Source organism: Centropristis striata, chromosome 21 (genome assembly GCF_030273125.1).
Source record: "Centropristis striata isolate RG_2023a ecotype Rhode Island chromosome 21, C.striata_1.0, whole genome shotgun sequence".
Taxonomy (NCBI): Eukaryota; Metazoa; Chordata; class Actinopteri; order Perciformes; family Serranidae; genus Centropristis; species Centropristis striata.
The window spans coordinates 477245-549333 of NC_081537.1; the positions used below are offsets into that span (position 1 = coordinate 477245).

General features: G+C 35.9%; 1 protein-coding gene and 1 non-coding gene across 2 annotated transcripts; one reads left to right on the forward strand and one right to left on the reverse strand.

Annotated features, from left to right (window-relative positions):
- The first annotated feature begins 1049 nt into the window (after window positions 1-1049).
- On the forward strand, window positions 1050-39120 carry frmpd2 (FERM and PDZ domain containing 2). Its single transcript, XM_059325031.1, has 28 exons — window positions 1050-1232; window positions 1381-1544; window positions 2243-2308; window positions 2403-2582; window positions 3843-3918; window positions 5144-5231; window positions 5493-5649; window positions 8682-8753; window positions 10006-10180; window positions 10984-11119; window positions 11863-12001; window positions 12980-13132; window positions 14046-14231; window positions 15043-15202; window positions 17527-17719; window positions 20351-20451; window positions 21235-21315; window positions 22442-22549; window positions 23623-23739; window positions 25168-25355; window positions 26943-27041; window positions 29170-29263; window positions 30324-30409; window positions 31642-31837; window positions 36831-37045; window positions 37365-37431; window positions 38056-38216; window positions 39048-39120. The coding sequence occupies exons 1-27, from the start codon at window positions 1097-1099 to the stop codon at window positions 38091-38093; spliced, it is 3471 nt and encodes a 1156-aa protein (XP_059181014.1). The 5' UTR covers window positions 1050-1096; the 3' UTR covers window positions 38094-38216; window positions 39048-39120.
- A 26340-nt stretch (window positions 39121-65460) lies between these two features.
- On the reverse strand, window positions 65461-65532 carry trnal-cag (transfer RNA leucine (anticodon CAG)). Its single transcript has one exon. It is a non-coding gene; the product is annotated as a tRNA-Leu (tRNA).
- Window positions 65533-72089: the final 6557 nt, after the last annotated feature.

Here is a 72089-nt window from a genome sequence, read left to right on the forward strand (position 1 = left end):
AGGCACTATAGCGACCAGGATCAATGTTTTTGTGAGAGGTCCCTGTAAGGAGAAAACATGCAAACTCCACACAGAAAGGCCCTTTTGCCGACCCCAACCAGACATGGAGGTGGTGAACACAATCAGTGATTAGGGGGGACACGCCTCCAACACCCACTGCGTCCCTGGTGGGAATCGAACCCAGGACCTTAGCTGTGAGGCGACATCGTGCCCCCTGTTAAAAGGATTTTTTGAGGAGTTTTCCCTGGCCGCTGTGAGGGTCTAACGACAGGTCGTACCATGTAGTCTGTGAAGAACTTTGAGGCAAATCTGTGATTTTGGGCTATATAAATAAAATTGATTTGACTTGACTTGGTAAACAACAGTGCTATTCCCATCCATCCATCCATTCTCGTCTGCTTATCCGGGGCCGGGTCGCGGGGGCAGCAGGCTAAGCAGGGCATTCCAGATGTCCCTCTCCCAGCCACAACGTCCAGCTCCTCCTGGGGGACCGCCTGGAATTTAAATCCTGTACATTAAATGTTGTACCTAAGTGAATGATAACAACCTCTTCTATGATGGAAACTCCACATTTCTTCAACCTTTACTAAATATTAATATGGTAATTTGGTTATAATGAATAAGGTAATTATCAATCAGTCTTCCACATTGATAGTTTAGTAACTTTATGGGACTCCATCCATTGTCCTCCGCTTATCCGGGGCCGAGTCGCGGGGGCAGCAGGCTAAGCAGGACATTCCAGACGTCCCTCTCCCCAGCCACAACGTCCAGCTCCTCCTGGACCCCGAGGCGTTCCCAGGCCAGGAGAGAGATATAATCCCTCCCCCGTGTTCTGGGTCTTCCCCGGGGCCTCCTACCAGTTGGACCTGGAACTCCTCTAACAGGAGGCGCCCGGGAGGATCCTTACTAGATGCCCAAACCTCCTCAGCTGACTCCTTTAGAGGAGAAGGAGCAGCAGCTCTACTCCGAGCTCCCTCCGGATGTCTGAGCTCCTCCCCCTATCTCTAAGGCTGAGCCCAGCCCCCCTACGGAGGAAGCTCATTTCAGCCGCTTAAAAGTAATTATAAATTTAAAAAAACATTAAATGTGTTGATGTATGTTTCCCAGCAGGATGGGGACATTCGTGACCCTGGCAGAAGTGTTGGAGGCCCGGGGTTCACCGCTGGACGAGGACGAGGTCTGGTGTCTGCTGCTCGCCACCACCGACGCCTTAATGGACATCTCCAAAAAAGGTAACAACCAGGTCCCAGTTCCTCCCAGTCCCACCTGTTCACCTGGTGCTCCCTTCCCTCCAACCTGCTCACTCAACCAGTGCAAGAGAACAAAGAAGACCGCTCTCAGTTGGTAGATGTTACCAGTTTCTGTTATGTTTGTGTCCAGGTTCAGGTAACATGTGCAGTATGCTGAGCCCGGGCTCGGTGCTGCTGTCAGCCAATGGGAGTCTGGCCTTCAAGAGCTGTGCCCGATATGAAGATCTGGCCTCGTTCACAGCTCCAGAGGCCCAGCAGGGTCATTCTGCCTCCACCAGGACGGGAGCCGAAAAGGTTGGAAACCTCTGATAGCTCCTCTGCTAATATAGAAGTAGACGGTGCCATGGATACATCTTTATCCTCACACATGCTTTATCGCCTGTTTGGTTCTAAATGGGACCCTCATTTACTAAATGAACATCATGCTGTATTAAAGAAGAGTAGAAACTAGTGATTTAGACCAGGGATGGGCAACTGGAGGCCCGGGGGCCACATAAGGCCCGCACCCTCACTTGAAGTGGCCCTCAGTACAACTACATGCATTTGAGCATGAAATCTTAAAAGTGCAGTGTAAAAATGCACAAAATTACTTCTTTTAATTAATGTTGGTCTGCTGTTCTTGCACTGATAAAAAAAGGAAATCACAGTAAGTGGTTATTTTTTATTTGCTTCAAAGTTTTTGTATTCCTATATATACTGTTAAACATGCATTAGAGCATGAAATATGTGAAGTTACTGCACTGTAAACATATTTAAAATTGCAGTTTCATCATACCTAGTTAAATGCATGCTCCTATATGTGGCCCTGTGGTAGTGTTGATAAAAAAAAACTGTGGCCCCCTGCAGCATTTAACTTGCCCATCCCTGATTTAGACCATAGTCATGATTAGGAAAAACGTTCCCGAGGTAATAAATCCTTGTAGTTTACTGTCCATATTCAGAATTCAGAATTGAATGTTTAAATGTCTCCTTGTCCTGCTGTCTGTCCTCAGATGGTGGTGTACTCACTGGGAATGACTCTTTATTGGTGCGTTGATTATCATCTACCTCAAAACCAGGTACTGTCCTCCTGTTTATCTCTTGCTCAGACTAATTATTGTGTATTCTTGGTACTTGTGCACCATCCATATTGCTGTTATTATTCCCCCCCAGCCGGTCCAGCTGAGTGCAGAGCTGGAGGGTCTTCTGCTCAGCATGTGTGAGGACGTAGTAATCAGGAGGACAGACCTGCTGACGGTGCTAGAGACCTGTGAGCTTCACCACAGAGCCGCCATGCTGCCTCCGGCCGAACGCCTCATCAGGCAGCTGGTAGAAGACGTCTACCAGAACTCAGTGAGTCAATGGATGAGGGGATATAGTTATTGTTGTTATTTGTTGTTGCTTTCTCTCATTGTTGTTGTTGATTTACTTTAGAATTTTTGTATATTTCTTGGGGAGGTGCTGCCATCAACATATGGCTGCCAACATCATATGGCTGCCATCTCCGGAGCCATATAAAGTCTATGAGAAACGCTATATCTTCCAAGCCACTTAGAAGGTCAATCTTGTTGTCAAAATCTACATTTTCTGGGTCAAAGAATCATTTAAAGAAAAAAAAATTAAATTACGTAAAAACATGGCGAAAATCAATATATCTATTTTTTACCAAAAAAAGAAAAAAAATATTTTAAAAAGAAACAAAACTACCAAAAAAGACAGAAAATTACTAAAAAAAAGGAATTAAAGGGGCCTTCCACACACAACACGGCCAACATCATATGGCTGCCATCTCCGGAGCCATATAAAGTCTATGAGAAACGCTATATCTTCCAAGCCACTTAGAAGGTCAATCTTGTTGTCAAAATCTACATTTTCTGGGTCAAAGAATCATTTAAAGAAAAAAAAATTAAATTACGTAAAAACATGGCGAAAATGAACATATCTATTTTTACCAAAAAAAGAAAAAAAATATTTTAAAAAGAAACAAAATTACCAAAAAAGACAGAAAATTACTTAAAAAAAAGGAATTAAAGGGGCCTTCCACACACAACACGGCCAACATCATATGGCTGCCATCTCCGGAGCCATATAAAGTCTATGAGAAACGCTATATCTTCCAAGCCACTTAGAAGGTCAATGTTGTTGTCAAAATCTACATTTTCTGTGCCAAAGAATCATTTAAAGAAAAAAAAAAAATTACGTAAAAACATGGCGAAAATGAACATATCTATTTGATCAAATAATCATCTAGTCATATTCTCAATAACTTTAAATGATTCTTTGACCCAGAAAATGTAGATTTTGACACCAAGATTGACCTTCTAAGTGACTTGGAAGATATATTGGTTCTCATAGACTTTATATGGGTGGCATCTCTGATCCACAATCTTGATGAAGTGGCTCCTACCAAAAATTGAAACCTATGGTGATAGAGAGCATGTGAGGAAAAAATGTGGTGCTTTTATCCGGTGTGTCCCCTTTCTTCTCAAATCTGGTCCTAAGCCGCCTGACTAATAGTGATGATTTGGGTTCAGCTTTTTAGGTGAAGTCCTGTTTGGTTTTGAGTGGAACTTTTGTCTTGTTTCCTTTAACTGGACTGTGATGTCTCTGCAGGTTGATCATGTTTCCATGGCTGATAACGGATCCCGGCTGACAGACCGCAGTCAAATGATCCGGGACAGATTACACAGTGAGAAGCTCATCCCTTCTGTCTCACTTTCATTACAAGTTCATTTTTTTTCTGTCTGCTACAGCAAAAAACAGCAAAAGAAGTCAAAAGCATGAGAAAAAAGATGAAGTCAAGTTTGCTAACATAAACATTAATTAGCTAGCCTAGCTTTCGTCAGAGCCATGCTAGCCATTTTCTCCTTCTTCCAGCCATTAGTCCATGCTAAGCTAACCACATGCTGGTTGAAGCTTATTTAGCGTACAGACATGAGGGACATATTCATTTAATCTTACTTTAACCCTTTGATGCCCAACATGGTCTAAAATGACCCTCATTCATTCCCTTCATGTTATTTAATGCTGCTGTGTGTTTCTGTGCTCTATCTTTTGATATCAACTTATTTTATGATTGAATATTCCAAGTATTCTTTAAATATCTTGTTTTTGATAACAACAGATCATCATTTCCATTTTGCCTCTTATACTTTATGAAGAAAACAAGTTTTTGTATTATCACATAGCTAACTACTTGGCTAAGTAGCTTGCTAAGCTAAATACTTAGCCAAGAAGTTAGCTTAGCAAGCTACTTAGCAAAATACTTATCCAAGAAGTTAGTTAAGTAGTTAGCATAGCAAGCTTCTTAGCCAAGAAGTTAGCTAAGTAGTTAGCTTAGCAAGCTTCTTAGCCAAGAAGTTAGCTAAGTAGTTAGCTTAGCAATCTTCTTAGCCAAGAAGTTAGCTAAGTAGTTAGCTTAGAAAGCTACTTAGCTAAATACTTAGCCAATAAGTTAGCTAAGTAGTTAGCGTAGCAAGCTTCTTAGCCAAGAAGTTAGCTAAGTAGTTAGCATAGCAAGCTTCTTAGCCAAGAAGTTAGCTAAGTAGTTAGCATAGCAAGCTTCCTAGCCAAGAAGTTAGCTAAGTAGTTAGCTTAGCAAGCTACTTAGCTGAAGAATGGATATGGGTAATTTTTGACCCATGTTGTGCATTAGAAGAGTAGTGACACAAAAAGGGATTTTATTAAAAAAATGAATAAAGGAAAACATAAAATAAGAATGTATGATGATCAAAAACAAACTAATTGAGGAAAATCTGGAATACTGAATGATTAAAATGATTTATTGCAAAGATATAGAATATAAAAACTCACTTTAGACCATGTTGTGCATCAAAGGGTTGAGCAAGTTATAGACTGTTAGCATGGCATGTTGTGAAGCTATAATGCTGCTATGTGGCTTTTGTTTTTTTCAGGAGGCTCTTTTAGTAACTCAACATGGGCGCTAAAGAAGAAGATTTCTAGAACTTTCTCTGGAGCGTCTTATCCATGCGAGCCCACTCGGTATGAAGCATTACCTTCTAACAGAATAAGCAAATAATACTTTTTAATATACCCATTTACAGAATTGTAGCACAGTAAAAAGACAGTATAAAATCAACCAAATTCAAGTTATCTTGCTGAAATATAAAAACAATGGGAGGGAAGTGAAAAGATACTGCTGGGAAGAGAAAAACCCCAGAGGAGAACGAGATGAAATCTGTGATGTTTGAGTGACGGATCCTATTTTCTATCAGAGTGAAAATGATGAAGTGATTGTTGCAGGATTGCCTCTGGAGGCCGACACCGGGAGAGTTTCTGCAGCTGGCAGCAGCTGAGCAGAAACCCCTGCAGTCCCTTCATGGACGCAAACCGCAACGCCAACTCAAGATCCCTCGCACAGTTTGACTCCTCCATGAGTCTGAGTGACAAGAAATTAAAGGTAGGCCAGATTTAATATGTTATACAATATATTAACCCTTTGATGCACAACATGGGTCTAAAGCAGGGGTCTCAAACTCAAATTACCTGGGGTATCAAAATGACCAAAAAAACACACTAAATTACTAAAAAAGGACACAAAACGACGGAAAAAACACTAAATTGCTTAAAAAAGACACAAAATGACTGAAAAAAACACTTAATTACTTAAAAAAAAGACACAAAATGACCAAAAAAACACTAAATTACTTTTAAAAAAAGACACAAAATGACCAAAAAATACACAGAATAACTGAAAAAGACAAAATGACAGAAAAAAACTAAATTACTTAAAGAAGAAACAAAATGACTGAAAAAAACACTAAATTACTTAAAAAAAGACCGAAATGACCAAAAAACCACTAAATTACTTTAAAAAAAGACACAAAGTGACCAAAAAATACACAGAATTACCGAAAAAGACACAAAATGACAGAAAAAAACTAAATTACTGAAAGAAGAAACAAAATGACCAAAAGAAGACACAGAATTACCAAAAAAAGAAAAAAAAAATGTTTTTAAAAGAAACAAAATTACCAAAAAAGACAGAAAATTACTAAAAAAAGACAGAAAATTACCCAAAAAAAAGTAATTAAAGGGACCTTCCACACAAACTCACATTAAACTTTCATATCAAGGTGGGGGCCACAAAATATCGTCACGAGGGCCGCAATTGGCCCGCGGGCCGCGGGTTTGAGACCCCTGGTCTAAAGTGACCCGACTAAGTTTTTATATTCTATATCTTTGCAATAAAATAATTTCATACTTCAGTGTTCCAGGTTTTTCTCAAATAACTTGTTTTTGATCATCAAACATCCTAATTTTTTCTTTTCATTTCTTACTTTTTGAATGAAACCCCTTTTTTTATCACTACGCTTCTAATGCACAAGGTCATTTTTGACCCATGTTGTGCATCAGTCCAGTGGTTCCCAACCTTTTTCTTGAGGGACCCACATTTTTACCATTGTAAACCTGGGCGACCCCCCATTGTCCATTGCTTCTATGAAGCCGAACTGAATGTGACTTTCATGGTAGCCTCTCTTTTTCTTTTTGAGATATTCAGCATTCTCGTCTCCCTGACGCTTCGCCATTTTCCCATTAGCTCGGTGTTTCTGTTGCTAGGTGAGGTTACCACTAGGTGAGGTTACCGCTAGGTGAGGTTACCTCTAGGTGAGGTTACTGCTAGGTGAGGTTACCCCTAGGTGAGGTTACCGCTAGGTGAGGTTACCACTAGGTGAGGTTACCGCTAGGTGAGGTTACCTCTAGGTGAGGTTACCGTTAGGTGAGGTTACCGCTGGGTGAGGTTACCCCTAGGTGAGGTTACCGCTAGGTGAGGTTACCGCTAGGTGAGGTTATTGCTGGGTGAGGTTACCGCTAGGTGAGGTTACCTCTAGGTGAGGTTACCGCTAGGTGGGGTTACCCCTAGGTGAGGTTACCGCTAGGTGAGGTTACCGCTAGGTGAGGTTATTGCTAGGTGAGGTTACCGCTAGGTGAGGTTACCGCTAGGTGAGGTTACCCCTTGGTGAGGTTACAGCTAGGTGAGGTTACCGCTAGGTGAGGTTACCGCTAGGTGAGGTTACCGCTAGGTGAGGTTACCGCTAGGTGAGGTTACCTCTAGGTGAGGTTACCGCTAGGTGGGGTTACCCCTAGGTGAGGTTACCGCTAGGTGAGGTTATTGCTAGGTGAGGTTACCGCTAGGTGAGGTTACCGCTAGGTGAGGTTACCCCTTGGTGAGGTTACAGCTAGGTGAGGTTACCGCTAGGTGAGGTTACCCCTAGGTGAGGTTACAGCTAGGTGAGGTTACCACTAGGTGAGGTTACCACTAGGTGAGGTTACCATTAGGTGAGGTTACCACTAGGTGAGGTTACCACTAGGTGAGGTTACCATTAGGTGAGGTTACCACTAGGTGAGGTTACCTCTAGGTGAGGTTACCGCTAGGTGAGGTTACTGCTAGGTGAGGTTACCTCTAGGTGAGGTTACTGCTAGGTGAGGTTACCTCTAGGTGAGGTTACTGCTAGGTGAGGTTACTGCTAGGTGAGGTTACCTCTAGGTGAGGTTACTGCTAGGTGAGGTTACCACTAGGTGAGGTTACCATTAGGTGAGGTTACCACTAGGTGAGGTTACCTCTAGGTGAGGTTACTGCTAGGTGAGGTTACCTCTAGGTGAGGTTACTGCTAGGTGAGGTTACTGCTAGGTGAGGTTACCTCTAGGTGAGGTTACTGCTAGGCGAGGTTACCGCTAGGTGAGGTTATTGCTGGGTGAGGTTACCGCTAGGTGAGGTTACCTCTAGGTGAGGTTACCGCTAGGTGGGGTTACCCCTAGGTGAGGTTACCGCTAGGTGAGGTTACCGCTAGGTGAGGTTATTGCTAGGTGAGGTTACCGCTAGGTGAGGTTACCGCTAGGTGAGGTTACCCCTTGGTGAGGTTACAGCTAGGTGAGGTTACCGCTAGGTGAGGTTACCGCTAGGTGAGGTTACCCCTAGGTGAGGTTACAGCTAGGTGAGGTTACCACTAGGTGAGGTTACCACTAGGTGAGGTTACCATTAAGTGAGGTTACCACTAGGTGAGGTTACCATTAGGTGAGGTTACCACTAGGTGAGGTTACCTCTAGGTGAGGTTACCGCTAGGTGAGGTTACTGCTAGGTGAGGTTACCTCTAGGTGAGGTTACTGCTACGTGAGGTTACTGCTAGGTGAGGTTACCTCTAGGTGAGGTTACTGCTAGGTGAGGTTACCACTAGGTGAGGTTACCTGTGTTTTCTCCTTATAAAATATGAAAAGAAAAATGGATACAATGATCTGTTTTAATGAAAAAAGATATTGAAACACACAGCGAGTATGAAATAACATGGGGAATGAATGAGGATCATTTTTGACCCATGTTGTGCATCAAAGGGTTAATGTAATATAATGTACATATATATATATATATATATATATATATATATATATGTTGTGATGGGGGAGTTAACAGTATTGTCTTGTCTTCTAATGCAGGAAATGGGTCCGGAGTTTATCAGGATGTCAGATGAGCCTCCTGTTGTCTTGGAGCTGCCTGGATCCATTGTGGTGAGTTCTTGAAACAGTAAAACACTGTCAAATTGTATGAGAAATTAATAAAAAATTAATCACCATAGTAGACACTTCTAATTACTGTAAAACAAGGAATAGTAACAACATTTTTGGAGAAAAAAAACTGTAGAAAGCACACAGTTTTACTGTAAAAATATAAAATTCTCAGGTAAAATTAATGGATGAACACTAGTGTTGGGACAACGAAGCTTCATGAAGCATTTCCTTTATTTTTTGACCCCACTAGATGGAGGTCTTGGCTTTAAAAAAAAAGTCTTCATCAATGGTGATTGAGTGTGTTTTCAGCCTTTTGTTGAACAAAGAGCGCCATCTCTTGGGCTCCGTAAATGAAGAAAATGCTTCATGAAGCTTCGTTCTCCCAACACTAATAAATACTATGATGTCACAAGGACACAATTTCTCTAAAAATAAAGGGACTTTTCAGTTTTTGCTGATATTTACATTTAAATTTACAGTAGAAAACCAACTCACTGTAATTGTTATGGTGAAGTTCTGGCAACCACAGCTGACGGTATTTTAGCGTAAATTAGACAGTTTTTTTTTTACAGTGGACCCTATTGTACACTGTAAAAAAATGTTGTTTTTATGGTAAAACCAGCAGCTGTGGTTGCCAGAACTTTACTGTAATAAACGGTGCAACTTTTTCTAAAATTACTATAAAATGATATTAGCACTGTTGGTTTCATGTTTAAGATTGACATTTTATTCCATATTTTACCGTAAAAAACAAGTTTTTCCGTCAAAAGAAACGCTGTTCTGCCATATAATTGACAAGAAAATACTTTATAAATGCTGCATGAATTAAAGATTTTACCATTAAATATTACAGTATATTTCTGTTAGAGATATGGTGTTTAGTACATTTAACAGTGAGAAATAAAGTGTTTTTACAAAAAAAATAAATGCAAAAATAATGCTTGTATATATACTACAAACACTGTGCCAGAGTATTTTACAGTTGAGTAATGTATTTATTTATTTATTTTTATTAAAAAATACTATTTTGGCTGATATAAACATTTACAGTGTTTCATTGTTACTGAAACTGAATTAACTTATTTATCATTTTACGTCTTTTACTGTCATGGTTTAGACAGTAAAATCTGCTAAAATTTAAAATCTACAGACATTTTTTACAGTGTAAAGTATTACTCTGCAGCTGCATGGATACTTTAACACATTCAACATATCATTTAATGTTTATTTATTTATTTTGTGCCTGTTGCAGTCAAAGAAAGGTAAATGTGCGAGCAGCAGCAGAGAGCTGAGCGTGGTGATGCCCAGCGGTCAGAGCGTCCTGGTGAAGTGTGAGGTGAAGTCCAGAGGACGAGATGTCTTCGACATGATCGTGGCTCACTCCAACCTCATGGAGCATTTCTACTTTGGCCTTGCTTATATTGATGGTAAAGAGGCTTCTAGAACCTGATAATGTAGTAAATTCCCAATAATGTAATAAAAATCTGCACTTGAGTCCATTGTAAATGTAATAAAACCTGATAATGTAATAACTTCCCGATAATGTAATAAAGTGCATTTCCCAATAATGTAATACACTTTTTTTTTACCAATAATGTAATAAAGTATGACATTAATGGGAGATTATTACATTATCAGGTTAGCCTTCATTTCACAAGTCCTGATAATGTAATAATTCCCTAATATTGTAATAATTTAACAGCAGACCATCCATTACTTGAGTTCAAGTGGTGATACTGTGTATCAACTCTAGCTCAGAGCTCTAGCGCCACCAACAGGTCAAAGTTGAATGTTTATTCACTCGTTTTTCACAAAGGATGTATCACTAATACACCAATCCGAACTCAATGCATCCTCAATGGGGTTTGTCGGCCATATTGGATTTTCCGCCATCTTTGATTTGATCAAAAACCTTCCATTAATGTTATACTTTATTGCATTATTGGTAAAAAGTGTATTACATTATTTGGAAATGCACTTTATTACATTATTGGGAAGTTATTACATTATCAGGTTTTATTACATTTTCAATGGACTCAAGTGCAGATTTTTCTTACATTATCTGGAATTTATTACATTATCAGGTTCTACAAGAGTAATGAGCTAGCTGTTAGCAAGTCTTTCTCAAAGACTTTTACAGGATGGTAGGAAAGATTATAAACTATAATTTATGTATTTATATCTGTCAACTTGTTCTTTATCTATTTTATTTTCTCCATTTTCCGTGTAGATAATGAGTTTTTCTTCGTGGACAATGATACCAAGATTTCCAAAGTGGCTCCAGATAGTTGGAAGAAAGTGCCTACCACCACCTTTGTCCTTTTCTTCAGGGTCAAGTTCTTTGTCAACGACATTGCTCTTCTTTTGTAAGTATTTATATCTGTTGTTTTTAACCAAAAACATCTTATCATGAAATATGTCTCCTGAAGTTGACTCATTTAACCCATAACAACTCAGACCCATTTATCCTTGAAGGAAAATTATAGGGGATATACACTGTAAAAAATTCAGTTTCAGTAACAATGAAACACTGTAAATGTATATAACAACCAAAATAGGATTTTTACAGTTTTTAAAAAAACAAACAAACATTGCTCTACTGTAAAATGCTCATGAAAGAAGATGAAAGTGGCAAGAGACAAAAACTCACATTTCTGAGAAAAATAAACATAGACATTCTTTGAGATTAAAACCGATACATTTACGAGTAAAAACAATAATATTTTCTGAGATTTTAAATGCAAATTTAAGTGAAAGCAGCTGATATTCTGAGATAAAGTTTTAATGTGTGAGCCCTCACTGTCATTTTTGCATTTATTTTTTGTAAAAATACTTTTTCTAACTTAAATGTACTAAACACCATATCTCTAACAGAAATATACTGTAATATTTAATGGTAAAATTTTTAATTTATGCAGCATTTATAAAGTATTTTCTTGTCAATTATATGGCAGAACAGCATTTCTTTTGACGGGAAAACTTTTTATTTATATGGTAAAATAGGGAACAAAATGGCGTAAAAATCGTTAAGGGGAAATCAACAGTGCCAATATCATGTCACCGTGGATTCTTATGGGTTAAATTAAATATTTGTGGTGTTGTCTGTCAGACACAAACAGACCCGCCACCAGTACTACCTCCAGCTGAGGAGAGACCTCCTGGAGGACAAGCTGTCCTGCCACGAGGAGACGGCCGTCTACCTGGGAGCTCTGGCCCTGCAGGCCGAGTGTGGAGACTGCATGCCTGAGGTGGTGCACCACAAACATGTCAAATCAAAGGCAACTCTGTGAAAGATGACGTATAATAAGTGTGTAAACATCAGTTCTATGGAAGCCCATATAACAATACACAAATTGACCAAAAAATGATCAAAAAAGACACAAAATAGATGTAAAAATGACCACTAAAATGACACAAACTGACAAAAAAGACACAAATTGACCAAAAAAGACACAAATTGACAAAAAAGACACAAAATGACCAAAAATAGATAGCCACAATGATGAAATTAACTCTTAAAACCAGATAAATTAAGGCCCGAGCAGAGTGACCTGATGATTATTTGGTTCTTACCAAGATAAAAAAAAACTTTAGATTTAGAAGTGTAAGATCATTTATCTTGTCTTAAGGGTTAATTTATTATTTTAAGTGTTCAACATGCTTATTTCTAGATTTAATAATCTTAATGTAATAAATCTTGTCAAGGTAAATTATCTGTCCATGCAGCAAGATCATTTCCCTCAGATTTACTGTTTGATCTGGTTTTTAGACACCCTTTTGCAGTGTTAATGTTAAGTTATTGTGAAATTTGAAAATTAACATGCAGTTTAAATCATGTAACTTTAAAGTTACAATTACTAAAATTAAAATGCAATTTTGTATTTATTTGAAATTGTTTGAAAATTACATTTCATCTTCATTTTAACTTAACAAAGGCTGACATAAATGGAAAATCAGGTTAAGCAAGTTAAATTAATCCATTTAAATTTTTACTCAAATAACACATTCATATGCTGTTGTGGAATTAAGTTTTTATTTATATATAGATTTTTTTTGTGTCATCATTTTAATAATTTTCCCTACGGGCTTTTAAGTCTAAGGCAAATAATTTAAGCAATATTTAATTTAATCCTATCATTGTTAATTTAAGAGTCAAGTGTGTGTTCCATCATAGTTCAGTTTCTAGTGTGTATATGTCTCTAAATGAAAGCTTTTGTTGTGTTCAGGTGTACGGTAGGAACTACTACCGCCCTGACCAGTACGTCTCCAAGAGCGTGATGGAGAAACGTGCCTTGCCGTTTATTCAGGCGGAGCTGCTGCGACTTCACACCAACAACTCTCAGATGCTCACTGACGAATCAGAGCTGGAGTTCCTCAAGGTAGCAGAAACTGAATCTGATGTATTTTATATTTGAATTTCAATTGTTTAACCCTCTGAAATCTTCGGCTATTATGTCTGTTTAAAAAATCTGTTAAAAAATCTTCACCATGCCATGTTCCATGTGCCATTTTCAGCGTTACCTCACCTTTATGTCCTGATAATTAATTTATAACTTTGACTTACTTGATCAAAATGTTGAACCCAAAAGAGACAAAAGGAAAACATAAAATCTGATGTTGAAAATTATGTTTCACACACAGAAATGTACCTGTTGCATATATATGAATATGAATACAGGTTGCAATTATAACACATAACAGGTAAATGAGGATAATATGTAGTTCTATAGTTTTATATTAAATATATTTGACATTATCTCCAGTTTTACTTGGCCGAATATAATCAAAAAGAGCAATCGAGCCTCTTCAGCCAATCAGCACCTCCCTTTTTTTGTAACATTTGTTGCCACCCGGTTGCCATAGCGACTCTTCGACCAATCAGCACAATCAAGTGCAGAAAACGGAGGTGCTGATTGGCCGAAGAGGCGCTCTGTGTATCTTTGTCGCAGAAAATTGAAATTGAATTTTGTGAACTGAATTTGAATTGTGAGAACTGAGTGTTACTAATAAATTAAATTTCAAATTACAATTCAGATTCAGTTTTTCAATGCAATGATTCAAACTGAACAAAACAAATTAAAATTATGTGATAAAAAATTCAGTTTTTTAATGCAATTATTCAAGTTAAGCAATTCAAATTCAAATATAAATAATTCAAATTCAGTTTCTGGTGGCTCATGTTTCAGCCCATACAAACCTGTCAATGAAAATTATTATCGTAGTCATAGATGATCATTTTCTACCTTTAACATTATATTCAGCACATGTCCTACTCTCTGTTTGTCTCTTCAGGTGTGTCAGCAGTTACCTGAATACGGCGTGTTATTCCACCGAGTGACGAGAGAGAAAAAGCCTTCAGAAGGAGAGATCATCCTCGGGGTTTGTGCCAAAGGAGTCATCCTCTACGAGGTTAAAGATGGCTGCCGCTCCACCAGCCAGACCTTCTACTGGAGGGAGACGGCAACAATCTCCTCTAATGTGAGTGGACTGATGGTGGTCAGTTACTATGTGGAGAATAGAATAGAAATAGAATAGAATGCCTTTATTTTCACTATACGCATGTACAATGAGATTTGAGAGCTGACTCCAAAAAGCGGTGCGACAATAAATAAAAGATATTTTTGCGGTTTAATTTTTTGCAGTTGAATTTTTTGAGGTTTAATTTTTTGAGCTTGAATTTTTTTAAGCTGAATTTTTTGAGCTTGAATTTTTTTGAGGGTTGAATGTTTTGCGGTTGAATTTTTTGAGCTTGAATTTTTTGCGGTTGATTGTTTTGAGGTTGAATTTTTTGCGGTTGATTGTTTTGAGGTTGAATTTTTTGTGGTTGAATTTTTTTAGGTTGAATTTTTTGCGGTTTAATTTTTTGACGTTTAATTTTTTTAGGTTGAATTTTTTGCGGTTGAATTTTTTGAGGTTGAACTTTTTGAGGTTGAATTTTTTGCGGCTGATTTTTTTGCGGTTTAATTTTTTGCGGTTTAATTTTTTGACGTTTAATTTTTTTAGGTTGAATTTTTTGCGGTTGAATTTTTTGCAGATGATTTTTTTGCGGTTTCATTTTTTTTAGCTTGAATTTTTTGCGGTTTCATTTTTTGCAGTTACATTTTTTGCAGTTGAATTTTTTGCGGTTTTAATTTTAATTTTAATTTTTAACATTGAAAAACATTTTTTTTTACATTTTTTTTTAACATTGAAAAACATTCAGATACATAGTTTCAATGCAAAAATATTCAGTGCTAGAAATTAACATCTTTTTTATTTCAAACTCAACGTTTCCTTGTGTTTTCTGCAGAGACGTAAGTTTGTGATAGAGAGCCGAGGCAGCAAGAAGAAGCACACCTTCATCACAGAGAGGTCAAAGATCGCCAAATATCTGTGTAACCTCTGTTCAGCCCAACACAAGTTCAACAACGAGATGAACTCTCGCCAGCTCAGCCAAAGCCTGGTCTCAGGTCAGTTACCACACCACAGACGCTTCAGATCTTTAAGACCAATTGTTAGAGAAATGCATTGAGGAAACCTTTAAAATTAAATTATCTGACTCCAACAGTGAATCCTCAACCAATTCTGGTACCACTTTACAATAACCATCATTTATAAATGGTAAACAGATATAGTTTATTAATGTTTAATCATCATTTATAAACCATATATAGGCCATTTAGAATGTTAAATACATCATTAGGGCCTCGGGGCAATCTCCCCAGCACTGGTCCCATACAGCAATATCTGTAGGGACCAGTGCTGCACTACTGTTATACTGTGGATTTCTTCTTCTTCCTCTTCCGGACGCAATTTCGTCCCGCTACTAGTCCTACAACTTGAAGAGTTGCAGGACAAATTATACATCAAAACGTGTGGTTTGATCGGGATCGGTGTGCTATTACTTTTCTCTACGGAACACGAATTTTTCGCGACGTAAGTTGCGAAAAACTGCCCCAAATTTTGCATTGAAGTGAATGGGACGGCCGACAAAAAATGAGGGAAAAAGAACAATAATTGGAGATTTTTAAACGTCTACTTCTCCGGCATAATTTCACCTAGAGACTCCATTTAAACTTTAAACAGTAGACACAAGTCTTGTGTATCGGTGTATTAATCCACGTTTCGATAGGTCATATAGTTTTTTATCAATCCCTGTTCAATGACCATGATCATTTTTGGAGAAATTCTGAGATTATAATGGGTGTGTATTGCACGGAATGTTCGTGTCACAGTGTGTGACATCATCACCAGAGTGTAGAGGGAGAGGTAAAACTGTCAAAAAATAAATTTGAAAACTGCGCTCCAGGCCGCAAATTCCACTCTACAGAAATAATTTATACATAGAAACGTAGGAAAATTAGTCTTCTCCCTCACAATCCTCTGGTAAAGCTGTCAGAGTTATAGTTTGGGCGTAGGACACACAGATGATCCACCAACACCACCAACAGCCTCATTGGCTCCCATATTAAAAACGCAGGAAGATTTCTGAAAAAGGGAGATGTAACAGTTTTTTTAGATCGCTCTAACAAAGCTATTTTTTAATTTATCAATACAGGGACACGTCATGTCACCAGGCAGTAATCTTTTCTGCCCAGTACGTCATGTCCGTGTCCTGACCTGTTAACAAAACTTGTTAAAACAAACCTCCTGCCTTGTTATGATTTACAGAGATATAATTGGAGACACAGATTTTGCAATGTCCACATGAAATCTAAAATCTAAAATATGAAACATAAAATATATATTCTTTGTGATTATAGAATCTTAATCAGTTTAAGCAAATGGAATATATGTATTTAGAGTAATCACAGTTTCTAAACCAATATTAACACACGATAATGACCTTCACACAGATAGTGATCCCCATACACAGAGACAGAATAACAGATTATCTGAACATTTCTCTTGTGAAACCATTTCCACTCTGTATACACTACTGGTCAAAAGTTTTAGAACACACCAACTTTTCCAGAATTTAATTGAAAATTATGCAGTTTAATGTCTCAGTGTAGCATTTACATTGTTGCAACGTTTAAAAATTCTTTATTGAGCATGATAGTGTTTTGAAAGTTAAAAAAAAGATTCAAAATCACATTTTATGTTGGACTAAAGGACTAAAAAAGACACAAAATGACCAAAAAAAGACACAAAATGACCAAAAAAAGACACAAAATGACAAAAAAAGACTAAAAAATGACACAAAATTACCAAAAAAGGACACTAAATGACAAAAAAGACACAAAATTATTTAAAAAAGACACAAAATTATCAAGAAAAGACACACAGTTACCTAAAAAAGTAATTAAAGGGACCTTCCACACACAACACGGTAAAGTGCCATTCATATAAAACTCACAAATGACAAAAAAAGACACCAAAAGACACAAAATGACTAAAAAAAGACACAAAATGACAAAAAAAAGACACCAAAAGACACAAAATGACAAAAAAAAGACACAAAATGACAAAAAAAGACACAAAATGACTTACAAAGACATGAAAAGAATTCAAAAATGGACAAAATAGCCCAAGACTCCATAGAGTTAAGTTGTTAACCCATTTCTTGTTCCCTGAAAAAGGCCTACTTGTATAATTCTGAAATGTACATTATTTTCCAGTTTTGGTTAAGCTTACCTTTTTTTATTTACCTCTGGCAGTTCACCACTTACCTTTGGACCCTTTCAAGCTGTTCATTTGACTTGAACTGCTTGAATTTCAATAAAAAACTGGAAAAATTGAGGTGTTCTAAAACTTTTGACCGGTAGTGTATATTTGCTGTGTTTCCCTCCAGAAGACAACATGGTGCAGTATCCAGCGGCGTGTCGTTCTCAGGGCAGCAGGATGAAGTCGTACTCGTGTTCGGAGACGCCTCAGGACGACAGCGGGCTGACCACGCCGCAGGACGAGACGCTCAACAAGCTGTGTGACGACGTGGCCGCCAGGATCGAGACCCGCATCAAGCAGCAGCGCCTCAACGACCACAGGTACACTGGTAACATGGCTGCAGACCAAGTTATAATAGTTTTGGATTTTTCATTAGTTTTAGTTTTAATTTCGTTGTCAATTTTTGTTTTCAAATTCAGTTAGTTTTAGTTAGTTTTTAGAGTGAGTTTGCTAGTTTTGATTAGTTTTATTTTTTGGAAAATGCTTAGTTTTAGTTTAGGTTTTATTAGTTTTAGTTTAGTTTTTATTAGTTTTAGTTTAGTTTTTATTAGTTGTAGTTTAGTTTTTATTAGTTGTAGTTTAGTTTTTATTAGTTTTAGTTTAGTTTTTATTAGTTTTAATTTTAGTTTTTATTAGTTGTAGTTTAGTTTTTATTAGTTGTAGTTTAGTTTTTATTAGTTGTAGTTTAGTTTTTATTAGTTGTAGTTTAGTTTTTATTAGTTGTAGTTTAGTTTTTATTAGTTGTAGTTTAGTTTTTATTAGTTTTAGTTTAGTTTTTATTAGTTTTAGTTTAGTTTTTATTAGTTGTAGTTTAGTTTTTATTAGTTGTAGTTTAGTTTTTATTAGTTTTAGTTTAGTTTTTATTAGTTTTAATTTTAGTTTTTATTAGTTGTAGTTTAGTTTTTATTAGTTGTAGTTTAGTTTTTATTAGTTGTAGTTTAGTTTTTATTAGTTGTAGTTTAGTTTTTATTAGTTTTAGTTTAGGTTTTATTAGTTTTAGTTTAGTTTTTATTAGTTTTAGTTTAGTTTTTATTAGTTGTAGTTTAGTTTTTATTAGTTGTAGTTTAGTTTTTATTAGTTTTAGTTTAGTTTTTATTAGTTGTAGTTCAGTTTTTATTAGTTGTAGTTCAGTTTTTATTAGTTGTAGTTTAGTTTTTATTAGTTGTAGTTTAGTTTTTATTAGTTTTAGTTTAGTTTTTATTAGTTTTAGTTTAGTTTTTATTAGTTGTAGTTTAGTTTTTATTAGTTGTAGTTTAGTTTTTATTAGTTGTAGTTTAGTTTTTTTTAGTTGTAGTTTAGTTTTTATTAGTTTTAGTTTAGTTTTTATTAGTTGTAGTTTAGTTTTTTTTAGTTGTAGTTTAGTTTTTATTAGTTGTAGTTTAGTTTTTATTAGTTGTAGTTTAGTTTTTATTAGTTGTAGTTGAGTTTTTATTAGTTGTAGTTTAGTTTTCATTAGTTGTAGTTTAGTTTTTATTAGTTGTAGTTTAGTTTTTATTAGTTGTAGTTTAGTTTTTATTAGTTGTAGTTTAGTTTTTATTAGTTGTAGTTTAGTTTTTATTAGTTGTAGTTTAGTTTGTATTAGTTGTAGTTTAGTTTTTATTAGTTGTAGTTCAGTTTTTATTAGTTTTAGTTTAATTTTTATTAGTTGTAGTTTAGTTTTTTTTAGTTGTAGTTTAGTTGTTATTAGTTGTAGTTTAGTTTTTATTAGTTGTAGTTTAGTTTTTATTAGTTGTAGTTGAGTTTTTATTAGTTGTAGTTTAGTTTTCATTAGTTGTAGTTTAGTTTTTATTAGTTGTAGTTTAGTTTTTATTAGTTGTAGTTTTGTTTTTATTAGTTGTAGTTTAGTTTTTATTAGTTGTAGTTTAGTTTTTATTAGTTGTAGTTCAGTTTTTATTAGTTTTAGTTTAATTTTTATTAGTTGTAGTTTAGTTTTTATTAGTTTTAGTTTAGTTTTTATTAGTTTTAGTTTAGTTTTTATTAGTTGTAGTTTAGTTTTTATTAGTTGTAGTTTAGTTTTTATTAGTTTTAGTTTAGTTTTTATTAGTTGTAGTTTAGTTTTTATTAGTTGTAGTTTAGTTTTTATTAGTTTTAGTTTAGTTTTTATTAGTTGTAGTTTAGTTTTTATTAGTTTTAGTTTAGTTTTTATTAGTTGTAGTTTAGTTTTTATTAGTTGTAGTTTAGTTTGTATTAGTTGTAGTTTAGTTTTTATTAGTTGTAGTTCAGTTTTTATTAGTTTTAGTTTAATTTTTATTAGTTGTAGTTTAGTTTTTATTAGTTGTAGTTTAGTTTTTATTAGTTTTAGTTTAGTTTTTATTAGTTGTAGTTTAGTTTTTATTAGTTGTAGTTTAGTTTTTATTAGTTTTAGTTTAGTTTTTATTAGTTGTAGTTTAGTTTTTATTAGTTTTAGTTTAGTTTTTATTAGTTGTAGTTTAGTTTTTATTAGTTTTAGTTTAGTTTTTATTAGTTGTAGTTGTTTTGTAATGGGGTATTTGTTGGGTCCAGATTCAATAAGGTCACAATAAATGTTTCCTTTATTTCCTTTGTCTGATCCATCTCAGCCCCAATAAGTTTATTAAGTCATAAAACCAGATAGATGAAATAGATTTCATATCAACCAAAAAGGTTTACGGAGGAAAAAAGTTGTCAAAGACGAAAACGAAGGACATTTTCACTTTAATTTTAGTTAGTTTTGTAACCACACAACACAGTTTCAGTTAGTTATCGTTTTTTTAAAAAACTCCCGTTTTTATTTTTATTTCAGTTAACGAAAATGTTTTTTCAATTCTAGTTTTCGTTATTTCGTTAGTTTTTTCGTTAACTATAATAACCTTGCTGCAGCCTTCAGGGGGAAAAACTGCTCAACCATGACAGTAGAAGACGTGAAATGATAAATGAGTTAATCCAGTTTCAGTACCAATGAAACCAGCATGGTAACGTTGTGTTTCCTGCAGCACGTGCTCCAGCAGCCAGCCCAGCAGCGCTGGGATGCGTTCCCCAGCCTTCTCTCAGAGGAGTGGATCTGAAGCTCCGTCTGGCTCTCCAGCAGCAAGAGGTACAACTACTATATGTATTATAGTATAGTATATATACTATATTATACTCACTTCTTCTACATGACTAACTACAAATCAAGGTTATAATAGTTTTGGGTTTTTCATTAGTTTTAGTTTTACTTTCGTTGTGATTTTTTGTTTTCAAATTCAGTTAGTTTTAATGAGTTTGAATGAAATTTGTCACTTTTTTCTTTAAATTTAAAAAAAAATTTTGCTGTAAATTTGTCACCTTTTTTCTTTAAATTTGTCACTTTTTTCTTAAAATTTGACAATTTTTTCTTGCAAATTTATCACATTTTTCTTTAAATTTGTCACTTTTTTTCTTTAAATTTGTCACTTTTTTCTTTAAATTTGAAAAAAAAAATTGCTGTAAATTTGTCACTTTTTTCTTGTAAATTTGTCACTTTTTTCTTTAAATTTGTCACTTTTTTCTTGTAAATTTGACAATTTTTTTGCTGTAAATTTGACCCTTTTTTTCTTGTAAATTTGTCACTTTTTTCTTTAAATTTGTCACATTTTTTCTTTAAATGTGTCACTTTTTTCTTTAAATATGCCACTTTTTTTCTTGTAAATTTATCACATTTTTCTTGTAAATTTGTCACTTTTTTTCTTTAAATTTATCACTTTTTTCTCGTTAATTTTTCACTTTTTTCTCGTAAATTTCATTGATGATGACGAAAATGAATATCCCACCCCTGCTTTAGACCATGTTGTGCATCAAAGGGTTAATGAAGAAGTTAGATATTATGTTGACATTTTCCTCTTTACTTTGTGTCTTTCAGAAACTCCTCCTAAACTAGGATCGTCCTCAGAGAGAGAAGTCCTCTGTGTGACTCTAAAGAAAGACCCAAAGCTGGGCCTGGGTGAGACACACACACACACACACACACACACACACACACACACACACTTTATCTGAGTTCAATAGGGAGAAAGTTGATCTTTACTCAGCAAAATTCAAGATGCTAAATGAGACTACAGTGGTTGTTGAGGACATTAAATGTTAAGATGATTAAATCTAGAAATAAGCATGTTGAACCCTTAAAATAATAAATGAACTCTTAAAACCAGATAAAGTAAAGCTGCCAGCAGTGATGAACTGGCCCGAGCAGAGTGACCTGATGATTATTTGGTTCTTACCAAGATTAAAAAAAACTTTTTGTGTCTTTTTTTGGTGATTTTACGTCTTTTGTGTCTTTTTTTTGTGTGTTTTTTTTTTGTCTTTTTATGGGTTTTTTTGGTCATTTTATGCCTTTTGTTTCTTTTTTGGTCATTTTACATCTTTTTTTGGTCATTTTGTTTCTTTTCACATCTTCTTTTGTTCACAAAATGACCAAAAAAGACAAAAAATGTACAAAAGAGATAAAGTAAAGCTGCCAGCAGTGATGAACTGGCCCGAGCAGAGTGACCTGATGATTATTTGGTTCTTACCAAGATAAAAAAAACTTTTTGTGTATTTTTTTTTGTGTGATTTTTATCTTTTTGTGTATTTTTTTTTAGTGATTTTACGTCTTTTGGGTCTTTTTTTGTGTGTTTTTTTGTCTCTTAATGTCTTTTTTGTGATTTTACATCTTTCTGTGTCTTTTTTGTGTCTTTTTTGGTATTTTTGTGTCTTTTTTGTGTCTTTTTTGGTGTTTTTGTGTCTTTTTTGGTTATTTTTTGGTCTTTTTGTGTCTGTTTTTTGTCTTTTTGTGCATATCTGTCCATGCAGCAAGATCATTTCCCTCAGATTTACTGTTTGATCTGGTTTTTAGACTAAACACCTTTTTACAGTGCATTATCACTAATATCGTCACTTTACTTTTATGTTCAAAATGTTTTACTGTAACTCCAGCTTGCATTTCCCTGGACGATCACAGCTAAATACATGAACAAAGCTGGTCAGAATAAATGATTTAGATCATGTAAGTGCTCTAACTGTGGTTATGTAAAGTCATAAATAAGTCATATTGTTCTCTCAAAGGCTTTTCTTGGTTTGTGTTGATGCAGGTGTAGTGATAGTGGGAGAGGACACTGTGGGGACGTATGACTTGGGCATCTTTGTTGCGTCTATTGTTCCTGGTGGACCTGCTGATAAGGACGGACGCATCCGACCAGGTAAAGTACCAAAATCAGGTGTATTTTGCTTAAAAATATCAAAATTATCTGCCAATGGAACAATAAAATTTGTCTTGTCAAGACTTTCCAAAACCAGTAAAAATATCTAATGTCAATGAACCAAAAATACCTTAGAATTAGTGTATCCTAACTGATAACACGTGACTTTTTCTTTGTTCACATTTAAAATTCTTTATTGAGCATGATAGTGTTTTGAAAGTATAAAAAAGAGTCAAAATCACATTTTATGTTGGACTAAAGGACAAAAAATGACATGAAATGACTAAAAAGACACAAAATGACCAAAAAAGTGACTAAAAAAGACACAAAATGACTAAAAAAAGACACAAAATGACTAAAATAAGACTAAAAAAGACACAAAATTACTAAAAAAAGACACAAAATGACTCAAATAAAACTAAAAAAAGACACAAAATTACTAAAAAAAGACACAAAATTACTAAAATGAGACAAAAAAGACACAAAATGACTAAAAAAAGACACAAAATGACTAAAATAAGACTTAAAAAAGACACAAAATAACTAAGAAAAGACACAAAGTGACTTAAATAAGACAAAAACATTCAAAATGACTAAAAAAAGACACAAAATGACTAAAATAAGACTTAAAAAAGACACAAAATAACAAAACAAAGACACAAAGTGACTAAAATAAGACAAAAAAGACACAAAATGACTAAAAAAAGACACAACATGACTTTCTAGTTGTAAGTGTTGGTGAAGCAGCTTTGTAACTGTTGATATTCTAGTTTCCAGCATGTATTTACTCAGTATAGGTGATAAAATCTCAGTAACAAGCTGTAATATCTGATTTAGATCATTAAGGACCAAAACACTTCAAACAAGTCAAACAGTCTAAAATAAAAACTGCTGACTAAGAAGAACTATCTGATCAGACATTAATAATCAGATATCCCTTTAATCTGACATATTTAATCTGATTTAGCTTCAGTTTCTGCAGTGAGGGGGTCAGATTAGAGTTCAGAGGTGGTGGTGAGGTCTTCACCCTCCTCTGTTACTGGACACCGTCTCACTGTGACCTTTGACCTCAGGTGGCCGTCTGATCTCTCTGAACCACGTCAGCCTGGAGGGCGTCACGTTCAGCGAGGCAGCGGAGGTGATGCAGAGCAGCCCCGAGGAGGTGCAGCTCATCATCTCACAGCCCAAAGGTGGTCAGGGTGTGTGTGTGTGTGTGTGTGTGTGTGTGTGTGTGTGTGTGTGTGTGTGTACTTGTACTTCCTACATAGTGAGGACCGGAACACTTTTTTAACCAACAGAGTGAGGACATTTTTGCAAAGTGAGGACATTTCGGCCGGTCCTCACTTCTTTAAAGGCTTTTTTGAGATTTCAGACTTTGTTTTAAGGGTTAAAGGTTACATGATAATGATAATTAACTGAAACTGTATTGTGAGGTTACAAAACTAACTAAAATTATAGTGAAAATGTCCTTCGTTTTCCTCTTTGTCTTATCCATCTTCATTATGTATGAAAAAAGTTGACAAAGGAAATAAAGGCAAAATTTACTGTGACCTCTTTTAATCTCCCACCCAACAAATACCCCATTACAAAAAACTACAACTAATAAAAACTAAACTAAATCTAAAGCATTTAAAAAAAAAAAATACTAAACTAAAACTAGCAAACTCACTCTAAAAACTCATTAAAACTAACTGAATTTGAAAACAAAAATTCACAACAAAATTAAAACTAAAACTGATGAAAAATCCAAAACTTTTATAACCTTGCAAGGGAATTCACTGTTACAATGAGGGTCCTCACAAAGATAGAAGTACAAGAATGTGTGTGCGTGTGTGTGTATGTGTGTGTGTGTCTGTGTGTTCTTGTTCTTCCTACATAGTGAGGACCGGGACGCGCTTTTAACCAACAGAGTGAGGACATTTTTGTGAAGTGAGGACATTTTGGCCGGTCCTCACTTCTTTAATTGTTTGAGAGTTTAGGGGTTAAAGGTTACAGGTTTACAGTCCGGTCCATAAATATTTGGACATTGACACAATTTTCAGCATTTTTGGCTTTAAACTAAATGCTAAAATTAGCCCAACAAACTGTTTGCATGTACATTGTCTTCCTATAGTTACTTTATAAATAAAGTTTGGGAGCTTGTCCAACATGCATTTCTAACAGCATAACCTCTACTTCATACAATAAATATGAAAATAAATGGAATATCTGAACTTTTTTTTGGAAACGGGGAAGTCTGAAAGGCACCTTAAGACCGAGCAGCGTGCGCGTTCACAAAAAACGCCCAACTCTATACGTTGGGTGTGGGATGTATGTTACAATTGAATTGCTTAAAAACGCCCAAACACAGACAGAAAGCAGAGAGAACAAGGGCTTTTATTGGAGGGACACTTTTTTCCAGCAGCCTTTGAGATTGGACAAAGTTCTCCTGAACTAAAGAAAACTAAAAGGAACTTTGACTTGATCTTTGATTCATTTTCTCACTCAAGAGAGGTATTATATCCACTACAGTACTCCACCGGAAGTGTCAGAAGGTGGAATAGTTTCGGAACTTTTTCAAAATGTTATCCTGAAGTATTTTTGCGGTATAACATTGACTTTTTTGTTTTTATTCATAGTGAGCCCCAGCCCCAACAGTGTGCGCTCTCTCGGGTTGAGGAATTACGATTCCCAGACCACGCTGATGGCGGACGGCCGGTCAGGAGACGACAGTTTGGATGAGATTGTTTCAGTCATGATGCCGCCGAAGACCAGCAACAGGCTTCATGTCCCCAGAGAAGTCCCCCCAAGGGTCTACGGCGCACAGGTACAACCATGGAGATGTCACTTCTTTAGTTTTAGTTATTTAAAGCGTCATTAAGTATAAAGACTGTATCCCAAATCGGACACATCTGCAATGCTGCACTTTCCGGTGTTTTCACGGTCATTTAGAATAAGATCACCACCACCAGTGTAGCTATAAGTGATGTATACATATTTAACAATCTACATGTGAAATTTCATTTATGTACATGGAGATTAACATGTCTGATTACAATATGAAAGTAACTCTGATGGGAGAAAGCAGTAAAAACGCTCAGGCGATGATCTTAAAAGTACATCTGTATTTTTACTGTTCTGTATTTTATTGTGAAAGACAGAAGTACGGTCCAGGTATGATGGGAGGGATGGATGGTTGGTTGGTTGGTTGGTTGGTTGGATGGTTGGTTGGATGGTTGGTTGGATGGTTGGTTGAATGGTTGGTTGGTTGGTTGGTTGGTTGGTTGAATGGTTGATTGGTTGGTTGGTTGAATGGTTGGTTGGTTGGTTTGTTGGTTGATTGGTTGGTTGGTTGGTTGAATGGTTGAATGGATGGTTGGTGGTTTGGTTGGTTGGTTGGTTGGTTGGATGGTTGGTTGGTTGGTTGGTTGGATGGTTGGTTGAATGGTTGGTTGAATGGTTGGTTGGTTGGTTGGTTGGTTGGTTGGTTGGTTGGTGGTTTGGTTGGTTGAATGGTTGAATGGTTGGTTGAATGGTTGGTTGGTTGGTTGGTTGGTTGGTTGGTTGGTTGGATGGTTGGATGGATGGTTGGTTGGTTGGTTGGTTGGTTGGTTGGTTGGATGGTTGGTTGGTTGGTTGAATGGCTGGTTGGTTGGTTGGTTGGTTGGTTGGTTGGTTGGTTGGATGGATGGTTGGTTGGATGGTTGGTTGGTTGGTTGGTTGGTTGGTTGGTGGTTTGGTTGGTTGAATGGTTGAATGGTTGGTTGAATGGTTGGTTGGTTGGTTGGTTGGTTGGTTGGTGGTTTGGTTGGTTGGTTGGTTGGATGGTTGGTTGGTTGGTTGGTTGGTTGGTTGGTTGGTTGGATGGTTGGTTGGTTGGTTGGTTGGTTGGTTGGTTGAATGGTTGGATGGTTGGTTGGTTGGTCTTTATTTGTACTGTCCTGTATTTTATTGTGAAGGACAGAAGTACGGTCCGGGTGTGTTGATAACGATGGTTGATAACGGTGATATCTATTTGGCTTCGCAGAAACGTCCAATTTCACTTGAAAAAACAGCCTCCATTGTTTTATTGTTTTATTGTTTTACAGCGAGGAGATCCAAGTGTCCGATATTGGATACAGTTAGCTCACGGCTAATTCACCGGCGTTAGCGTCTTTTAGCCGACTCTGGTAAACCCAAGGCTAATGTACACGGTTAAAACAAAATATGAGAAAGATAAGAAGTTAAACTTTAGTTTCACACCATTTAATTAATTGGAAGCATTTGATAGAATCTTAGCCGAACGGTGTCTGATTTGGGATACAGTTACGTTAGTCCCTAACCTTTAAGACCCTGGACAGGTGGAGGCCAGAATTATTAACTGAACTCCCACATTTTTTTTATCAAGTGATGATGATTTTGTTCTTGGTTTCAGGACAACTGCTCCCTGTCTCCTCCTCTAAACTGTGGGAGGCCGGAGGTGATCACTGTGACGCTCAGAAAGATATCAGGAAGTCTCGGCATCAGCATCTCTGTGAGTTTATGTAATATTCTGAAAAAGATGAACCTGCACTCAACTCTCAATTATTACGTCAACAATGAATGAATGCTTTATTTCGGTTACAAAAAACAACAAAAAACAACAACAACAACAAAAACAAACAAAACCAAGACAACAAAATAAAATCATGTTTTTTACAAAACAATCCATCAGACAACAACCGAAAAAGGAACAGGCTGAAGCCCCACTAAAGGCTTATTTTTGCCTCTCCTGTACCATCTACATGCATATACATTATATACATTATATACATTACATTAACTGAGTAATTCACATTGTTACAAAACACATGATACCTTAAACTGAAAATCAAATTCAATCAAATTTCATTGTAACCCTTGATAATTTTAGATTTTAAAGTCTTCTTGAAAACTAACATAGAGTTACACATCTTTATTTCATCATTTAGTCCATTAATCCATATTTTTACACCCAAAACTGACACACATCTGTATTTGAGATTAGTTCTGACTTTCTGAGTTTCAAACATTAGCAACCCCCCTTTACAATGTTTAAAATGGTGCCAGGAAGAAGACTGAAAACTGAAAAAAATATTTCTTGCATCTATAGCCATGTTCAGGTAAAGAGTGGCTGCTGGGAAAGTCTCAGGCCACGCCCTCTCTGATGTCTGCTCACTCAGCGTGTCTCCATGACAACAAAGGCTCCAGAGGGATTTAGAGACTGACAGTTTCGACCGTGATGACATACTCGACGGATTAAAGACGGGAGACGCAACTGTGGCCGCCGTCGCTAACTGTGCACAACGTCAGCAGCTGATCATAAACAAAGCAGCATGGCTAATTATGCACAGCGTCTCCGCTGATCATAAACATCGTGATCATGAATTAACCAGCACCACTAACTGTACACAGAGTGTCTGGTGCTTGTTGTAAACAAACAGAGATCGCTAAGTGAACACCTCCTGCAGCAGCAGCACATACACACTGTACTGCTACAGAGCTAACTGTTAGCCTGTTAGCACATACACACTGTACTGCTACAGAGCTAACTGTTAGCCTGTTAGCACATACACACTGTACTGCTACAGAGCTAACTGTTAGCCTGTTAGCACATACACACTGCACTGCTACAGAGCTAACAGTTAGCCTGTTAGTACATACACACTGTACTGCTACAGAGCTAACTGTTAGCCTGTTAGCACATACACACTGTACTGCTACAGAGCTAACTGTTAGCCTGTTAGCACATACACACTGTACTGCTACAGAGCTAACTGTTAGCCTGTTAGCACATACACACTGTACTGCTACAGAGCTAACTGTTAGCCTATTAGCACTGTGCTACTGTGCACCCCAGCGACGCCGGATTGAACTATGAAAGGACAGAAAATCACTTTGGACTGTATGAAGTCCATCTAATTAAGGTGTTCACCATGTAAGAGTATGATTGAAAACATTAGGGATGAACAGTCAAGTGGGGTAATTAGTACGGCAACTTACCCTCAGACATGGGTCACAAAGTCAGCTCTACCCAATCTAATTAACATCTGACAAGATTAGAGAGAGTCAGAGAGAGACAGAGTGGTTGGTGCGGTCATTCATAGACCGTATAACAGAAGTGGTCACGTAGCTACTGTGATGTCACCCAGTCATTGGATGCCTCGAGACAGACGTGACCATATTTGGGTTAAAGGGTGGAGCTGGGAAGGAGCACTAAGCCAAACAAAAGCTAAACATAAAGTTACTAAATAAAAGCAGCATTACATCCATTCCTCACATTAACTAAATGGACTGTAAATGGACTGCACTTCTTCTTCTATTGCACTTTTCTAGTCTTTGCAACCACTCAAAGTGTTTTATACTACAGACATCATCCATTCACCCATTCACACACTCTAGTTTCAACTCTTCTTCAAGAGATTGAGACTATAAATTCATTAAGAATATGTTTATGTTTTAAGTAGTGTCATTTTCTCATTGATTTCTATTCAATCATTCTTTCTGGATTTCAAACAATGACGTCACTCCTTGTAGGTTATTAGAAAAGATACACGTTTAAGACACTTGCGTAGTTTCTTCTTTCCTACATCATGATGTTATCAGATATGTTCTGGGTGAAAGTTTCATCACTATTCCTTCAGGGTGGAGTCAACACTAACCTTCCAAATGGAGGAATCTACATCAGGAGCCTGGTTCCAGGAGGAGCTGCTGAGAGAGATGGACGTATACATTCAGGTATTATAGCTAAATATCATTTGTATTTGTGGAAAACAATCTTTTCAAACAGGTTTAACCAGTTACCATTCAAGGTCCTTTATTTTTTGGGAATTGGGGGTTGTGTGCAGTGGATGTTTAGGGGGAGATAGCAGGTCACCTTATAAGGTCTATAAGGGTTCATGACATTAATATATACCCCTTTGAAGTCCATTTCCATGTTCAAATATGTCCCATAAGTTGTTGCAGCATTTCTTGGATTGATACATACATTTGTTAGACAAATTTGGTGCTGAATTACGCAATTCTATTCATATCAAGAATGGGAAAAAATGGTCAAAAAACCATCCAGAATATCATGAAAAGTGTGCTATGACTTTTTTAAGGGTTTCAGTAAATGTTTATTCGGCAAAAACACACCAAAAAAAATCCCCCCAATGTTCCCCTATGGAGAGGCTAGAGTGATGACATCATAGCTAGAGTGGAGAGAGAGAGAAAAAATTGTCAAAAAATAAAATTGGAAACTGTGCTCGAGGCCGCAAATACCACTCTACAGAAATAATTTATTCATAGATAATAATGACTGTCAATAATACAGTTTCAATGTCAGCCATTTTGGTCAATAATGTATGGGTTAGAGTCACAGGCCAGAGTCAAGCACACTCAAAATTTATTTTAGAAATTTTCTAGTTTAATTTAACACTTTCTTTTTGAGCATCTTCCCCAGAGCCAGAACAGCTCCCAGACGGACAAAAAAAACTTTAACACCATGTCAATGAAAATCAACTTATTTAGTTTGAAAAATATGGTGTGCATATTTTAACATTTAGCTGATGCTTTGAAGAAAAGTAAAAAAAAAAGTAAAATATCATAAATCTGTGTGTTTATTGGGGCTACATGGTGGTTTACTGGTTAGCACTTAGCATGTTCTCCCCATGTCTCCTCCCACAGTCCAAACACTCTGAATTGCCCATTAATTATGTTATTATGTTATTAATTATGTGTCTGCCCTGTGATAGTCTGGCGTCCAGTCCAGCCCCCCAACAATGTTTATTTATTTGTCTCAATCTTTGTGTTACAGGCGACAGATTGTTGGAGGTGGATGGGATTCGCTTCCAGGGCTTCACCTACCAGCAGGCTGTGGAGTGTCTGAGTAAAACTGGGGAGGTAAAGGACAAGATGTGACTGAACTATCATATCATATCATATATATCATTATATATCAGTGTGAGAAGACTAATAGGGTTGTAACGGTACTGTAGTGACCCGATTGCTACTCAAAAAAGATGCCACTAGTATGATGAGATCCCGTTTGTAGTGTTTTACGCGCACAAATGAAATGTCCAGTTTCCGTTTTTCAATTAACTGAGTTTATTGTAACGTTTCCAAACAAAGGTATACTAAGACAGCAAGTGATAAATAGTTAAATCAACTTTGACAACTTAAAAAACCGAGTTGAGTCAACTACAACAATGACGTACAATCAACTTTTTAAACTTTGATTTCTGAGTTTAAACAAAGACAAACCTCAAGTTGAGTTAAATTGCGTTTGAGGGAGCATTTCACTCACCAGCAACTATTATATAACTTTAATAATTCATTATAAAAATGAGGAACTTTTCAAACATGTCTGTATTATACTCATCAATCAAAAGACATGAGTCTACATACTGTGTACGATGGTTCAGTACAAATACATGAAGCATGACAGGTCTACTATAAAGCTATACGCTGATGATGATCAACATTACCTACAAGATGAGCTCGCACCAAAGTTTGTACACGATTTATGGTCAAAATAAAACATATTTTTTTTTATTTTGAATTAAATCAAATTAAATTCAAAATAAAAAATAATTTAATTAATTTAATTTAATTAAAAAATACTTTGTTGGAGCATTGTGATAGAGAGTGTAAATGTTTTTGCAAGGATGTGATTTTTATTTATTTTATTTAGATTTTTTTTTCTTCTCTTTATTTTATTTTCATTTTTAAACCATTTTCTTTCTTTTTATGTTTTGATGAAAAGACTTGATATGTTTACAAAAATGTAGAGCAACATGTATGTGCTGTTTTGTTTTTCTTCAAATAAAAAGTTTAATAACATAAATAAAATAAATAGATAAAATACTTTGTGATTTTCAGCTGTACTTTGAGTTTAGGGCTAACTAGCAAACAAGATAAGCCGGTAACATGGTAAACATGTTAGGAATTTCACTGTGAACGTGTTAGCATTCTGATTTTACACAAAGAATGGAGAGCGACTGCTAATAGATCCATAAAGATTTGGTGCTAATGATGTTATAGCACAAACATAGACATGAAGTTTTTACTTTTTTGCATCTGATTTCATTAGTGTTCCTCCTCGTTATATTCTTGTCTTTCCCTCTTTCTTCTAGGTGGTAACCCTGGTCGTGGAGAGGCAGCTGATGAACCTACCGAGGGTTTCTCTCAGTGCCGACACCATCAGCAGTGGATCCAATCAGAGCGCGAGTCCAGTTTCCAGCCGGCTCCGGATCAACAGCTGCTCGTCCAACAGCACCGCTCCAAACACGACCTCCGACCTTTCCAAGGACTACAGCTTCGTCACTGACGGTAGGAAACACAGTTTAGGTTCAGACCAACAGACTTTTAACTTAAAGTGCTCAATATACAGATAAATGCCTCAACAAACTCAGGATCTGTTTATGGGAACTGCTCAGAAATACAGGTAGATTTATAAAAAAAATTAGAATATCATGAAAAAGTTCAATATTTGTTGTCAATCATTCCAGAAAGTGAAACTCATACATTATATAGATTCATTACACATAGAGTGAAATATTTCAAACCTGTTTTTCTTGTAATTTTGATGATTCTGGCTTAGAGAGAATGAAAACACTAAACTCAGTGTCAGTATAAAATGAGAATATTGTGAAAAAGTTTGGGATTTTTTTCTCCTAAATTTGTATTTTCCTCATGAATTTTTAGATTTTTTAACATAAATTTTTATTATTTTGTCTTAAATTTAAAAAAATTTTTCCTGGTAAATTTATGATTTTCTTTCTTGGAAATATGAGTTTTTTCTCACATAATTTGTGATTTTTTTACTCATAAATTTGTCATTTTTTGCTCGTAAATTGTAGATCTTTTTATCATAATTTTGTATTTTTTTCTCTTAAATTTGTGATTTTTTTTCTCTTGAATTTGTTAGTTCTTTCTTGTAATTTTGATGATTCTGGCTTCGAGATAATGAAAACACATTATAAAGTAGAATATTGCTGGTGAGTTGAATATGCTGGTCCTGGTTCAGTGGTGGACAAAAAATATTGAACTTTTTCACGATATTCTAATTTGTTTGCGATGTACCTGTATTTTGCAAAGAGCATTTTTTGTTCCATAATGAATAAAATGTGCAGATTGATGTTTGTTCCCTTGGAGAGACAGAACATTATATCACTAACACAATAAGGGAGAAGTTACGTGTCTCTAAGCTGTTTTCTGCTGGTCTGATGCTTCTAGCTGAACCTTCACACACTTCCTCCTCTTCATCCTCCTCTTCATCCTGATCTTCCTCACTGACCCTGACCTTCCTCTTCTTATCCTCTGGCCTCCTTTATCCTCTGGCCTCTCCTTCTATATTTGTCCTTACACATCTCCTCTCTTTCCTCAGACACAAGCAGCCAGATCACTCGTTTTAACATAACACAGAGTTAATTAATTATATCAGGCAACAAACCAAAACAGCTTCTGTCTGTTCATAAAGTCCCTCCTAATTATTCCTGTCTAGTTCTGTATTGTTGCTTATTTTATGAAACTTTATTTCTGTATCTGGGTCAGTGACAAATAAGGATTGGCAAGATGTCAAATGGTGTAACCAAAAAAATGTATAAATATTAAATACTTCATCCACCTACATTGAATTTTAGATATTACTAGACTTATAATATAATTATTATAATATAACATATGATTATTATAATATAACATATATTTACTTCATTTTAAAAAACACCAAATGTTGTTTTTTTGTGGGGTTTTTTACCATTTCTACATTTACACATTTTCGTAAATATTGAGCAGAACTTATTCTAAATATAACCATTTTTTCTATAGTTTTGACAAATTATGTAAAATTTGTTGTTGCAATGTAAACATGGATTGTATTTTTTTCCCTCATTTTAGTTTCACATTTATTTTCCTGTATATAATCAGATTTTTATGGGATTAAAATGACTGGTTACACCAACTGACACTGGGTTAGATCACGTCATTGACCCATCTGTTAATGAACAATATATCTGAATTGATTTTTTATTTATCAAAATGGTGTTATAATTGATTTTACTGTTGCCTTTTATCAAGTCTACAGAGGGATGACAAGGACATGCAAGTAATTACTTCTTTATCTTAACTGTGTTTCATTTATTTCTTTTTTTAAAATCTAGATTTAACAATCTTACATTTTTCTGTCTATCTGATGTGATGAAGGAAACAAAACAAATTAGTTTGATTGAAGAACTTCTTGACATTTTGGGAACACATTTTTGGTTTTTAGTTGAGTTTTACATGAAAAGAACACCACTCTGATCTTCTGGTGAATATTCAGCTACAACCAGTAAACTAAGCTCAGCTCAGACAGGAAACCAGTAAACAGCTGGCTGTGTTCAAAGGTGACTAAATCTCCTTAGCAACAGCTCTACAGCTCACATATTAACAGGTTAGGGCTGTCAGAACTGCTCCGAAATGAATGATGTTCAGATATTCGCTCTAAAAAAGAAAGAAGGTTCAAACCGCTCGGATATATGTGCAATTCAGGTTCATCTCAAAAAATTAGAATATCGTGAAAAAGTTCAATATTTGTTGTCAATCATTTCAGAAAGTGAAACTTATGCATAGAGTGAAATATTTCAAACCTGAGAAAGAAAGAAAGAAAGAAAGAAAGAAAGAAAGACAGAAAGAAAGAAAGAAAGAAAGAAAGAACAAGTGAAAGAAAGAAAGAACGTAAGAGAAAGAAAGAAAGAAAGAACGAAAGAGAAAGAAAAAGAAAAAGAACAAGTGAAAGAAAGAAAGACAGAACGAAAGAAAGAAAGAAAGAACGAAAGAGAAAGAAAGAAAGAACAAGTGAAAGAAAGAAAGAACGTAAGAGAAAGAAAGAAAGAAAGAAAGAACGAAAGAGAAAGAAAGAAAGAAAGAACGAAAGAGAAAGAAAGAAAGAACAAGTGAAAGAAAGAAAGAAAGAACGAAAGAGAAAGGAAGAAAGAACGTAAAAGAAACAAAGAAAGAAAGAAAGAAAGAAAAAATGAAAGAGAAAGAAAGAAAGAAAGAAAGAACGAAAGAGAAAGAAAGAAAGAAAGAACGAAAGAGAAAGAAAGAAAGAACAAGTGAAAGAAAGAAAGAAAGAACGAAAGAGAAAGAAAGAAAGAAAGAAAGAAAGAAAGAAACAACGAACGAACGACGAACAAAAAACGAAAGAAAGAGAAAGAAAGTGAAACTCGTACATTATATAGATTCATTACACACTGCCAATGGTGTTACTGGGCTGGACTGGCCAGCAAACTCCCCATAGGAGTCTATGGGCTGTTGTCAAGAGGAAGGTGAGAGACACCAGGTGAGCTGAAGGCTGCTATAAAAGCAACATGGTGCTGTAGGCTGATCTCCTCCATAAAACGCTGTATTAATGCAGTAAGAGGAGTAAATGACAGATAGAGCTGAGTGTCGTCTGCATAGCAGTGACAGGAAAAGCCATGTGAGCGGATAACCTGTCCCAGAGAGGTGGTGTAGGTAGAGAATAGCAGGGGTCCCAGCACTGAGCCCTGGGGGACCCCTGTTGACAACTGTCCACATCAGGATACACTGAATGAGCGTCAGGTAGGAATCAAACCAGGAAAGAGATTTTTAGAGAGAGTAGAGAGGAGGAGGATGGTCCAGCAGAATGAGAACTGAGGACTTTGTTGCTGCTTTTGCTTCTTTTAAGGCTTCTGTCGTTGACTCTATGGAGTCTTATAGGGCTATTTTGTCCATTTTTGAGTCTTTTCTGTGTCTTTTTTTGGTCATTTTGTGTCTGTTGTGTCTTTTTCAGTTATTTTGTGTCTTCTGTGGGGTTTTTTTGGTCATTTTGTCTTCCCATTTTGTCTTTTTTCGTCATTGTGTGTCTTTTGTTTTAGTAATTTTCTAGTCTTTTTCTGTCTTTTTTGTCTTTTTTGTAATTTTGTCTGTCGTGTCTTTTTTTAGTTATTTTGTCTCTTTTTTGTAATTTTGTCTGTCGTGTCTTTTTTTAGTTATTTTGTGTCTTTTTTGTAATTTTGTCTGTCGTGTCTTTTTTTAGTTATTTTGGTCATCTTTTTTTAGTCTTTTTTGGTCATTGTGTCTTTTTTGAAGTAATCTTGTGCTTTTGTGGTCTTTTTTGTCATTTTGTGTCTTTTTGTGATTTTGTGTCTTTTTGTGTAATTTTGTGTCTTTTTGTGTCTTTTTTGTCATTTTGTTTCATTTTGTGTCTTTTTTAGTCCTTTAGTCCAACATAAAATGTGATTTTGAATCTTTTTTTAACTTTAAAAACACTATCATGCTCAATAAAGATTTTTAAATGTTACAAATGTGACCAAAGGTGTCAAATCTAACATATAAGAGGGTTCCATCCAGTTCTAGCGATCTGACCGTCTAAAGGGGGGCAAGGAACTGATCACACGTCATGTGACTCAGCACCACAAGTGACAAAAAGTCATTGTTTATGTTTCTTTATTTTGTTAATATTTATTATTTTCAAGACAGAACACAAAGGGACAATGGGCATCGAAAATTATTATATATTTTTTTTTTCTCCCTCTGTGGTTATTGGTGGCGTCCCTCCAGCAGATGTTACAACAGTGTCTTCCTTTAAAAACAGACTAAAAACACATCTTTTTTCTCAAGATTTTACTTAGGTAAAGGGTAAATGGCTCTTTTAAAAGCAACAATGATAATACCACTACCTCTTACCCTACTCTACCCTCGTTTTTTATGCTGTCTTACATGTGTTTTTATGTTTTTATGCATGTCACATTATTTTATGGTTTATTTTATATACAGTACAGGCCAAAAGCTTGGACACACCTTCTCATTCAATGCGTTTCCTTTATTTTCATGACTATTTACATTGTAAATTCATCAAAACTATGAATGAACACATGTGGAATTATGTACTCAACAAAAAAGTGTGAAATAACTGAAAACATGTCTAATATTCTAGTAAGCAAAGGGTGGTTACTTTGAGGAATCTAAAATACAAGACATGTTTTCAGTTATTTCACACTTTTTTGTGAAGAAGATAATTCCATATGTGTTCTGTCATAGTTTTGATGCCTTCAGTGAGAATCTACAATGTACAAATAGTGTAAATGAAAATAAAGAAAATGCATTGAATGAGAAGGTGTGTGTCCAAAAATGTTAATGCAATGTTTAGTGTATGTATATTGTATATTTCTGTCATGTACTATGGTTTTTACTTTAAGCACATTAAGTTTACGCCTGCCGTATGAAATGAGCTGTATAAATAAATTTGACTTGACTTGACTGTTCATCCTCTCATTATCCTGTTATTCTCATTCCTCCCCCCCCTCCCCCCCCTCAGGTAACACCCAGGAAGTGACTCTGACGAAGAGCGACCATGGTCTGGGCTTCAGCTTCCTCATGTGTGAGCTGGATCCTCCCGTCTGGGAGTTTGGTAGCCTGATCCGGATCAAGCAGCTGTTCCCGGGTCAGCCGGCCCAGCAGAGCGGCCGGATCCAGGAGGGGGACGTCCTGCTGGCGGTCAACGGACAGTCCCTCAGAGAGCTCTCCTACCCGGTACGTCCCGTTAAATATCTTTATTATAATATATATGGTAACGCTTTGTGTTCAGGAACACATATTCATCATAATTAGTTGTTTATTAGCATGCAGATAAGTAACATATTGTCTCTTAATGAGTCATAATTCAGTAGTTATTAATGCCTTATTCTGCATGGCCTTTGAAGAGTTTTCCCTCAATAACCTCAGAATTATTGATTATTAGTATTAAGGAAGGAAGTTGTTGTATTTGTACATATATTTATACTTTAGTCAGCTTTAGACTTCAGGACTTGTCGTGTGTTGTTGCTGTTATATTTCTCTCTTCTGTCTGTAGAGAGTTCTGAAGCTGTTCAAGACTTCACCACCTGAAGTTAGACTGACTCTCAGTCGGCCTGCACCAGGTACACACACACACACACACACACACACACACACAAAGGGCTGCACAATTATGGCCAAAATAATACACACTGTACTGCTACAGAGCTAACTGTTAGCCTGTTTGCTGCTTCGACTCATTCTTGCTCTTCTTAAGGAGCCTCCGGCCCCCGCGGCTCGTTAAGAAGAGCCTCCGGCCCCCGCGGCTCGTTAAGAAGAGCATCTGGCCCCCTGTGGCTCGTTAAGAAGAGCATCCGGCCCCCTGCGGCTGGTTATGAAGAGCCTCCGGCCCCCGCGGCTCGTTAAGAAGAGCCTCCGGCCCCAGCAGCTCCAGCCTCTGGCCCCCGAGGCTCGTTAAGAAGAGCCTCCGGCCCCCGCGGCTCCTTAAGAAGAGCCTCCGGCCCCGCGGCTCGTTAAGAAGAGCCTCCGGCCCCCGCGGCTCGTTAAGAATTAAAATGCTCGTTTAAAATGGAAATATCACCGACGATCAGGTTAATTTAATCATGGCGGCCAAAATCGTGATCACGATTAAAATTTGATTAATTGTGCAGCCCTACACACACACACACACACACACACACACACACACCATCATCATCATCACAAATGCATATTCACACTTTGACCCAGTTGTCTGGTTTCTTTAGGGGTCCTTCCTTCCATTGATCAGTTTACAGGGACATGAGTGATGTCACAGAGTCACGCAGCATCACGGGACGTTCCCCAGCAGCAACACGTCCTGATCAATCACTAATCAATCAGGAGAAACCTAAAGATATCAGTGTTCTGACTCTGACTCTTCTGAAAGGTTTGTGATGTTCCTCACTAGTCGTGTTTCTATAAAATCCACTTTTGAGTCGAAATGTTGCATAAGTCGCTTGTTTTTGAATTATGCCAATTACTTTTTTAATCATCATTTATAAACCGTATACAGGCCGTTTAGAATGTAAATACATCATTTATTAATGTTTAACTAACTAAATTATTTATAAATGACTAATAGATGGTATATTAATGTAAGTTTATAGTTACTTTACCATTAACAAACAATTAAATTATAATTAATAGTTTTAGTTGCACTCGTTATAACATTTTAACACCATATTAAGACTGTTAATGATTTCAAAATTATTCATATACATTTAAAAGTCAAGTCAAAGTTTATTTATAGACATTTAAAAACAACCTCAGTTGACCAAAGTGCTCTACAGTTATTAAAATACAATAAAAATCACACACAAATATGGTTATAAATAAAAACAATGAAAACAATAAGTATAAAATACTAAAAAAAAACAGTAAAACAATAAAATAGTAATAAAAACTCAATCCAAAAACAGAGTTAGAGATAAAAAAGAAAAGGGTAAAAAAGAAAAAAAAGAAATTGGTTTAAAAAACATTAAAAGATTAAATATGTATATCACTTTGTAAATGGTTAATAACTGGTTTATAAACCATCTATAAACATCAATTTGATGTTTTTTGTAAAGTGTTACCTTTTTAAAAAAATAAAGTTTGTCATTATAATGGCTCACAGGATTTAAAACACATTAACAGAAATATGTTTCTATTGTTGTTTTGTGTTGATACCATAACTTTATGATATAATATATTATTTTATATTTTATATATGTTTCAGCCGACTGAAGACTCGCTGACGGAGGTCGGAGGTCAATGTGGACGGATTTATGGAAGCGATTGTTAAAAAAATGTGAGTAGGAATCATAATTAAACATGTTTAATACATATAATAGATGCCTGCTGTTGTTTTATTTGTATTTTATTGCAGGAGTTTATAAACATTTACATTTGTTTACATATCATGTTAACAATAAGGTAAATGAGTAAATAAAATAATAAGGTTGTAAAAAAAGGAACAGAAAAGGAAAGATATATATATGTATATATATATATATATATATATATATATATGTGCTGCACAAAAATATGTTGCACAAAAAGATAGACACAATAAATAGATAACACAATAAAAAAATAATAAAATAATAAAGAGAATACATAAACATGATAAAATAAATAAAGTACCCTTTCAGGGCGCTGTACTGTAATTAAAAAATAAAATAAAATAAAATAAAATAATTTAATCAGGATTCTCATATTTAGTCCATTTATTTCATAGTTTTAAATGTTCTGATTTCTGATTATATATAATGTTAAAATGTACTTTTGGCTGAAGTAAAGATGCTTTTTAAGCTCTAATCTCAGAACCAGAAGTTTCATCACATATTTCCTTGAATGGAGTCTTTTAATGTAACTGAGTCATTTGTTCCATCTCAGACATCTTCCCAATGCAACATGTCAGGTCTCACAACCTTTACTAGTTCCTGTTCTTCATCCATAGTTTCATAGTCAGCAGCTTCTCTAAAACAACCTTCATCAGCTTCTGTCACCAGTTCATCTCCTCCAGCAGGTGGCAGCAGAGTTTCATCATTCTCCAGCTGCTGAGTCTGACTCCTCATTAACTTTATCAGAGTTAATAGTGATTGTTTTTGTCTTTCATCCACAGGAAACCCAAAAGAGATGTTTTATTAACGCAGAAGAAGAAGAAGAAGAAGAAGAAGAAGAAGAAGAAGAGAAACAGATCTGGAGAATATGTTGCATCTTGAAATGACAAAAGTGTGAATAACATTTTATTCTATTATTAAAAGGAATTGAAGCTTTTCTCTTTGTTTTTCTCACACTTCATTTAATGCAGGGGTCTCAAACTGGCGGCCCGCGGGCCAATTGTGGTCCTCGTGATGATATTTTGTGTATTTTTTTTTTGGTCATTTTGTGTCTTTTTTAAATAATTTTGTGTCTTTTGTGTCTTTTTTTAGTAATTCTGTATCTTTTTTGAGTAATTTAGATTTTTTTTCTGTCATTTTGTGTCTTTTTTGGTCATTCTGTGTCTTTTGAAAAAATAATTTTGTGTCTTTTACATAATTTTGTGTCTTTTTTTTTGTCATTTTGTGTCTTTTTTGGTCATTTTGTGTCTTGTTTTGGTCATTTTGATACTGCCTCCAGCGACCCCAGGTAATTTGAGTTTGAGTCTGGTGTCAGAGATAAAAATAATAATAATAATAGTAACAATAATAATAATAATAATAGTAATAATAATAATAATAATAGTTACGTCCACTCAACCAAACCAAGCCAGCAGACAATAACATGACAATCATAAAATCAAAGAAGTCAAAAGTAAAGTGAACAATTATGCTTTATTTTAAGACCAACAAGAGAAAGACACACTGAGGTTTTGGGAGGAGGGACCAGTGATTGAGACTAAAGAAAGTTGAAACAAATCTAAGAAAAGAAGGCTGATCTAAAATCTAAACTAGCTGTGAAGAAAACAAACAAACAAACAAACAAACAAAAGGCCGAACTAACTTCTCTTCAAAAATACTTTTTAAAACAATACAGTGGTGGCACAACCAATAAACAATAAACTAAAAAAACTAGTGGAGGAACAGAAAGTCAACTATGTGACTGTTAATATACATGTAGAGTCCCAAACCACTAAATACTAACAAGTCAGATTTAGATTTCACAGCACACGAAACACCTCACAGACAGAGACAACCAGGACCAGACGGTCCCCACAACGCTCCTATATCAGCCTGAACACACTCCTCTGATTGGTCAGATCCACAGGTGGAAATCAGCTGAACAGGTGGATCAATCAGCTGATTAACACCTGGAGAGGAGGAGGAGAGACACACACACACATACATACGCATGTGCACACGCACACACGTGCACACACACACACACACACACACACACACGTGCACACATGCACACGCACACACACACACACACACGACACACGAATGCACTCACACAAACGCACGCGCGCACACACACGCACTCTCATACACACACACGCACACACTTTCATACACACACACACACTCTCATACACACACACACACTTTCATACACACACACACACACTCACACACTTTCATACACACACACACACACTCTCATATACACACACACTCATACACACACACACACGCACACAGACTCACACACACACACGCACACACTCTCATACACTCACACACACTTTCATACACACACACACACACACACACTCTCTTACACACACACGTACACCCCCCCCCCCCCAGTAAAGGGTCCTCATAAATCAGGTTCCTGTGTTTCTGCGGTTCATCTGGTTCTCATCAGAACTCGTGTTTCTTTGTAAATGATCCCAAATGTTTCTCATTATGCCACTGGAGTCGGCACGAGGCTGCACTCTCTCTCTGGGTGTGTGTGTGTGTGTGTGTGTGTGTGTGTGTGTGTGTGTGTGTAATCGCCCTGATGGACAGGCTCACCCATACACCGGCCTCTGTGTATTCATGAGCCGGTAGAGATCTGGCCCTGGGGCCCCTGGGACCCCTCCAGCCTCTCTGAGGTCAGTGGCGTGGTGACGACTGACGGGTGGAGATCCTCTGACGTCGACGTCCTCCTGATGATTCACCAACCGAAGGCTGAAGCTGCAGGATGAGTCGTACTAAATATAAATATCATGCAACAATATGAGCAGTGAAGCTTCTGTTATGTGTTATATGTCACTGCAATAAAGGTGTTTAGTCTAAAAACAAGATAAAAATAATAAATCTGAGGGAAATGATCCTGCTGCATGGACAAAATTACAAAAAACACATAAAAACTCACTCAAAACACACATAAACATAAAAAAATTTACAAAACGCACACACAAAAGACACAAAAAAACAGTAAACACAAAAGATTGCATTTAAAATGAGGAGATGTAAAAAAAAACAACGTAAAATTACCAAAAAAGACACAACATTACACAAAAAGCCACCAAAAGATTACCAAAAAGATGTAAAAAGATTTTAAAAAACAGGTGAAATGACAAAAAAATACATAAAATGACCAACAATAAACCTTAAATGTTTCCCAGCAGAACACCCAGGAAGATATTTAAAATAGGAGGTGTAAAATTACATAAAAAAGACACAGAATTAGCAAAAAAGACACAAGAGACCAACAAAAAATGTAAAAATGACCAAAAAAAGATCGCACAAAGTTACTAAAAAACATGTTAAAAATACCAAAAAAAGACATAAAATCACCAAAAATTACAAACCGCTAAACGTCCTCTTTTCTATCTATATAACGTTATTTATAACTTTATTGACTCGTTGCCGTGGATACGCATTGTTCTGCTTCTCTCCTGATGACGGCTCTCCTTGTCAGTGACCTGTCAATCAAAGGTAGCCCCGCCCCAAATCATACGATTCTTTATCTTCTGTTTTCTTCTAAATGGGGCCATTATTAGAACTATTAACATCAGATTGTCTTGAAGAAGATGTTTTACTAGTGATTGAGACCAAAGCTTGAACTACTATTTCATAAAAATATTAATCGTTAGCATCCAAAATGAACCAGAATGATTTTATCTGGCTTTATTTTACATCTTCTCTATGTGAAACAGTGGCAGGTTCCTGTTCACTTCTTGTCTTTTTGCCCTGATGTGACTCTCCTTTTGGAAAAATGACATAATTTTCTGCACATTTGCTGCCCAACAGCTCATCCTGCTGCTCTGATCATCACTGTAAAGGATTCAGGGAGATTAAAGTCTGTTCCTCCCTCATTGTTCAGACCAGAACCAAGATTCTGGCCTTGAACTGTGCAGAACATCTGCACACTGCAAAAAACATCAAGCTCACCAAGTATTTTATTCTCATATCTACCAATAGTATCTTAATCATCTTGTTTTTAAGTATAATTTACCTACTGATCATAGCTTTATGTGCTTATTTTAACAACATGTGTCTTTTTTGTCTTGTATAGTTAAGAAAAGCTTAAAAAAAGTCATTTTGTAACTAAAATAAGTAAATAAACCCTCTTCAAAGGGATTTCAGTCTTGTTTAAAGACTTCTTCTTTTTAGGATTGACGTTGTGAGCTTATTATTATTTTACTGGATCAACATTTGAACACTAAAAAACACACTAAAAACACACACAAAAACACAAAAAATGACAAAAAAACAGAAAAACACCTCAATAAATAAACAAAAACAACCAAAAAATACAAAAAAACATGTTAAAACATAAAAACACACAAAAATCACACAAAAAACATTAAAAGAAACACAAAAACACAAAAGATTGCATGAACAATGCAATGTAAAGGCTTTATGTCTTGTATAGTTTAGAAAAACTTAATTTGTAACAAAATTTTGTAACAGAAAATAAGTAAATAAACTCTCTTCACAGGGATTTCAGTCTTGTGTAAAGACTTGTTTTTAGGATTGACATTGTGAGCTTTTTCATGCTTTTCAATCTCTTCAACTGTTGAATATGGTGAGTTTTTACCTCAAATATTGGCTCCAGTTGAGAGTTTTAGTTGCATGGAGTTTAAATGTTATTTCAAAAGTATTTTCTACCACCAGTATCTACCCACAGATACTGAGATGAGAAAAAAACATGCTAGTTTCAAGTATTTCTGCTTTATTTGAATGTTACTACAGTCGGGCTTTCAAGCCACAGTTGCTCAAAATAAGTATTTTTGGACTTATTTCCAGACATCATTGTTTTTCCAGTTTCTAGATATTTTTACTGATTTAAAGAATTCTTACAAAGAAACATTTACTTACTGCACTGGCAGATAATTTGACTTGTTGCAAGCACGTATTTGCTTAATCTTAGTCCTTTATTTCTCAATTTTTTGTCAGTTATGTTTTGCAGTGCAGGGAGTCTGAACCTCTTCCCTTCTGACCGTTTGATCCTTTGCAGATGGTTTTCTTCAGTAAAAGCTGCTGAGTGAGAGCTGAAGAAGCAGGTTTATGATATGAAAAGAACCAGAACACTGACCGTTCACGCTGTCCTGCCAAGAACACAACCAGCAAACCAAACGGCTCTTAAACACAAAATAAAAGCTCTTTTCATTCCACACACCTGAGAGACTTGATCCAGTAGAAAATTTAAAAAAAAGTGCAAATCGGAAGCTTTAACATTTTCTAAATGCCTCTTACAGTGATGGAAACAGTAACTTAGTGTAACGGAGAGATGTTGTTAAACTGGATTATTTTATTTTGATGTTTATTAGGAAAATGTAGAGAACTTTTATTTTGAAGGCGTAAACTGAGAAGGTTGTATTTTGCATTTGTAATGAGTAACTTCCTGTTTTTATATTTCGTTTTTACAAAGGATTTTGATGCTAATTTGTGGTGAAATTATTTTCTGTGTCATTTGGGTGTAAACAAAAGTAATTAAATATATTTTTTTATTAAATATTTTGTCCTGGTAAAAAGTTAAAGAAATGGATTCTCTCGTTTGACTTTTTTCTCATTTTGATTTTTTTCTCTTGACTTCAAATTTTTTCTCATTATTTTGACCACTTTCTTGTTATTTTGCCTTTTTTGTGATTATGCCTTTTTTTATCATTTAGACTTTTTTGTCGTTATTTTGACTTTTTTTCTCGTTATTTTGACTTTTTTCCTCATTTTGACTTTTTTGTCGTTATTTTGACTTTTTTTCTCGTTATTTTGACTTTTTTCCTCATTTTGACTTTTTTGTCGTTATTTTGACTTTTTTTCTCATTTTGACTTTTTTTTTGTTATTTTGACTTTTTTTCATATTTTGACTTTTTTCTTGTTATTTTGATTTTTTTTCGTTATTTTGACTTTTTTTCGTTATTTTGACTTTTTTTTTCTAATTTTGACTTTTTTCGTTATTTTGACTTTTTTTCTCATTTTGACTTTTTTTCTCGTTATTTCGACTTTTTTTCTCATTATTTCGACTTTTTTTTCGCATTTAGACTTTTTTTCCTCATTTTGACTTTTTTCTCATTATTTTGACTTTTTTTCTCATTTTGACTTTTTTCTCGTTATTTCGACTTTTTTTCTCATTTTGACTTTTTTGTTGTTATTTTGATTTTTTTCTCGTTTAGACTTATTTTTCTCATTTTGACTTTTTTCTCGTTATTTTGACTTTTTTTCTCATTTTGACTTTTTTCTTGTTATTTCGACTTTTTTCTAATTTTGACTTTTTTCTAATTTTGACTTTTTTTCTCGTTATTTTGACTTTTTTTTCTCATTTTTACTTTTTCTCGTTATTTTGACTTTTTTTCTCATTTTTTTTACTTTTTTCTCATTTTGACTTTTTTCTCGTTATTTTGACTTTTTTTCTCATTTTGACTTTTTCTTGTTATATTGACTTTTTTTCTCATTTTGACTTTTTTTCTCATTTTGACTTTTTCCTCGTTGTTTAACTTTTTTTCTCATTTTGACTTTTCTTCTCATTTAAACTTTTTTTTCTCATTTTGACTTTTTTCTCGTTATTTAGACTTTTTTCTCGTTATTTTGACTTTTTTCTCATTTTGACCTTTTTTCTTGTTATTTTGACCACTTTCTTCTTAAAATAAGAAACTAACTCTTAAAACAAGATAGATGATCTAAGTCTAACGGCACACAGGAAGTGTCTTCCTCAGTGCAACTAGGAGACGTGATGTCTTCGCTGTGTTTGACGTCCTGAAGCTTCAGATTTACTGTCTGGATGAATCACTGGCTGAGGGAGAATAATGGCTTCAGTCCAAACCTCAGCACTCATTTACAGACACCAAGTGATGTGGAGAGAAGCCATGACACTCACATCCTGACGACACTTCACTTCTCTGTTCATTCCTCTAGAAGTCACATCTGGAGCCTCCAATGAGGAACTGAAAGAAGCTCAGTTTAGTCCAGAGGTTCTGTCATTTAAAAACACTTCACTGAACTCGTCCTCCATCCGGTTCTGGTTATGAATCATCTCTGATCCTCTCAGATCAGATATTAGCTCATTCAACCAGACTCAGCCAACATGCTAATGCAGAAAATGTTCGTCTCCACATGAAGATGACTGCTCTACCAAACATACCGGCCATGTTTTACAATGCAAAAAAGCAATTGTGGCTTAAAAAGCCTGACTGTAGTAACATTAAAATAAGGCAGAAATACTTGAAACTAGCACGTTTTTTCTCATGTCAGTATCTGTGGGTAGATACTGGTGGTAGAAAATACTTTGAAATAACATTTAAACTTCATGCAACTAAAACTCTCAACTGGAGCCAATATTTGAGGTAAAAACTCACCATATTCAACATGACCAAAAAAAGACACAAAATGACCAAAAAAAGACACAAAATTACTAAAAACAGACACAAAAAGACACAAAATGACCAAAAAAAGACACAAAATTACTAAAAACAGACACAAAAAGCCAAAATGACCAAAAAAAGACACAAAATGACTAAAAACAGACACAAAAACACACAAAATGACCAAAAAAAGACACAAAATGACTAAAAACAGACACAAAAACACACAAAATGACCAAAAAAAGACACAAAATGACTAAAAACAGACACAAAAAGACACAAAATGACCAATAAAAGACACAAAATGACTAAAAACAGACACAAAAAGACACAAAATGACCAATAAAAGACACAAAATGACTAAAAACAGACACAAAAAGCCAAAATGACCAAAAAAAGACACAAAATTACTAAAAACAGACACAAAATGACCAATAAAAGACACAAATAGACCAAAAAAAAGTTGTTGTTTTTTCTCATTCCAGTATCTGTGGGTAGATACTGGTGGTAGAAAATACTTTTGAAATATCATTTAAACTTCATGCAACTAAAACTCTCAACTGGAGCCAATATTTGAGGTAAAAACTCACCATATTCAACAGTTGAATAGATTGAAAAGCATGAAAAAGCTCACAATGTCAATCCTAAAAACAAGTCTTTACACAAGACTGAAATCCCTGTGAAGAGGTTATTCACTCATTTAGTTACATAATTATAATATTTTTGTTTTTGTTTGGTCATTTTGTGTCTTTTTTATAGTCATTTTGTGTCTTTTTTTGGTAATTTTGTGTCTTGTTTTGGTAATTTTGTGTCCTTTTTGCCTTTTTGTGTATTTTTTTTTTGTCATTTATGTCTTTTTTTGGTCATTTTGTGTCTTTTTTAGTGCTTTAATCAAGACTGAAATCCCTGTGAAGAGGTTATTCACTCATTTTAGTGACAAAGAGACACATGTTGTTAAAATAAGCACATAAAGCTATGGTCAGTAGGTCAATTATACTCAGAACAAGATAATTAAGATACTATTGATAGATAGAAGAAGAAAATACTTGGTGAGCTTCATGTTTTTTGCAGTGATGTTGGTGGAAAAGAGTTATCTGAGGCTAAATTATAGTTATATGATAAATGTTTAACAAGGGCAATCAGTGTGTAAAGATTTATTAAATATTTGCAGCAAAAATTACAAGTTTTGAATGTGATAATTTTGTCCCAAGACAAACATTTGTCAGATTCTGACTGTCGAATGTGATGTAATGTGATGTCTAGAGTTAGCTGCTAATGCTAGCTGCTAATGCTAGCTGCTAATGCTAGCTGCTAATGCTAGCTGCAGCATTACGGTGTGTTCAGACCGGACGCGTAGCGGATTTTCGCGTCGCGTTATTCGCGCGAGTTGATCGCGCGAGTAGTTGAATTTACTCGCGTCACTCGCGCGAGTAAATAACTCGCAAATTTTTTAAATATGCCGGCCGGCGAAGGCTGCTAATGCTAATGCTAACTTTGTAGAGAAGTAGCTACAACAGATAGCTGAAATCACATTGTCACAACTCACCAGGCAGACCGGTGACCTCATCACCCTCCTCCAGGCCAGATCTTTATGGTTCCGGTTGCGGTAGGAGGGTGATGATGTGTCAAAAAGCTCGGGAAGCCCACAGACCGCAACAATAAGTTTCTCCTCCATTTTTCCGGAATAGGCGGGTTCCCGGGATGCATGACGTCACTGTCGTCCAGAATCTCAACGCTGATAGGCTGTCCCGACACAGCGTCACGCGAATATTTCGCCAAAGTTGAATTTATTGAACTCACGCGAATTTGCGTTGGGCGTCGCGTCAATCGCGGCATTCGCGTCGCGCGAAACCCGCGATTCGCGCCGAAATTTGTGTCTATTCGCGTGTTTGCATTGACTTTGTATGTAATCTTGTCGCGCGAAGTATTCGCTATGCGTCCGGTCTGAACACACCGTTAGAAGACTGTTCCTGTTCCTGTGTGGCTCCAGATGTAATAAAGGTTGTTCCTGAGAAAGAGAAGGAGACATATTTCAGTCAGCTTCCTCATACGGAGGATTCTGTCAGCACATCTTAAAGTTTCTCCAGTGGAGCTGCGTGTTTATTTCAAAGAGACGCTGAAAGCAGTAAATCTCCTCTAATGAAGTCATCTCTGCATGTTTGGCCCCTTGCGGCCCCGGGGAAACGTATCACGGTGATGTTTTTTTACTATGGGGAAGTAAACACAACGCCAAATTAACCCTTTAATGGTGTTTAAAGTCTCTGTGAGACGTGAAGGATCAGACTCCTGTCGTCACAACGACTAAATCTGTCACCAAGCTTTCCAGCTCATCAACTGAGACACACCAGGATCCATCGGGGCCCCCAGCTCGGGGCCCCCAGCTCGGGGCCCCGCGGCCCTCTCCTCAGCTTGATTAGCTTCTTTAAAGCAGCGGAGATAGATGTATGAGGAGGATTTCCGTTGAAAGAGCTGTTGAACTTCTACCTCGGGCCGTCCTCACGTTATTACTGTGAGTTTAGCCTCATTTATTCATCTAGTCAACATATTTAATCCTTTAGAGTTTGGGGCTATTTTGTTGTTTTTTTTTTACTCTTTTTCATTCTGCCTGTATATATTTCACATAAAAAAATGTTAACCATGACATGTTGGTATCAACACAACCTCACCTATAAGACCTGATCATTATTGTTTTCATTTTGACTTACTGAATCAACATTTTGAAAAAAATTACGCCAAAAACACACACAAAACCATTTTTTTGTTTATAAAAAACACAAAAAGAATTAAAAAAAAAATCCACACAAAAACATGCATAAAAACCCCACAAAAATTACACCAAAAACACATTTTTTTCAACCAAAAACACACAAAAACATTTTTTTTTAACAAAAAACACTTAAAGAAATGAAAAATCCCACATAAAAACCACACAAAAACATGCATAAAATAACCCAAAAAAATACACCAACAACACACATTTTTTTTAACCAAAAACATACAAAAACATTTTTTTTTTTTTTTTTACAAAAAACGCAAAAAGAATTAAAAAAAAAATCCACGTTAAAAAAAACACAAAAAATTACACCAAAAACACACTTTTTTAAAAGCCAAAAAACACACAAAAACATGCATAACAAACCCCCCCCAAAATACAAAAAACCCATAAAAACCGAAAAAAAAAACCCCATAAAAATTACGAAAAAACATGAAACACAAAATATTGCATTAAAATGCTGAATGCACACTGCAAAATTTGAAAAACCTCAGCAAAAACTTCAGTAAATCATAACTTTAGAGTTGAGCTGCCAGCAGGAAACATGCTGCTGAAGGTTTCTACGTCGTGAAGAAGTCGTTCTCCGGAGCTTCCTGGCCTCCAGACGGTTGAATATGATCTCTATGGTTTCAGATGTTTTGTGTAAAATGTTTTGACTCTTTTTCACCGACGTTTCCCCACTTAACTCCTCAACATCCTCTGGCTTTGTGACTCCGTCAGAGAAGCTGGATTCCTCGGCCGGCCGCTCCCGTAAAACGAGCAATTACTGTTGTTTTCATTTTTAAATATCTCCCGTCGTGGTCAGGATATAATTATAATTATAATTAGGATATCCTTTTCCACTCTCTGGTATTAAGTCACATTTGATGATTTCCCCTTTCCCACTTTTCAGACTGCGGACTTTTTTTTTTTTTCTGTTTTCAGCTGTCGCCATGGTGACGGATCTGAAAAACAACAGGGCTTACCTTTAATCGTGGCGCTCCACTTTACACATTAGGACAATCAACTTTAATTGGGGAAATTGCTGAACGAGAGGTGACATCAAAGAGGCTCAACGCATGCAATCACCCAGCATGCATTGCTGCCTCTGGACGGAGTGGCTGCAGTGGAAAATGTGAAAGTCTCACAAACGACTGGCTGCTGTTCTTCATGTGTTATGTTTTCAATTTAATGCTTCAACTCTTTTTCAGCAAAGGTAAAAAAAAAAAAACACCTCGACCAAGTGTACTAACATGATTTTACTTTTTTTTGCAGATATTTTTCAAATTTTGCAGAGTGCATTCAGCAGTTTTATTGCAATCTTTTGTGTTTACTGTTTTTTTTTTGTTATTTCTTTTTTTTGTGTGTGTTTTTTGTAATTATTTTTATGTTTTTGGTGTGTTTTTGTGTGTTTTGAGTCAGTTTTTTGTTTTTTTTGTCATTTATTTTTATTGTGTGTGTTTTTTGTAATTACTTTTATGTTTTTGTGTGTTTTGAGTCAGTTTTTTGTGTGTTTTTTGTCATTTCTTTTTATTGTGTGTGTGTTTTGGAATTATTTTTATGTTTTTGTGTGTTTTTGTGTGTTTTGAGTTAGTTTTTTTGTGTGTTTTTTGTTATTTCTTTTTATTGTGTGTGTTTTTTGTAATTATTTTTATGTTTTTGTGTGTTTTGAGTGAGTTTTTATGTGTTTTTTGTAATTACTTTTATGTTTTTGTGTGTTTTGAGTCAGTTTTTTTGTGTGTTTTTTTGTTATTTCTTTTTATTGTGTGTGTTTTTTGTAATTATTTTTATGTTTTTGTGTTTTGAGTGAGTTTTTATGTGTTTCTTGTAATTGTTTTTATGTTTTTGGTGTGTTTTGAGTCAGTTTTTTTGTGTTTTTTGTAATTATTTTTATGTTTTTGGTGTGTTTTTGTGTGTTTTGAGTCATTTTTTTTGTTTGTTTTTTGTTATTTCTTTTTATTGTGTGTGTTTTTTGTAATTATTTTTATGTTTTTGTGTGTTTTGAGTGAGTTTTTTGTAATTATTTTTATGTTATTGGTGTGTTTTGAGTGAGTTTTTTATGTGCTTTTAGTAATTTGTCCATTCAGCAAGATCATTTCCCTCAGATTTAGAGTTTTTATCTTGTTTTTAGACACACTTTTTTTTTTTTTTTTTTTTTACAGTGTATTCTCTTCATTCTGAACACATACCAGAAGCTTCACTGCACATATGGTTGCACAATATTTATTTATTTGGGGGTCATGGAGCTCTACATGTGACTCAGGAGCAGAGATGTTGATCATAACTGTGTGTTGGAGACGCAGCATGAAACAATCGGCAACCCTGATGGTTTTTGTTGCCAGATTCTCAAATGTCACATTCTTCTATTGCTCACATCGAGGTAAGGACGAGGTCAGAGCAGACTACTGGTTCCAGTATAATGCTGCTCTTTGTAAATGCCAGGCGGCAACCTCCTGGTCTGAGCAGGGAGGCAAACCAGGAAGTGTCTTAAGCTGCATCCTATCATAAACTCCAGCAGGGGGCGCTGAGTTTGGCTGCAGAAGCATTTTTGTCCATTCATTTCAATGCAAAATGAGAAAACTTGTCACTTGATTTATTCCCTCAGAAATGTTTTTCAGGACAACACTATGGTCTCAATCACTAGTAAAACATCTTCTTCAAGACAATCTGGTGTTAATAGTGTAAATAATGGCCCCATTTAGAAGAAAATAGAAGATAAAGAGTCGTATGATTTGGGGCGGGGCTACCTTTGATTGACAGGTCACTAACAAGGCGAGCCGTCACCAGGAGAGAAGCAGAACAGTGCGTATCCACGGCAACGTGTCAATAAAGTTATATATAACGTTATATAGATATAAAAGAGGAGGTTTAGTGGTTTGGTCTGATAACTTTGAGCCTTTCACTGTATTTTGACTTAATGACTAAAGGACCAAAAGAACCACCCAAAAGACCCATACAACCACCAAAGGACCATAATTACCACCTAAAGAACCCATAGAACCAACTACAGGACTCATAGAACCAACTAAAGGACTCATAGAACCACCTCAAAGACTGTAGAACCACCTAAAGGACCACAATAACCACCTAAAAGACTGTAGAACCACCTAAAGGACCCAAAGTACCACCTAAAGGACCTATAGAACCACCTAAAGGACCCATAGACCACCCAAAGGACCACAATAACCACCTAAAAGACCCGTAGAACCACCTAAAGAACTCATAGAACCACCTAAAGGACCATAGAACCACCTAAAGGACCCATAGACCACCCAAAGGACCACAATAACCACCTAAAGGACCATAGAACCACCTAAAGGACCCATATCATTATCATTAAATGTCTTGTTCAGCGTTTGGTTGGACTAACAGACACTCCAGTTTATTCTAACGGAAACAAGATGGAGACTAAGAGTGGAACGCTGAACTGATGCTTCCAACGGGACACAAACCAACCAGACGTCACGTTCACTACAAACATTATTTATAAGCAGTCGTTGGTCGGGTGGTTCTGTAAAGCCGACCCGTCTACCATCAGAGTCTGGATCATCCAGAGTCCTCTCTCTGTCTCAGCTCCTCCAGTCCAGGATCAACAGACCGGTTCAGACCCTCCACCTTGGTGCAGCCATTAACATCAGCCTCCATGAAGACCGCAGACCAGTTTAACAAGCCCCCCGCTCCCAGTCCGGCCCTCCATCAGCCGCCTCTGGTCCCCCAAAGGCCCCGTTCACCATCCCAGACCATCCCAGACCCCAGATCCCCCCAGGTCTTATTAACACTCTCAGGTTGATGTTTTTACTCTAAGAAAATGTTCTTTTAAACACAGCTGCTCCTGAGACAGAACCATGTTGAGAGCTAAAGATCAGAAATATTTTGAAGTTAGCAAGCTTGAAACAAGGAAAGAACTTCGGTTAAGTGGTGACAACATCATACTTTTGTGATTTATGTCCTTAAAATATTCTTAATAGAATAATTTAGTATAAGTATAGCATAACAATATACAATATATATATAACAAAATAAACTAGAAAATTTCCTCTGGGGAAATTGTGAAAGGGCCACGGGGGCTACTGCCGGTGTGTGTACACTATGATGAGATTCTTCAGAGATTTATAACAATTAATACTAGTAATGTTATGATACTATATAATATACAAGGAGCACAGCTACAACAAGCATTCCTTTACAAGTATTTATTTATACAGCAACCTATGACCTTTAACCTCAAAATGTGTGTGTGTGTTTGAAACATGTGTATCTGGAGGAGTGTACGCGCTTACAAGCATGTGTGTGTGCGTGTATCTGTAATCACATCAAAGGATCAAAGGGTTTGTTGTCAACCAATCAGAGTAGAACAATCAACAGAATTAACTGCCACCAACTGTCGAATGTTCCGGCACACTGACAGCAGCCGGAGGTGGACAGACTGGAATTTCTGGCCTCGAACAGAAAGCATTTTTGGCAAAACCATAATACCTATCATTGATCCGACTTCACTTTGAGCGTCCTGAGTTCTTCCTGAACGTCTACATATGTTTTTTTTTAAGAAAAATGAAAAAAATAGCTTTGTTAGAGCGATCTAAAAAAACTGTTACATCTCCCTTTTTCAGAAATCTTCCTGCGTTTTTAATATGGGAGCCAATGAGGCTGTTGGTGGTGTTGGTGGATCATCTGTGCGTCCTACGCCCAAACTATAACTCTGACAGCTTTACCAGAGGATTGTGAGGGAGAAGACTAATTTTCCTACGTTTCTATGTATAAATTATTTCTGTAGAGTGGAATTTGCGGCCTGGAGTGCAGTTTTCAAATTTATTTTTTGACAGTTTTTTCTCTCCCTCTACACTCTGGCGATGATGTCACACACTGTGACACGAACATTCCGTGCAATACACACCCATTATAATCTCAGAATTTCTCCAAAAATGATCATGGTCATTGAACAGGGATTGATAAAAAACTATATGACCTATCGAAACGTGGATTAATACACCGATACACAAGACTTGTGTCTACTGTTTAAAGTTTAAATGGAGTCTCTAGGTGAAATTATGCCGGAGAAGTAGACATTTAAAAATCTCCAATTATTGTTCTTTTTCCCTCATTTTTTTTCTGCCGTCCCATTCATTTCAATGCAAAATTCGTATTCTGTAGAGAAAAGTAATAGCACACCGATCCCGATCAAACCGCACGTTTTGATATATAATTTGTCCTGCAACTCTTCAAGTTGTAGGACTAGTAGCGGGACGAAATTCCGTCCGGAAGAGGAAGAAGAAGAAATCCACAGTATAACAGTAGTGCTCGCTGCGAACTTCTAAATCTAAAGTTTTTTTTTATCTTGGTAAGAAACATATAATTGTCAGGTCACTCTGCTCGGGCCAGTTCATTTCATTTCCCTCAGATTTAGTGTTTTTATCTTGTTTTAATCACCTTTTCTAACAGTGTTCTTTCTCTCACTGTTCTTTTATTTGACGTTCATATAATGGCCGTGGATTAAAGAATCCTCCTTTCACCTCCTTCTCCTCCTCCTCCTCTATCTTTAATATGTCCTGGTGGATGAACAGACCTCACCAGAACCATAAATCTCAGCTCTGTATCTGTCCATCACATCTCATAAAAGTCCTCCCAGTAAAAAGTGAAGCTGCTCAGCCTGTGAATGTTTCTCTGGGTGGCACGGCTCCCTGTAAATAATTTGTTGCCATGTATTTTACAGATCTGCGTCCACCTTGTTTCAATCAGCGCTTGGAACGGATGATTTGATGCTCAGATTGCTCCAAGGTGGCCTGCAGCTCGGCTCAGGCTGGATGGATGCAGCATGTCATATAGATGGAGGCTGTGTTTGCATAATGCATGTTGACCTGCAGGTCAAATTGTCTCCACCTGTTCCTCTTCGTCTTCTGCTGCTGCTTTTTTCTTTCTCTGTTGGCAAATCTGAGGCCAGAAAAGAATCTTTTCAGCATCCTGTGAATCATTTCTGAAGCTTGACCTCAGAGCCCATAAATACAACATTCAGAGGGAACCTGGAGGAGGTTTGCTGTATAAAAACCTGCTGAAAGAGCCGTGAAACGCTGTGTGTGTGATGTATGTTGGCTGAGATGTGGATCTGTCTGCAGAGTCACTGAGACTCAGAACAACCAAGTTTACCAGCTCATGATGAGGAGACAGTTGAGGAATCTAAAGGAGGAAATGCTGCTCACTTGGTGGAGATAAATGATCTAACACTTCTAAATCTAAAGGTTTTTTTTTTTATCTTGGTATGAAACAAATAACCATCAGGTCACTCTGCTTGGGCCAGTTCATCACTGCTGGCAGCTTTCATTTAATCTCTTTTGTACATATTTTTTGGGTCATTTTGTGACCAAAAAAAGACAAAAAATGACCAAAAAACCCCACAAAATGATCAAAAAAGACACAAAAGACAAAAAAAGACACAAAAAAGACCAAAAAAAGAAATAAAAAAGACACAAAAGACAAAAAAAGACACACAAAAAAGACACAAAAGACAAAAAAAGACACAAAAAAGACCAAAAAAAGAAATAAAAAAGACACAAAAGACACAAAAAAAGACACAAGACCAAAAAAGACACACAAAAAGACACAAAAAGACAAAAAAAGACACAAAAAAGAAATAAAAAAGACACAAAAAGACCAAAAAAGACACAAAAAAGACAAAAAAAGAAATAAAAAGACACAAAAGACCAAAAAAAAAAGACACAAGACCAAAAAAGACACAAAAAAGACACAAGACCAAAAAAGACACAAAAGACACAAAAAAGACAAAAAAAAGAAATAAAAAAGACACAAAAGACAAAAAAGACACACAAAAAAGACACAAAAGACAAAAAAAGACACAAAAAAGACCAAAAAAAGAAATAAAAAAGACACAAAAGACACAAAAAAAGACACAAGACCAAAAAAGACACACAAAAAGACACAAAAAGACAAAAAAAGACACAAAAAAGAAATAAAAAAGACACAAAAAGACCAAAAAAGACACAAAAAAGACAAAAAAAGAAATAAAAAGACACAAAAGACCAAAAAAAAAAAGACACAAGACCAAAAAAGACACAAAAAAGACACAAGACCAAAAAAGACACAAAAGACACAAAAAAGACAAAAAAAAAGAAATAAAAAAGACACACAAAAAGACGTAAAATGACCGAAAAAGAAACAAAAGACATAAAATGACCAAAAAAGACAAAAAACACCCCAAAAAAGACACAAAAGACGTAACCCCCCCCCCCCCAAAAAAAAAAGTTACAAAACTTTTTTTTAAGAAACTAATAATTATATAATTATAATAAGTATATAATTATAATCCTATATAATAATTATAACTGTTCTCTCATGTCAGCTCGTCTTCAACAGCTGATCAGTCAGAGTTAAATGTTCGCTACGTCAGAACTTCTTTACTAAAAGTGTTTCCATCTCCTGTCTAGTGCATTAACTATCTTTCCTTTCCTCATTAAGTCAACAAAGAAAACTTTGCCATGAAAGTGTGTTTATGAATGAATGCTTTATTTCGGTTACAAAAAACAACATAAAAAGACAACAAAATAAAATTACAAAAGAATCCATCAGACAGCAACCGAAAAAGGAACAGGCTGAAGCCCCACTAAAGGCTTATTTTCGCCTCTCCTGTACCATCTACATGCATATACATTACATTATATACATTACATTAACTGAGTAATTCACATTGTTACAAAACACATGATACCTTAAACTGAAAAATCAAATTCAATCAAATTTCATTGTAACCCTTGATCATTTTAGATTTTAAAGTCTTCTTGAAAACTAACATAGTTACACATTTTTGTTTTTGTTTCTTTCATTGCTGATGTAGGTTCCTATGAGTTAACTTTCCTCATATAAATACTGTAAATGATTGTACATGAAAAGTAGCTGAAGGAAAAATGTAACCTCTAAAATTCAACAGTTGTTCAGCCTCTGTCAACCTCTCTTCAACTCACCTTTTTCTTTACGTCGTAATAGATTTTTCACATTAATAAAGCATCTTAATATCTTCCCACCGGCTGCAGCTGGTGCTCTTCAGGAACGTCTCTACAGTGTAAAGTTTACTCTGCATGCTGGAAAATACAAGATGGAAATGATTGACTGTGCATCATAATTTGATGTTTCTCTAGTCAATGCTACGGTCCCAAAGCATCCTGGGACTGAAATGCACTTTCTTATCCCAGAGAGTGAGCAGAGCCAGGAGAGGGCAGTACAGAGCCACAGGACACCAGCTTCAAGAGAGGATCAGTATAAATATTAATATACACTGCTGCTCTTTACTGTCAGGTTCTGATTGGAGGAGAGCAGCAGGAAGCAGCATTGAGCGCACTGCAAAAACCAACTTACATAAAATAAGAAATAACTAGAATTAAGCATTTTGTGTCTTTGTTTCGTCATTTTGTTTCTTTTTTTTGTGTTTTTCTGTCATTTTGTTTCTTTTTTTGGTCATTTTGTGTCTTTTTTGTCATTTTGTTTCTTTTTTTAGTCATTTTGGTTCTTTTTTTAGTCATTTTGTTTCTGTACAGTAATATAAGTACCACACTGCAGAAACCAACTGACGAAAAAAAGAAATAAATAACTAGAATGAAGCAAATACATGCTAGAAACAAGTCAAATGATCTGCCAGTGCATTAAGTAAATGTTCTTTGTAAGAATTCTTAAAATAAGTAAAAAAATATCTGGACACTGGAAAACAATGATGTCTTAGAATAAATCCAAATATTCTTAACATTAACATTAAAATAAGGCAGAAATACTTGAAACGAGCATGTTTTAGTGGATAGAAAATACATGACAAACATGACAAAAAAAAGACACAAAATGACTAAAAACAGACACAAAAACACACAAAATGACCAAAAAGACACAAAAAGACATAAAAATGACCAAAAAAAGTCACAAAATTACCAAAAAAAGTGTTTTTTCTTCTCATTTCAGTATCTGTGGGTAGATACTGGAGGTAGAAAATACTTTTGAAATATCATTTAAACTTCATGCAACTAAAACTCTCAACTGGAGCCAATATTTGAGGTAAAAACTCACCGTATTCAACAGTTGAAGAGATTGAAAAGCATGAAAAAACTCACAATGTCAATCCTAAAAACAAGTCTTTACACAATAAGATGACTAAATAAGCGCATACTAATACGACACTGCAAAAAAAAGTCCTCCTGCAGCATTATACTTGGTGTGAACTGTCCATTTAATATAGAACTTTATTAGACAGACAGTAGTATGTCGTAATGGGCCTCTGGTTCAGTCTCATCAACAGTTACAGCAGCAGACAGAATCCTAATAACAGACAGACAGACAGAGACACATGCAATTTACATCACACGTCAATAAATCCACCTTCAGACATATGGACAGGAACACACACACACACACACACACACACACACACACACACACACACACACACACACACACACTCACACACACATGGCAGTAAGATATATTAGCAATCTGATGGTCTGTCTGCTCCGGTAATAGCCAAGAAAACACAGATAGAACCAGACTGATTCATCTTTAATGATGGACAGAGACACACAGAGAGAGGGAGAGGTGTGTGTATATATATATATATATATATATATATATATATATATAGCACACATTGACTCTTCTACTACACTATATTGCACACTGTAAAACCCAATGTTGCTTGTTTGTTATTATGACTAATTTTTCCTTTTCAATACAACAAATATTTGTGCAAAAAGTAATTTTAACTTAAAGTATTAGGTCAAATAGCAAGATTCATTTGAGTTAACTTCATTGTCTTTGTTGTCTCGACATAAACTTCTTTCGCAGCATGGAAACTCAAATATTTGAGTTGAAACAAAAGTTGGGTTTTACAGTGCATCTGACACATTGATATATTGTTGTTGTCTTTTCTATTTTTACTTAATGAATTGTATGTTCGTCATTGATTTATCTCACACATACATGTTGTTTGTGTGTTGTCCAAATATTTGGAAAAAGTTGTACTTGTGCTTTGGCAATATTGTTTTTTTTAATTTTTTACTTTTGTGCCAATAAAGCCTTATTGAATTGAACTGAGAGAGAGGGATGCATAACGTTTAAGAACAGATAATAGACTGAAGAAAGCTGTTATTGAGCAGTTCCTGCATATATATATATATATATATATATATATATATGAGAGAGAGACAGGGCTGGTTTGTTGCCCTACAGGGGAACTACGTGGCATTTATCGTTGCTACATCACTGGACAAAATTATGTGGAAAAGCTACAAATTCCAGCGTTACTTTTAGTACGAATGCCTCCAATTGTTCAAGAGAAAAGCCTGGTCGTCTCGTTTACAGTTTGACCTCAGATTTACAAGATTTACATCTTTAGATCAAACCTGCCACCTGCTCTCCATCTCACCAGTTTTAAAACTTCCTGTTGGCCTGGTGGCTGTGGTTCTACTGTGGTTCTACTGTGGTTCTACTGTGGTTCTACTGTGGTTCTACGTCTGGACGCCCGCTGAGGTTTAGCTCCACCAATATGATCGTCTGTGGCTTTGGAGCAACTTTGAAGCTTAAAATTCATCCAATATCAACACTAATAACGTCTACAGTAATGAAAGAGTGGAGAGAGGAAGTTACAGTTACACTCAGTGCTGCTTCCTCCAATCAGAACCTCACAGTAAAGAACAGGATTACTTTCAGAAGTACTGTGAAACTACAACACAGAAATAAAATAAATAAAATGTTACATGTTTGTAGTGTATTTTGATTCTCTTTTTTACATAAATAAACACTGTATGATTGACTATTTTACACAACAGAAACACACATTAACAGATGCCGAAATTATCATAGACTAACCATTACAAAAAACTAGCGATTAGCGCAATGCTAACGTAACATGGAAAACGCCATTGACCGGCTAGCACCACACCCGAGTGGGTTGAGGTGAGGGACCACAGCAAAATTAATTGTGGCTGCCAGAGAGGCAGAAGGATGCAGCCAGGCAGAAATTATAATTAGAAAAATGATTTCATTATTATTTAAAGACTTATGGCTATATATGTACTGTTGTTGTTTTGTATTCTTTTCTAATTTTTCAAAAGTTTATTTAAAGTTAATCTGCCTAACCTGCCCTATGGGCGGCAGGCCCTGGCTCTGTTCTCTGGACGCCGTGTGAAGTTCCACAAAAATGTAGTAAAAAGTCAGATTTCCATTACAGGCTCTGTGTGTGTTTCTGTGTGTGTGTGTGTGTGTGTGTGTGTGTGTGTGTGTGAACAGGTGTATTGTTGCTTAAGAGTGTGTATTGTGTGTACTACATTGGCTCCTCCATCTGCCATTACCTCACTGTAATAATAACACCATTATTCTCACTAACTAAGATTCCATCCTCAACTTTTGATGACAGTTGAAGCTCATCCAGCTTTGGTGTGTGTGTGTGTGTGTGTGTGTGTGTGTGTGTGTGTGTGTGTGCCCGAGGACACACAGCTGAGCCGGCTGTAGGGAGCTAACGTTTCACTGCAGAAGAAGAAGTGTCATGTCTTCTCTCCGTGATGGATATTATATTATATTATATTATATTATATATTACCTCCTCCAGGTGTCCGGCTCTCTGTCCGGGAGGGTGTTTGCTTGTGTCTTGTTTTAGTCATTTTGCATATTTTTAAAGTCATTTTGTGCCATTTTGTCTTCTGTGTTTTTTTGTCATTGTGTGTCATTTTTAAGTCATTTTGTGTCTTTTTTTTTTGTCATTTTGTCTGTTTTAGTCAATTTGTGTCTTTGTTGGTCATTTTTGTGTCTGTTTTTAGTAATTTTGTGTCTTTTTTTTTTAGTAATTTTGTGTCTTGGTTGGTCATTTTGTGTCTTTTTTAGTCATTTTGCATCTTTTTTTAGTTAATTTTTAGTAATTTTCTAGTAATTTTGTCTTTTTTTTGGTCATTTTGTGTCTCCTGTGGGGTTTTTTTTTTGTCATTTTGCATCTTTTCATGTTGTTCGGGAGGGTGTTTGCTTCCTGACGTCCCGTACCCTTGCCATACTTTTTTTAACCCTTTGATGCACAACATGGTCTAAAGGACCCGACTAAGTTTTTATATTCTATATCTTTGCAATAAATTAATTTCATCATTCAGTATTGCAGGTTTTCCTCAAATAACTTGTTTTTGATCATCATACATCCTAAGTTTTTGTTTTCATTTCTTACTTTTTGAATAAAAACACTTTTTTTATCACTACTCTTCTAATGCACAAGGTGATTTCTGACCCATGTTGTGCATTAGAAGGTGTTTATATGTTGTCACCAATTTAAAACCTGACAAAGAAGACACAAATATTAACTATCCTAGTTTGTTAAATTGTTGTTTTTTCCAATGTAAATTATTATTTGGTGGCTCTAATAAGTCTCAGATGTTAAAATCAGTGATTTTCCAATGTAATCTGGTGGTTCTAACAACTCTTTTGAAGTTAAACCTTCAAAATAAGACAAACATAGTTACACATATACTCACATTGTTCATTTAGTGAATCACTTTTTGTATCACTACTCTTCTAATGCACAAGGTCATTTTAGACCCATGTGTGTAAACTTGATGTAATAATACAAAAACTAGTTTTCTTCATAAAGTATGAAAGGAAAAATAGATATAATGATCTGTTGTAATAATAAAAAAAAGATATTCAATCACACAGCAGCATTAAATAACAATGCAGGTCATTTTAGACCATGTTGTGCATTAGAAGGTGTTTATATATTGAGCATCAAAGGGTTAATCACAAACCCTCCGACATTCTTTTCCCTGTCAGAAGAGAAAAGACGAGAGACAGATGATCTCTGTTTGCACAAAAACGTTTCTTTGATTTCCGCCAGCGTCTTTCCTCTCCCAAACCACTAAACGGGATACAAAACATGATCTCTTTTGACCGCCAGTCAAGATCCTTATTGGTGCTCCGGTCGGAAGGCCAAAGCTGCGTATTGTCTTTAGATATGGGCTAGATCGTATAGACTGGGCATGTGGTTTTCCTGGCGTGGTGAAAACACAGGAGGGAGAGGAAGACCAGTGTTGGATAGACATTACTGGGGCCATTTATTTTACATTGCTGGAGGATATCAGTGTCGAGGAGGGACACAGCCCATTAACTCAACCTTTGGCTTTTTTAACTTATTTTGCAATGTGCGCACATTTTTGTTCATGCACTTATTTGTTCAGCATTTTAAAATATAAACTTCACAAACCCTGGATTGTATCGCTGTCTGTCTATGTCTCGCTTGCTATAAATTCTGTGAATAAAATGGATGAAAAATAGAATTTTGGATAAAACTTCTGATTAAACGCTGCAAAAAAAGGTGTATCTAAAAATCTCCATGGATAATTTAATCTACAGTCATTTTGTGTCTTTTTGTGTGTGTCTTTTTTAGTCATTTTGTGTCTTTTTTTGGTCATTTTGTGTCCTTTTTAATAATTTTGTGTCTTTTTTTGGTCATTTTGTGTCCTTTTTAATAATTTTGTGTCTTTTTTTTGTCTTTTTAGTCATTTTGTGTCTTCTGTGGTTTTCTTGGTCATTTTGTGTCTTTTTTTGTCATTTTGTGTAATTTTGTGTCTTTTTAGTCATTTTGTGTCTTTTTTTGTCATTTTGTGGTTTTTTTTGGTCATTTTGTGTCTTTTTTTGTCATTTTCTGTATGTTTTTTTAGTAATTTTGTGTCTTTTTTTTGTCATTTTGCATTTTTTTTTACTAATTTTGTGTCGTCATTTTTTTTAGTACATTTGTGTAATTTTGTGTCTCTTTTTGGTCATTTTGTGTCCTTTTTAATAATTTTGTGTCTTTTTTTATGTCTTTTTTAGTCATTTTGTGTCTTCTGTGGTTTTCTTGGTCATTTTATGTCTTTTTTTGTCATTTTGTGTAATTTTGTGTCTTTTTGGTCATTTTGTGTTTTCTTTAGTCATTTTGCATCTTTCTGTGTCTTTTTTTGGTAATTTTAAGTCTTTTTTTCCGTCATTTTGCATCTTTTCATGTTGCTATTGAGCCTTGAGTCCAGTATAGAAGCAACGTTATCCATCAGTAAAAACCTCTCCCCTGGATCATTTCATCTACTTAACATCCGGACTAATACCCGTTTGGTAATGACTTGATAACATTTGCAGGTTTGCTTTAAAGAAGAAAAATCACACTTTAGGATCCTCGACGTGCCAGAATCCATAAAGTTGGAGGCTTTTTAAGGGATCATTTCCTGCAGAGCTTCTGTTTCTTCCTCTCGGCATGGAGCGGAGCTCAACGTCATGCAGCACTGATATGAAAACACCCGTCAGCACAGCCAACAGAGCACCAACAAGCTCTCTTTATGCTTTTATGATGGATTATGGCTCTCGTACGTTAGTGTTCACAGTGGACAAGACTGAATGGCACCAAACCTCTTCTTCTTCTGCAGGAAAACAGACAAAGAAAACACATTAATAATAGTAGAATTATGCATAAACGTCTTATTCAGCCACAAACACGGAGTATTCTGAGTGTTTCGGGTGTGTCTTCCTCTCAATATTTATGGTCAGCATTGTTGTGTCTCTGGATGAACTCCTGTGGTTTTTGATTCATGCTTTCCGTGGCTTGGAGCGAGCTCCACCTCAGGCCATCCAATAATCAAACACACATAAATATGAACACACTTACACACACACACAGAGACAGGGAATACACAATCTGAGGTTATTCACGTCCTGCAGGAAGTGAAAAACTGTGTTCCTGTAAAAGGTTTGAACTTATTGACCGGAAAATACATTTCCGATAAGGACTTTTTTTATTTTCCCGCCTCAGTAAGAGAGTGGTGGTTAGTGGGATTTCCAACAAAGATTCAAGTAGAAGAAGAAGAAACAGGGTAGAGTTCATGGTTTGCACGACACAGAGCTACACTGTAAAAAACAGGAAGCTTAACAAGTATTTTCTTCTTCTATCTATCAATAGTATCTTAATTATCTTGCTTTGAGTATAATTTACCTACTGACCATAGCTTTATGTGCTTATTTAATTATTAGGGCCTCGGGGCAATCTCCCCAGCACTGGTCCCATCCAGCAATATCTGATGGGACCAGTGCTGCTCTACTGTTATACTGTGGATTTCTTCTTCTTCCTCTTCCGGACGCAATTTCGTCCCGCTACTAGTCCTACAACTTGAAGAGTTGCAGGACAAATTATATATCAAAACGTGCAGTTTGATCGGGATCAGTGTGCTATTACTTTTCTCTACAGAATACGAATTTTTCACGATGTAAGTCGCGAAAAACTGCCCAAAATTTTGCATTGAAATGAATGGGACGGCCGACAAAACATGACCGAAAAAGAACAATAATTGTAGATTTTTAAACGTCTACTTCTCCGGCATAATTTCACCTAGAGACTCCATTTAAACTTTAAACAGTAGACACAAGTCTTGTGTATCGGTGTATTAATCCACGTTTCGATAGGTCATATAGTTTTTTATCAATCCCTGTTCAATGACCATGATCATTTTTGGAGAAATTCTGAGATTATAATGGGTGTGTATTGCACGGAATGTTTGTGTCAGAGTGTGTGACATCATCGCCAGAGTGTATGTAGAGCATGGGTCTCAAACTGGCGGCCCGCGGGCCAATTGCGGCCCTCGTCACAATATTTTGTGGCCCCCACCTTGATATGAAAGTTTAATGTGAGTTTTATATGAATGACACTTTACTGTGTTGTGTGTGGAAGGTCCCTTTTATTACTTTTTTGGGGTAATTTTGTCTTTTTTAAATAATTTTGTGTTTTTTTAATAATTTTGTGTCTTTTTTGGTAATTGTGTGTCTTTTTTAAGTAATTTAGTTTTTTTCTGTCATTTTGTGTCTTTTTGGTCACTTTGTGTATTTTTTTGGTCATTTTGTGTCTTTTTAACGTAATTTTTTTAACGTAATGTAGTGTTTTTTCAGTCATTTTGTCTTTTTCTGTAATTTTGTGTCTTTTTTTGGTCATTTTGATACTGCCTCCAGCGGCCCCCAGGTGTGTCACCGGGACGCCCAATATATGTAAACTTATATGTAATGTATATGTATACATATACTTATATGTTAAACACACTAACTGTGGACACATCAACAACAATACATTGGAAATGCAGTTAGAAAACAACATAATGGGATTTTAAGCATGTTTTGTACCAAAAAGTTTCATCAGACAGCCCAGTGTCGACTCAGCAGAGGATGGTTTCGATCCATCGACCTCTGGGTTCTGGGCCCAGCACGCTCCCACTGCGCCACTCTGCTATTAGTTATTAAGGCTTATCAAAGCTGTCTGTGAAAAATCTATTTAATAATTACTTAATTCTAAAAAAAAGAGAATTACTGCATGTTTAAAATTACATGCAAAATCCCAAAGTGGATATGTTAATTTATGGGAGACACCCGAGCGACCGGGAGAAAACCCATAGAGAAATGTGTTAGATGGTAAATTTAAGTTTTACCTAATTTGAATATGTTCTGGGGCAATTTAGAGTGTCCAATAAGTCTAAAATCTATATATTTATGGGAGAAACCTACGGAGCCCGTAGAGGAACATGGTGAAAATAAAATAAAACTTTGGTTTCCTGTGAGCACAAGAAACATTTCTGGGAAACCAAAGATTTCTTTTATTTTCACCATGTCCCTTAACGGGATCCATAGAAACAGCGACCAGGAGAAAACCCATAGAGAAATATGACTGATGGTAAATTTAAGTTTTAACTAAGTTTTTAAAATATATTCGCGAACCTGGTGAAAACCCTACATGAGATCATCACTTACTTACCAACTTTGATCGTTTTTTTTTTTAAATATATACTTATGGGCTATTCAGAGTGTTCAATTAGCCTATAATGTATATATATATATATACGGGAAACCCTGAGCAACCAGGAGAAAACCCAACGTGATATCATCACAGACTATTAACTAGTTTTGATCAAATGTTTTTTTTTTTTGACACACAGGTCACCTGACACACAAGTCACCTGACACCCAGGTCACCTGACACACAGGTCACCTGACACACAGGTCACCTGACACACAAGTCACCTGACACACAGGTCACCTGACACACAGGTCACCTGACACACAAGTCACCTGACACACAGGTCACCTGACACACAAGTCACCTGACACACAGGTCACCTGACACACAGGTCACCTGACACACAAGTCACCTGACACACAGGTCACCTGACACACAAGTCACCTGACACCCAGGTCACCTGACACACAGGTCACCTGACACACAGGTCACCTGACACACAGGTCACCTGACACCCAGGTCACCTGACACACAGGTCACCTGACACACAGGTCACCTGACACCCAGGTCACCTGACACACAGGTCACCTGACACACAAGTCACCTGACACACAGGTCACCTGACACACAGGTCACCTGACTGTGTGTCAGCTGATTTTGTTTTATTCTGGTTTTAACTGTTTTTATTCTGGTTTTAACTGGTTTTATTCTGGTTTTAACTGGTTTTATTTTGGTTTTAACTGGTTTTATTCTTGTTTTAAGAGTTAATTCCTTATTTTAAGTGTTCAACATGCTTATTTCTAGATTTAATAATCTTAATTTAATAAATCTTGTCAAGGTAAATTATCTGTCCATGCAGCAAGATCATTTCCCTCAGATTTACTGTTTGATCTGGTTTTTAGACTAAACACCTTTTTTACAGTGATGTAGGCTGAATGATATTTCAAAAGCATTTTCTATCACCAAAACGTGCTCGTTTCAAGTATTTCTGGCTTATTTTAATGTTACTACAGTCAGGGTTTTCAAGCCACAATTGCTCAAAATAAGTATATTTGGATTTATTTCAAGACACCATTAGTTTTTCTAGTTTTTAGTAGTAGTATTAGTATTCTAGTGTCTAGATATTTAAAGAACTCTTACAAAGAAAAATGTACTTACTGCACTGGCAGATCATTTTGCTTGTTTCGAGCATGTATTTGCTTAATTCTAGTTATTTATTTCATATTTTTTGTCAGTTGGTTTTTGCATTGTACCTCAGAAGCCAAGCATTCTCCACATCCACTCCTTGGTCGGTGCATCTCATCATGCTAAATACTGTTTACATGTTCAGTGTGGAACTGATTTAAATGCATGTTTTCTCAAAGTCCCTGGCTGCAATGATGGCAGCTTTTGTTGAAATGCTATTTCCAAATCAAGTTGATTTATTTCTGCAGGCTGTCATCACAAGCCTGTCTCAAATCAAACCAATCCACAATCAATTACAGAACAGACTGCAGCTATATACAGTAGCATGTCTCCTATACTTGCATGTTTTACTCATAAAAAAGCCGTTTCTGGTCTACAGAAAGCGGTCCAGGCTACCTGGCACCACCACCCGCAAACCCTCCAACGTGTTTAAGGAAAACTGGCATCAAAAGCTGCATACATTTATTTGTCCTACATCTTTCATGAGCACTGGAAACAAAAAAATACAAAGGTCGCTGCCAAAAGCTCTGCTCTTATGCAGTAATTGCAGTGATCCAGTATGATGTTAATCTAGTGCAAATCCCCCTTATTTATTATTTGTTCAGTAAAAATCTGAGAGCAAAAATGGCCTTCCACGTTTTCTTAAAGACAGATGTCCCTTGTTAAAAGTAAAGCCACACAAATCAAAAACATGATTTCCTATTTAATTCTCCTCAAGACAAAGTTTCTATTTGTCCTGATGAATGAAAACTCCATGTGGAAACACATTTTCTAATGAATTCATTGCAAAAAAGGTGTTTAGTCTAAAAACCAGATCAAACAGTAAATCTGAGAAGTGTTAGATAATGTATCTGGTTTTAAGAGTTAATTTATTATTTTAAGTGTTCAACATGCTTATTTCTAGATTTAACAATCTTAATTTAAGAAATCTCTTAGATTTAAATGGTTTATTCTGGTTTTATTTTGTTTTACTGTGGTTTTATTTTGTTTTATTGTGGTTTAAACTGGTTTTATTCTGGTTTTATGTAGTTTATTCTGGTTTATTTTGTTTTTTTCTGGTTTTAACTGGTTTTATTTTGTTTTATTCTGGTTTTAACTGTTTTTATTCTGGTTTTAACTGTTTTTATTCTGTTTTATGTGGTTTATTCTGGTTTTATTTTGTTTTATTCTGGTTTTATTTTGGTTTTATTCTGGTTTTAACTGGTTTGAACTGGTTTTATTCTGTTTTATGTGGTTTATTCTGGTTTTATTTTGGTTTCATGTGGTTTTATTCTGGTTTTAAGTGGTTTGATTCTGTTTTTATGTGGTTTATTCTGGTTTTAACTGTTTTTATTCTGGTTTTAACTGTTTTTATTCTTTTTTTATGTGGTTTATTCTGGTTTTATTTTGTTTTATTCTGGTTTTTTGTGGTTTTATTCTGGTTTTAACTGGTTTTATTCTGTTTTATGTGGTTTATTCTGGTTTTATTTTGTTTTATTCTGGTTTCATTCTGGTTTTATTCTTGTTTTAAGAGTTAATTTCTCATTTTAAGTGTTCAACATGCTAATTTCTAGATTTAATAATCTTTAATTTAATAAATCTTGTCAAGGTAAATTATCTGTCCATGCAGCAAGATCATTTCCCTCAGATTTACTGTTTGATCTGGTTTTTAGATACACCTCTGTCGAAAAAGATTGGTTTTCAAGTGCGATTTGAAGTAAGTAAGTAAGTTCAGTTTCCCACATAAAACATTGACACCAAGGTCCTTAGTGCATAACTTCTCATTATTAATAACACTCTTTTAATGTCAGACTGAAGTGTAAAGCAGGATAATGCCCTGCAGACTCAACTCCTGCTACTGTGTGTTGAACTGTATTTATGTGCTGTTTGTATTTAGAGGACAGGAGCATTAACTGGCCCCGTACAGAGACTCAGCAGGCTTCACATGGGTTTTGTCTTGCTGTTGATTCAAGCTGTGTTGGTGTGAGGCGCCACACCATCATGGGTGGCCCCGCCGGGCCCCGCCGGACCCCGCCGGGCCCCGTCGGGCCCCACCGGGCCCCACCGGGCCCCACCGGGCCCCCTGGCACCGCACACAGAAACACTGCTCTATACAGTTCAACCTCTTTCACACACGCCAACATACAAGGAGAGTGTAAGCACTTATAATCACACACACACACACACACACACACACACACACACACACACACACACACACACACACATACATGTCTTTGTGTAGTTGTGAGGACCACCACTTCCCCTAGCCCAACACACACATTTCAGGGTTTACCATCTCTGTTAGGACCTTCCCTGAAATTCATACTGAAATTCTGAAATTCTGGAAAAAATGTCCTCACAACTACAAATGTCCTCACAATGTTGGTATTCTGCCATGGGTTGGTCCTCACAACTATATAAAGACAAGCACACACGCACACACATATATACACACACACACACATTCTTGTACTTCTTTCTTTGTGAGGACCCTCATTGGAACAGTGAATTCCCTTGCAAGGTTATAATAGTTTTGGATTTTTTCGTTAGTTTCAGTTTTAATTTTGTTGTGAATTTTTCTTTTCAAATCCACTTTTGTTTTTGAAATGCTTTAGTTTTAGTCTAGTTTTTATTAGTTGTAGTTTTCTGTAATGGGGTATTTGTTGGGTGGGAGATTAAAAGAGATCACAGTAAATTTTGCCTTTATTTCCTTTGTCTGATCCATCTTCATTATGTATGAAAAAAGTTGACAAAGAGGAAAACGAAGGACATTTTCACTATAATTTTAGTTAGTTTTGTAACCACACAATACAGTTTCAGTTAATTATCATCATCATGTAACCTTTAACCCTTAAAACTTTGCAAAAATGTCCTCACTCTGTTGGTAACACACACACACACACACACACACACACACACACACACATTCTTGTACTTCTTCCTTTGTGAGGACCCTTACACGAACCCTAACTCAAACTTAATTGTAACCTTTAACCCTTAAAACAAAGACTTAACCTACTAACAGCCCATTGAAGAAGTGAGGACTGGGCAAAATGTCCTCACTTCTCAATATGTCCTCACTCAGTTGGTTTAAAATGTGTAATGGCCCTCACTATGTAGGAAGTACAAGTACACACAGACATATTCTTGTTCTTCTGTCTTTGTGAGGACCCTTACACGAGCCCGAACTTAAACTTAATTGTAACCTTTAACCCTTAAAAACAAAGTCTGAAATCTCAAAAAAGAATAAAACATGTTCCGGTCCTCACTATGTAGGAAGTACAAGTACAAACACACTAGTATTTTCTCCCTTCAAGTACACATACAAACTTGTCTAACATACATCTGCAGTAAATGCACAAAAACAAATGAAAAATGTGCTTTTTGAATGTTTATCTAACCGCAGCATAAATTCAAAGGGACATAAACTTGTGCTACTTTACACACACACACACACACACACACACACACAGACATATTCTTGTTCTTCTGTCTTTGTGAGGACCCTTACACGAGCCCTAACTTAAACTTAATTGTAACCTTTAACCCTTAAAACAGTCTGAAATCTCAAAAAAGAAGCCTTTAAAGAAGTGAGGACCGGCCGAAATGTCCTCATTTTGCAAAAATGTCCTCACACTGTTGGTTAAAAACGTGTTTCTGGTCCTCACTATGTAGGAAGTACAAGTACACACACACTAGTATTTTCTCCCTTCAAGTACACATACAAACTTGTCTAACATACATCTGCAGTAAATGCACAAAAACAAATGAAAAATGTGCTTTTTGAATGTTTATCTAACCGCAGCATAAATTCAAAGGGACGTACACACTTGTGCTACTTCACACACACACACACACACACACACACTAACACTAACACTCACACACCCCCACTGGGCCGTTAAAACAAACTGCTGAAAATATGGCATTTGTCTTCTGATTAAACACTCACATTCCAGCAAACTGTGTTTGTCGTGCCAGGCAACAGCCGTCATATTGATGGTCGGACGTGCGGTTTGTCCGGGTGATTTCTCATGAAGGGAAGCTTTATGGCACAGCCAGCTCCATATAATCAGCTTTAAATGGCCCAAATGCTAACGAGAAGGACGGCACCCTCCCTCCCTTCAGCCCCAGGAGTCAGGAAAGACAGAGACAACAGCTACAGGGGCCCCCGAAGAAGAAAAGAGGAATGTTAGAGGGCTTCAAAGATCCCAAAAAGTCAAATTTATTGACGTATAATTGCGATAAGATGTCAGTAAAATCCACAAACATCTATGTGGAATTTGTTTAGCTGGAATGATGATTGGTCCGTGCATACATGGGATGAGGCCGCCAAGATATTTGAGGTTAATTCATGTTTGCTTTACCACAAAAAAAAAAAAAAAAAAAAAAATCAGAATTTATAGGCTGACAGTGGTGGGTCATTAATTTCAGGAAATGTCCAAACTGCTGTAATAAATTTTGTCCATAAAAGTCGGAACAAGGACCAAAAAAATGTGTAACCCAAAAGATATTGAAGATGAAGATTTGCCTGATTATAATTGTATCTCATCTTATCTTTGCACAATATTATATATATATTTAACTGTTTTTACTTTTTTGCATCACCTTCCATCTCTGCAAACAGATGATTTTCTCAGTTATTTGAAACTACACTTAAATTGTGCTGTGCTACTATCAAGAAGTGAATTACCATGGTTGGGCAAGTTAATCTAAAATGTAATCAATTACTTGTAACACAGTACTACATGTCTTTACTAATTACTAGTGTTGGGAGAACGAAGCTTCGTGAAGCATTCCTTTATTTTTTGACCCCAATAAATGGCGTTCTTGGCTTAAAAAAGGCTTCAGCAATGGTGATTGAGTGTGTTTAACAATATCAATCAAA

Bases quoted from the DNA above. Each gene is read 5' to 3' on its own strand.
- frmpd2 (XM_059325031.1), top strand. From the start codon at position 1,097: ATGTTTCCCAGCAGGATGGGGACATTCGTGACCCTGGCAGAAGTGTTG. The intron at 3,919-5,143 runs GTGAGAAGCTCA...TGTTTTTTTCAG, and splicing joins GATCCGGGACAGATTACACA to GAGGCTCTTTTAGTAACTCA. The intron at 29,264-30,323 runs GTATTATAGCTA...TTTGTGTTACAG, and splicing joins AGATGGACGTATACATTCAG to GCGACAGATTGTTGGAGGTG.